At 42.7% G+C, this 72089-nt stretch overlaps 1 protein-coding gene across 2 annotated transcripts; it reads left to right on the top strand.

Annotated features, from left to right (window-relative positions):
* The first annotated feature begins 28692 nt into the window (after positions 1 to 28692).
* On the top strand, positions 28693 to 65097 carry Lipa (lipase A, lysosomal acid type). Of its 2 annotated transcripts, XM_031390136.1 has the most exons (10): positions 28694 to 28825; positions 31005 to 31243; positions 32487 to 32604; positions 46391 to 46589; positions 48551 to 48660; positions 50238 to 50374; positions 56191 to 56337; positions 57799 to 57870; positions 62222 to 62293; positions 63116 to 65097. In XM_031390136.1, the coding sequence occupies exons 2-10, from the start codon at positions 31145 to 31147 to the stop codon at positions 63347 to 63349; spliced, it is 1188 nt and encodes a 395-aa protein (XP_031245996.1). In that variant the 5' UTR covers positions 28694 to 28825; positions 31005 to 31144; the 3' UTR covers positions 63350 to 65097. The 2 variants fall into 2 exon arrangements, with proteins under 2 accessions (XP_031245997.1, XP_031245996.1); XM_031390137.1 differs by lacking the exon at positions 56191 to 56337 and having other exon boundaries at positions 28693 to 28825.
* Positions 65098 to 72089: the final 6992 nt, after the last annotated feature.

Below are 72089 nucleotides of genomic sequence, written 5' to 3'. Positions count from 1 at the left end.
GTAAACAGGGGGAAATATATATATATATATATATATATATATATATCTTAGTCAAGGTTTCTATTCCTACACAAACATCATGACCAAGAAGTAAGTTGGGGAGGAAAGGGTTTATTGAGCTTACACTTCCACATGGCTGTTCATCACCAGAGGAAGTCAGGACTGGAACTCAAGCAGGTCAGGAAGCAGGAGCTGATGCAGAGGCCATGGAGAGATGTTCCTTACTGGCTTGCTTCTCCTGGCTTGTTCAGCCTGCTCTCTTATAGAACCCAAGACCTCCAGCCCAGGGATGGCACCACCCACAAGGGGCCCTACCCCCTTGATCACTAATTGAGAAAATGCCCCACAGCTGGATCTCATAGAGGCACTTCCCCAACTGAAGGTCCCTTCTCTGTGATAACTCCAGCCTGTGTCAAGTTGACACACAGAACCAGCCAGTACAATATATATTTACACACACACACACACACACACACACACACATTAGGTCTCTTAACTGCTTGGACAAGCTTTCTATCCCCTCAATGAGTCCGTCTGTGCATTTGGCCTAGTAAGCCTGTTGCTTGCTTTCTGGGCAGTATGTTTCTCCCTTCTTGTGTGCTCCATTGTCCTACTTTCTCTTGGTAATAGCTGGTAGGGTGGCTAGCAATCTGAGTCCCTTTTTCTTCAGTACATTCTAAGAGAGGCCATCTCTTAGTCCAGTCCCAATTCCCAGCAGGTGTCTGTGCCCTTCCCCCAGCCTGGTGCAGGCTGACTCAGACTCTATTCTGCCACAGCTAGCCCACCTAGGGTGGAGCCTTCCGACCATGGAGAAGTCTATTGTCCCTTGGCTTCTGCAGCTTCCTACAAGGAACGCCTGCTGCGTTACAGAGTCTGCCTGCCTGACAAGTTCCTGACTAGCAGCAAGATGCTGATGAGGCGATGAGATCCCGGCATTGAGGGGGATGGGTCCCCTTCCTTTATATACTCAGACTCCTAAGTAAACATTGGGCCTTGATCAGAAACCTGTCTTGGTCTCATGATTTATTTATTTAGCCCCATCTCTCCATTCAGGGAACCTAGTTCTTGTAGCTGGTGATGGCTACAGGTGCCTCTTGTAGACCCTGCATAGCCACTTCTTGAGCCACTTGATCTGCCTGGTTTTTGCCCAGGGACACTGAGTCTCTTCCCTTCTGATGTTGGGCAGTTGCTGGCTTCATCAGATCCAAGATTTCCTGCTTGTTTATTTCTTTCTTTTCCTTCTGATGTGAGTAGTCCTCTCTCTTGGTATACAGCCTTGTGGAAAAGGCATACCTGCTATCCATATAGATGTTGATCTTTTTGCCTGTCCTCAGGTCCAGAGTTCTGGTCAGAGCTATCAGCTCTGCCTTTTAGGCTGATGTTTCCGGTGTAAGCGATTTCACCCAGACCACTTGGTACCCGTCCACAGTGTTGGCTCCTGCCTTGCGCTGTCCCTCTACCAGGTAGCTACTGCCATCAGTGAACCAGATCTGCATCGGGGTGTGGCTGATCAACAGGTCCTTTCGCCATCCCTGGTTCTCAGCTAGAATCTGCTGGCAATCATGAGCTGGTGGATTGAAGTCAGGGTCGGGTAGCAGAGTGGCCAGGTTGATGGCCACTAGTGACGTGAAGGTCACCCAATCTGAGTTTAGCAACAGAGTCTAATAATGAGTCATGAGATCATTGGTCAGCCATCAGTCCAGGGGCTGGGGAACAATTCTCTTCAAGGCATGGGGAACTGTCACAGTCAGATTTTGCCCCAGAGTTAATTTATTAGCATCTTTAACTAAAACTGCCACTGCTGCCACTATCAGTAGAGAAGCAGGCCGCCCAGCAGTTACAGGGTCTAATTTCTTTGACAGATAGGCAACTGGTCGCTTCCAGGGGCCCAGCAGCTGAGTAAGCACTCCCTTGGCTATCTCCCAGTTTTCTGCTACGTAAAGGTGGAAAGGTCTGCTGGCATCAGGCAGTCCTAGAGCAGGGGCCTCCAGTAAAGCCTGCTTAATCGCATCAAAAGCCTGTTGCTCTTCTTCACCCCAACTGAAAGGCTCTTATCAAGTGTCCCAGCTGTGAAGTAAAATATACCTATTTCCTCTCTGTGTGTCCTTGTGATCTCTGCCTCTGCTTCCTGTCACCCTGTCACAAGGATTATACAAGATTCAACTGAGAGAAGCCAGGATGGCAGGGTTAGCAGGGGCCTCTGTCAGAGCTCTCTGAAGTTAAGAATCTAGTGTTAAGAGGCTTCTCTCCAAACTGGTTTACAGACCTCCTGGGAGTGGCTGAAATCTCAGCTATTCTTTGACAATTCCTTTTGGAGTCAGACCAGCTGTGCACAGGGAATCTTCTTGTGACTTTTTTCCCGATTAGGAATGACCATCAGAGCTGGGAAACCGAAACCAACCTTTTTACTATAAACACTCCCTGAAAGAAAATGAGTTGTTGTGGTAAAAAATTGTTCTCTCTGGCTCTGACCCCCTGGCTGCACTCCCTAGGGCCCTCCCTCCAAGTTTGGACTGATTCACACGCACAAAGGAAACAAAAACTGAAGAGCCAGGATGATACTTAGCATGGGGGCATAGCATCTCTTGTGCCTCATATTTGTGTTGCACTCTGCTTCCAGGTTACCTCCCTTGTGAGGCAGAGACTGAGAGGCTCTATAAAGCAAACACGAAAACAAGGGAAACATGTCCTCATTAGGATAGCAGGTACGGGGATATTATTTCTGCAAAATAACCATGAACCGAACCAAAATACTCGACCTGCACACAGTGCTTTGTTTTCCTGGGAGCCAAATGAGTGAAAGAGGACACATGGCTGGGTGTGGTACATCATACACAAGCAATCCTAAAGTCTGGGGAGGCTGAGGCAGGAGGCTTGTGAGTTTGGGAGCAGCCAGGCTACACGGTGAGACTGTGTCTTACAGGAATAAAAACTAAGCAAGACACCAGACTGTCACCAGCAAACTCTAAACCCGACCATGACCAAAAGAAGCTGTTTCAAATAGTTTTCTTAATATACAGATAATTGCTTTTTTTCCCCACCATCTTTCTATTTTTCTGAAAGGCTGAGGAGAGATCCACACACCTATATTCACCTTCTGCCCACTCACCCATTTTTGAGGATTCATTCCTATCCACTCACAAATTCACTAATTATGAATTCATCAAATCAACGTTTATTGAATCGCAATAGCATTTTAGACAGTGTTCTGTATCTCCAAAGCTCTGATAGTACTTGAAGTGCAAATAAAGACAGGGAACACTTTTTGATCTTGTGAAAGAAAATGATGTTATTAAGGTTAAATATTTCTAGAGGGCAGATAGGAGATAAGGATGGGATTGAATCATACCAGCTAAAGGTCAAACCACGGAGTGTTCCCAACGAATGTAGATAAACAAAGAGAGTCAGAAATCCTATCCTCAGGCTTTCTACACCTGGATTCCAGTCAGGAATCCTGTTATAACTAATTGTTGTGGAGTATATATGATTTGTTCTCCAAAGGCTCCATCTGGTATTGCTGGCTGTGAAGCTGGTGGTCTTTTAAAGTGTAAGCAAGGGTGCACTAAAAACACTGAATAGCTCCAGTGAAAAAGAAATTTTATTCAAACTGCCAAGGCCATCTAGGGGAGATGGGGCTGGGATAGCAGAGAGAATCATTGTGTGTCGGGGGAAACCTCATTAGTTCTAAAGAGAAACAGGTTGGGGCTGGGAGTTTGGGGAGAGCCTTGAACTGGAACAGCCTGGAAACTTAGGGTCACTGGAGATGGAACTAGAAGAGCCCTGTGGTTTTGGTCTCCACCATAGGTATGTCAATGGGAACTAGATGCCTCATCAGCCAGAAGTAAGGGCAGATGGGGAAGTGGATCTTCCTGGCAGAAGGAATACTTCGCACAGCTCTCTGGGAGTAATGTCTAATCTATCCACCAGCAGTCCTTCTGTCTCTCTGTCTTCCTGTCTAGCACCAACTGAGCCTAGGATGTCATCATAGACATGGTCAGGTAGGCCTGCCCCTTTAGGGCGCTTGGGATTTTTTCTTCAAACCTAACAAAAAGGTCATTGGAACATGAAGGCTCTGACCTATGTAATAGATTAATCAGTAGATGGACTTATAACTTGGTAGAATTACTGAAAATTGGCGGAAACTAGAACCATTCTTAAAGGAAATGGGCCACTGGAGATGGTCCTTGTTCTCTGAACCTTCTATTTTTTTTCCTTACTTCTGGGCAGTTATAGGTGAATAGTTTTCCCCTGTCATGTCCTTCCACTGGGACATTCCTGCCTTGCCACCAGTTTAAACGTAGTGGTACCAGGCAACAGTGGATTGGACTATCTACAACCATAAGCCAAAATAAGTCATTTCTCTAGTCACTCTGCACTATCCTTTTTTGTGGGGGAGAGAATACTAAGCAGTGAGAATAGGTTTGGGGGAATTCCAGACAATAAATTATCCTCAAAACAAATCCCCTATATACACACAAACAAAAAGCCTTTCATGTATTAGCATTGAGGAGTATTATCCAGGGCTGTCTGACTCAGTGTCCCTGAGTTGCAGCTTCTTTACTTCATTTGAACTCCTTGGAGCCTTTTAAAAGTTACTCCCTAACTATGAGCCAACAACTATCTTGTGTCTTACATCTACTATGTTTAATCTCTGATATATGTGGTCATTATCTCTTCTTTAGACACCCAGAAGAGTCTCCAAAAGGATAGAGGGATTGCTTGCATAAGACTGTATTATTTGCTTCACCCATGGCTCCAGAATTAGCACCAACTGAGCTGAGCAAGGGTCTACAGGTGTGTCCAACCTTTGACCTGACATTGTCATCTGTAAAGCTCATGTTCCTGAACTACACTATCACTTACAATCAAAGAAGCCAAAATAATAATAACAATAATAATAATAATAATGATGATAATAATAATAATAGTAGTAGTAGTAGTAGTAGTAGTAGAAAGAAAAAAGAAAGAAAAGAAAAAACACCATCTAACAATGCATATTTGCAGAGTGACACAAATGCTGACCCAAACTTACACAACTGCAATGATAAGTACTTCCTTAATATACCTAAAGGGACTATAACAATGGCTTCACAATGAGGGCCACTGGCTGCTCTGCCAGAGGATCTAGGTTCAATTCCTACTACCCTCATGTCAGCTTACAGTTGCCTATAGCTCAAGTCTCAGGAGATCTGGCACCCTTTTCTGGCCCCTGAGGGCATTAGGTATGCACATGATGCCTAGACATGCATTAAGATAAAAGTACTCATACACATAAAATAATAATTTAAAAAAATGTACTAGAAGTACCTTTCCCACCTTACAAGTATGGGGTAATTTCCATCTGTCCAGGAACCTCATGTTTATAAAATTCTTTATCACCTAGTCCACTTCAGCTCAGTCCCTGAGTTGAATGAATAGGATGGAGTCAGAAGCTCACACTCTGAGCTGTAGTGCCATCACTACCTCCCATAGTCACAGTATAATCTCTGCACATTGTGGAGAGCCTATCTATGAAGCATCTGACATACCTAGGCGTAAAACCAAGTCAACTGGTCGCCCTGGAGCTGAGAGAGGAAGTAAGATGAACATTTGGAAAACTCCTACACTTTAAAGGGCTCTAGAGTTACAGGAATAACTCCCACAATGTGACAGCCAGATCAGCAGAAATGAAACTAGGTTGCTAGCTTTCTAATTCCCAGCCTTCCTTATTACTGTGATAGTCACAGTGCAGAAAGAAAAACAGAAACTTAAAGGAATTTTGTCTCATGCGCTTGTAGCAGCTGCCTAAGCAGCTTTTGCAAGGCACTTGCTTCATTCCTTAGGTTAATAGACATTAAAGTCTACACTAAAGTCTACACGGTAGGCAGTAAGGCTGACAAAATGAGGAGAGCAAGAACAGGCTGCTGTATCCCGAGACCAGAGCCCAGGGCAGCTCCTACCGCCTCCAACATCTCCCAAAGCTGGACCTCTGTAATGGAGCTAAACACATACTTGGACCAGAGTGTGGAACTGTTAAAGGAGCCAGAGGAATGAGAGGCAGTTATAGAACTGCTGCATCAGGGAGGGGAGGAGGGAGGGGAGCGGGGAGGGGAGAGGGGATGGGAGCGGGGAGGGGAGCTCAGCGTGTTAGAAACTACAGAAATGCTTGCTCTCTGATTCCAAGCATAAAGGTAAAAATGGCTACTTTTTTTTTTCACTCTGCAAATCAAAGGACATTCTGGGGAACCATTGACACTAGCCAGCTTGACACATGTGACCCAGCTGTGTTTCTGTCCTAGCCCAGGCACTGCCCTGTGAGCCTTGCAAGTGCCTTCCAAGACAGAATGCCTTTTCACTGTGAAACGAATGTTGAGGAATACAATACATTCTTTATTTCTGGAAGGATGGCCAAAGAAATAATACCACCATTGTCATCTAATAATAGCAGCTGCTGTCAACAAATCAAATCCTTCTGCATGTATGAATGATCTCGGGGAGAAAACTCCAGGAAACTGCATCTTAACAGTAGCCATCTCTCTCATCTGAGCCTGATGCTCACCTTTTGGTTCCTTGTCAAGGCTCAAACATCTCCTTACTAGATTTCAGTATCAATAAACAGGATTATTTGTTAAACTGATGGGTCAAGAGTGAAAATCCTAAGGTACAGACATCAGTCAAAAACAGTTTTCAAAACAAACAAACAAACAAACAAACAAACATCCAGTACAGAAGGCTCTCTTTGATTGGTGTATTCCTTTTTTAGGATTGAGCAGGGCAGAGATGTGAACATCTCCCTTCGCAGAAGCACACAGTTTCCTCAGGCACCATAGACAAAGTGTGCCGTCGTCCCTCTCCATTGGGGTCATTCATCTCTGCTAGCTAAACCCAGATGATTGACAGTGATGATATCCACATATATTTATCATTTTTTCCTGAGCATTAAAAACTAAGTTTACTATGTTCTCTAGCACAAGCAATTGAAGGCAGCAAGTATGCAGATATTCTTATAGAAAAATGCAAGACCAGAGACAACCCTTTATTCTAGAGCCTTCTTCATTTTAAAATTAAAGTATATCTCAAAGGAAAAATACTGAACTCTTTTAAACACCAGCAAAGCAAACAAACAAAACCAAGCCGCATGTGTGTGTGACCTATGCTTTGCCTAATGGCCCTTAGCACACAGTCGCTGGTAGTTACTAGTTCTCATGTTTCAAGAATCCCAGGAATTTGAACCATGGCCATTATGATGTTCTGAACCCTGTTAAGGGCCAAATAATAAATATTTCCTCTGGCTTTGTGAGCAACTAGTCCAGTGTGCTGTTGCAGCATAAGAGAGCACCTGATCCAATAAAAGTCCGTTTATAGAAGCAAACAGCAAGCTATAGCTGGCCTCTGGGTGGCAGTTTGTGAGCCCTTGTTCTATGACCCTGTGTATTCCTCATGCTCAGAGTATCTTAAAGACACAAGGTCCTATCTCCTCCTGCATGGTCTTTTCATCCATTGCCTTACTCTTTTGAATAGCACATTTTTCATTTTCCTTTTGTTTTCTCGGAGTCTTCGTTAATATTTTACTTAAGTGTAAGTGTGATTCAGGCTCATGGCCTCCTGAGCTGTTGCTGCCCTGAGACTATTTAGACTGCTTGCTTTCAGCACTCCCAAATACCCTCCTCACACAGTGTTGATTATACAAGGACACAAATGCCTCATCTCATGGTGCCTGCCCCTTCTCTGGACGGCTCATTTTGAGATACTCAGTCCTTACTTCCCTACTTTTAACCTTTACCTCTCTTTTTCCTTTACCAACGTTTTGAATTCGGAAAATATTTTAAAAAGAAAAGAAGGAAGAAAGGAAGGGAGGGTGGGTGGGAGAGAGAGAGAGAGAGAGAGAGAGAGAGAGAGAGAGAGAGAGAGAGAGGAAAGAAATTTATTGTGTCCGTTCAACCTCCACAAAGAGGAATTCCTACATCAGCAGTCATTTTAAAACACCAAACCAACACCAAACCGGCAAAACACAGGGAGTAAGGGGGAGGGGGAGAGGGAGAGGGGAGAACATTACACACTAACAAGTTAATAGAATTACAGAGTTGAGAGATTGTGGGGCATTAAAAAGTTTCTGTAATTTCCGGTGCATTGTTTCTCAAATAAGCAACCGGGAACAGAAGGTAAAACAGCTGTTTTTGAAAGCCTTTGAGTGAGCTGAGGGTGGGTTCTGGATAAAAGGGCCACCCACGTATGGCTCAGGACCCAGAGTCCACCCCGCGCCCCTAGTGGACGGCCCAGGGAAACAAAAGTCTTACGACCATCTCAACTCGGTGTGTCTTTGCTGATGGGTAAAAGAACAGTAACTGCACTCAGATCAGTAGATCTGAGTACAGGGTCCCCAGTGAAGGAGTTAGAGAAAGGACCAAATGGAGCTGAGGGGTTTGCAGCCCCTTAGGACGAACAACTATGAACTAACTAGTACCCTCAGAGCTCCCAGGGTCTCAACCACCAACCAAGGACTGCACATGGAGGGGTCTGATTGTTCTGGCAGCATGTGTATAGTAGAGGATTGCAATTTGATCATCAATAGGAGGAGAAGAGCTCGGCCCTGTGAAGGTTCTGTGCCCCAGTGTAGGGGAATGCCAGGGCCAATAAGTGGGAGAGGGTGGGGCGGCAGGCATGGGGAGGGGAGAGGCAACAGGGGTTTGTTTTTGTTGTTTTTGTTTGTTTCTTTGTTTTTTGGAGGGGAAACTAGGAATGGAGAAATTTACATATAAATAAAGAAAATATCTAATAAAAAAATTAAAAAAAAAAAAAAAAAAAAGAACAGTAACTGCAGACGACCTGGACTTGCCTTTCGGCCAAATGGAGGCAAAGGGTGTGTGGCCAGTGACTATGGCTACAGCTCCCGGCAGCGCGGTGTACCCTGTACCCACACTTGGTGCTTTGCGGGAGCAACTACTAGCCAGATATTTTAGAGCTACGTATTAAAAATATCTTTGCTTCACTCTGTTTCCTACGTATTTGCAACGTTAGTCAAGTGTGGCTGGCATACCTGAATCCTTTGGGGGACTCCCCACTGTTTCCTAAAGTGAGTTCCACCTCTCTGGGTCCCCATATCATACCTCAGCTAAGTATGAAAGCCTGCACTCACCCAGGCAGCCTGGCTGTTCCCAGAGAACTTTGTTTTCAGGTGGCACTCCATCCTAGCGTTGCTTTCCTCTCACTGGGTCCTGCTACTGTCGCTAGAGGGTGCCCTTCTCCACCACCTTTAGCTTTATTATCCCTAGATGCTAAATTTGAGAGTTTGCAGCCAAAATACTTCCGGATGTGGGAGAGAGACCATTTTATTCATTCTTCCAGGAAGCTCCTCTGAATTTTCTAGCCTCTGGGCCTTGGTGTTCTAGCCAAGCTCTAGTATAGAATTCTCTTAGCGCAATGCAAGACCAGACAGGATCCTTTACTGTCTTCTTTGTTTGTTTGTTTTTCGGGACAGGGTTTCTCTGTGTAGTTCTGGCTGTCCTGGAACTCACTCTGCAGACCATGCTGGCCTCGAACTCAGAAATCAGCCTGCCTCTGCCTCCCAAATGCTGGGATTAAAGGTATTTGCCACCACTGTCCGGCTGTGCTTTCCTATTTTTAATGTTCACTAGCATTGCTACTTGAAGCAGATTAATTCACAGACATTCTGGGCAGCGAAGATAATACCTAGTTGATCTCTCAACCATTTCTAGTTTCCTAATGGTGCTAGAATCTTAGTGAGGGTCACTCTCCTGAATTTAATTCTTAGAAACTTCCTGGGATTTAAAATGAAATTGAGACTCAGCTGGCTTAGGAGATGGATCAGGGGCTTAAATCACTTGACTTTAAGCCCTAGCGTCTGAGTTGGGACATGAGTTCAATCCCGGGGAGAGTAAAAAACCAATCCCTGCAAGTGGTCCTCTGACCTCCATATAGCACCCTTGATAAATGAATGGATGAATGGATGAGTGAATGATAGAAAAATGAATCTAGATAGAATGAAATATAAATGACATTCAAAGTCCTGTAAAGGAAAGTGAGGTTCCAAGGCTAGGATGTAGTTCAGTGGCATAGCTCTTGCCCAAGTCACTGGCTTCTGTCCCTAGGACTGGAAGGGGAGAGAGAGTTTTAGCAGTGAAATGCCATTCTAACAATCCATCCTACCCTACCTGTTGCCCAGTGGTTAAACCCTTTCACATATACATCTGGTCTTGAAAGTTGATTTTCTCCTCCTCCTCCTCCTCCTCCTCTTCCTCCTCCTCCTCTTCTTCCTCCTCCTTCTCCTCTCCCTCCTCCTCCTCCTCTTCCTCCTCCTCCTTCTCTTCTTCTTCCTCCTCTTTTCCTTCTCCTTTTTCACAGAAGAGACATTTTAATCTACCAACTCCCCCTCTCCCTTCCCCTCCTCCTCCTACTCTTCTCAGAAGATGAGACATTTTAATCTACCAGTGCTACTGCACAAGGAATCATAGCTCTCAGAAGATCCCTCCAGGTCAAAGGAAGTTCCAGAAATATCTAGAGTTGCTGGTCCTCTGCCTGTGGGAACAGGGGTCAGTAGGTGGAAAAGCAGGAGCCTTCCTATCACTCATAGATCCAGTCCTGCTTACAGCTCTTGTAGTCTACCAGCTCCTCCGGCTGAAACCACAAGCTGATCTCCTTTTCTGTGCTCTCCACAGAGCCATTCCTGCCAACTTGGATGCAGATGGTCCCAGGCTTAGAGTCTGTGGGGTTGGTCTCTTTCAACATCACCCACTCTGTCTTCACAACATTCAGTCCCTCCCAGACCATAGCACCCACGGCCAACAGTGACTGTACCTTCATTGCCATCTGGCCTGATGGACTCCAGTGTGGGCTTTTGGGAGAGATCATCAATCAATTTGAACAGAAGGGATTTGGCCTTGTTGGTATGAAATTTATGTGAGCTTCTGAGAACCTAGGAACACTACATTGACTCAAAGGACCAGGACAGTCATTTCTTTGTAGGATATTTTTACAGGATCCCTTTCCGGCCAGGTAAACATGATTGCTGCCCATCTTATATGAACACTTATGTTTATTGTCCCACCCCGAACCCCAAGCCATTCTTTATGATTTTAAGAGAGGAATGTAATCACCATACTGTGGGAAGAGGTCCAGCTTCCTGTCAAGGGTTCTTAAAAGAGTTTTTCCCTGTGCTAGACTGTATAACTCATGGGGAGATACTTTAATGTGAGTGATCAAAGGAGACTCTCATTGAGTCAAGAGAGGCAGGAGCTAGGAGGGATATAGAACTAATGGGAGCAGAAGTAATAACATAAGAAAGTATGTCAGAAGAAAGTCGAAATGAAACTGAGGTCAGTGGAATATGGGGAGAATATGTTCAAAGTACAATGATTCATTCATGAAAATCACCTTACGCAGTTCCTGTATAATTCTTTTTAACTAAAATAAGTTTAGTCAGTAGAGAATATATAACAATATAAAGCAAGAAGAAAAAAATCTGACGTCAAGAGAAAAATAAAAGCACAGGAAAATGAGAATGATCAGCCTCGGAACAAGGTTGATCAGATGCATAACGAGAGGTCATGAAGAAAAAGATAAGACCAGGTTGCTCAGTGGTTAGGAGCACTGGCTGCTCTTCCAGAGGACTTGCATTCAATTCTTAGTACCCACTTGATGGCTCACACCTATCTATAACTTCAGTTTGAGGGGCTCCGGGGCCCTCTTCTGGCCTCCATGGCCACAAAGCCCTCACATGAAGCACAGACATAACATACTGGCAAAACTCATACACAGAATAATAATTTAAAAAGAGAGATATCATGAGATTAGGTAACGAATGGCTCTCAAATTGATGAAATATATCAAATAGCAGAGTCAAGGAGACTCAAGCCATAACCAGGAGAAACTCAAAAATGTTTAGTTACCAGGTTTATCATCAGGAAAGCACTCTTAGCCCCCAAACACACTATTTAATGTCTTCATCCATTAACACTCTAGATTTACTGTTCTTTAGAGCGAGGGTCCAGGTAGACCCCTAACATTCACGAGTTACAGCCATGGTCTGGTGCTCCTACTTCCCACTCACAGTACTGAAGACCTTGTGGAGGTAAGAGAGGATGACTAGGAAGGAGCCAAGGGGAAATCAAGGCTTTTGGGCCCTGACATTCTGCTGTCTGTTTTGTTCACAAAGAACAGTTCCAGGAAGAAAAGAATGAGAGGTGTTATGAAACATTTCAAAGCACTTACTAGCTGTTCCCAACTATACTTCAGTCATCAACAGGAACATATTAATGCGCCTTACCTTGACTCAATGGCTGTGATTGTTCGTAGTTAGTGGCTTGGCAATTTTGTGTTGTTCCCTTTCTAAAAAGTAATTGCGAAATGAGAAGAAATCCTAGACTCCAACTTATTAGGTTACCTGATGAAATACCAGCGAAGAGTTTACAATTTCTTTAATGGAAATTACTAGAACAGTCATGGAAATATGTTTAATATTTGAAATTAAGCTGCTGGATTTTTGAATCGGATTATTACGTTTCTTAGACAGTCCTCATGTGAGGACCTACTATTGTATAGATCTCTCTGAATGAGGTCTGACTCTGACATAAGACCCAAAGATGTCAGTCTGCTGGTCTGTGAACCACTCTCACAAGACTTATTCAACCCATGGCACAGGCAGCCATGAATGTGGGTCAACCCAACATCATGACTTACTTAAAACACAAGGTGTATATGTGCATGTGTGTGTGTGTGTGTGTGTGTGTGTGTGTGTGTGTGTGTGAGAGAGAGAGAGAGAGAGAGAGAGAGAGAGAGAGAACCAGAGAGAGATAACCAGAGAGAGATAACCAGAGAGAGACTTTGCTTTTCATAACTTGATTATATGGTTCTTGAGTGGCAACACTGTGAATGATGTCATGTCTCAGTGTCAACATTTGTGTTCCCTAGTTAGTCTCATGACATCAAAAGAATGGAGATATGAAAAAATCAAGGCATACGTGGAAAAATCTGGGATCCAAACAGGAAAAACCATTATTGAAATTCCATGATTATCATAGGGATAGTTGGGAGTGGTGTGTGAGGACATAAGTGTGTGTCTTAGGGGCAGGAGACCTTAGCGGGTGCCAAAAGGAAGTGGAGAAGTGGTGAATAGAGCTTGCCCACAGACGTCCAAGGCTATGTGGAGGTCTGTGGGGGAAGGATTGTCAGAGGTCCAGTCCCACTCAGCTCTTACCTCAGTGCTCATGAAGTCCTTTGCAGCTGTCAGATGGTATGCTCTGAGTTTTATTTTAGAAAAGTTAGAATAGTGGTATGTATACTAAATGAGAGAGTTATTGATAATGCTTGCCCATAGAGACTACAGTAGCCTCAGACATTAAAAAAAAAGAGAGAGACCTGTGAACTCCCATTCCTATCACAATTCTTCTGATGCATCTAGTTAGGCAAGCAGGGTTTGGGTAAGAGAACTTCAGAATAAGAAAAGGCTTGGGAAGAGGGAATAAAAAACACCCCATGCACACCTGTTTCCCAGGGCTGCACCCTGACTTCTGTGTTCCTGAGATGGAGAACTAGAGAAACTGTGCAGGGGTCATTGAGAGTAGAATAACCTGACAGAGTATGAGATCAACTTATGGTTCTGTGAGGGGTGGGGTGGCAGCCCTAAAACAGTATAGCAGAGAGTAGGAATGGGTGTTTCCTGTGGATGAATCCCAACAAGTTCAGCCTGTTCACTGTAAACGAACATCGGGTGCACAAGTTAGAACAAGGAAGAAATGAATAAGTAGGGAATTTGCTTTGTTGTGTGCTTTTGGGAATTCTGTAAATTCCCCAATTCTTGAAAAGACTGGACTTACTAAGTATGATCATCCAGCTGACCTATCAACCTACATACAGTTGGGAGGAAGTTACAGTGAACTCCTCTGTCACATTCCCAGGGCTCATGGACTAGTGGGGACCCTATGAAAAAAGCTGAGTCAGCTTCCCGGGGCCATCATCCTTACACTCTGTTCCTTACAAAAGCCTCAAGGATTTGGCCCAGTCTCTTTCTCTCTGATTCCTTATCTATAACAGAATGAATACTATAGACAAAATAAATTGATAAGACATCCTTTCCTTTGTGTCTTCTTTGGTTTTGTTTCCTTCTACACCATGGATTGCTCTTCAGATGATAACACAACACCCACAGAAATTTGAATTATGGTGTTACAGAGGAAAGCAGGCAGATTGAATGGACAGTTAAGATGTAAGTGCAACTTCACTGAATTATAAAATATCACATAAATGTATAATAGAAATAAAATCCTTCAATAACAATCTAGTAAGGTAAAGTGACACAGAGAGACAGCTCAATAGATGTCAGGAGCAATCTATGAAAAGGTAAGGCTACTAGGACACTAGTAGGTGACTTTCTTGGAGGTGGCTCACCTTTCTGCATGGCCTAAGATGGGTGAGCTCTGAGAGGCAAAGTCCCAAGAGACTTCATCTCATGATTGCTTCTTGCAGATGGTATGTTTTTCCTGATGTGTCATTATTAAATAGCCAAAGGACTCCTGGGCATTAGCCCACCCTATTGGGCAAAATTCTTACAGATCAACAAAGATGAACTTTCATAAATTAACACTGTTTAGATGAATTAAAGATTGTATAGATTTCCTGCTTTGATTTTAGGAAAAAAATTTAAGAGATAGTTTTAGTTGTTTTGCTAGAAAGTTCTAATAAAGTCAGAATCAAAAGTAGAATGTGCCATTCCTCATAACTAGGAAGTAAAGGCTGAATAATAAGGAATACAATGAGCTTCTACAATTACACTAAAAGGAGAAATAGTGGAACAAATTCATGTTTAAGGTAAAACATTCAGGTCCAAGGATGAACTACAGGTTGCACTATCATAGGGCAAGACCATGTGAAACTCTTGCTTTGAACTTATAATGAACTTACAGAATGAAACACTGTGTTGAACTTATCCACATCCTTCTGTGATTCTCCTTTTGTGTAACATTCTATGAGGCAATTTTCTAAGAAATTTTGTCTATTAAAAGGCCAGAGAAAAGAAATACAGTGTTGGTTTGGGGTGCTCTGTCCCATCCATCCATCCATCCATCCATCCATCCATCCATCCATCCATCCACCAAATGTATACATGTATATGTCTGTTTGTCTATGTATAAATAGCATGAACACTTGTGGTGTAGATGAAACCAGCAAGGGGGCTCGTAGTTGACAGAGAAATGAACCCTAACAATTAATCCCTTACTTCATCTGCCACTGCTAAACATCATGTGTTAATTCTCTAGATTTAGCACTTATTGAATCACAAATAATAAGGTTACAGAGTAAGAGACCAGTGTATATTTACGTTTGAAGAGTTAAATCTTGGGAGCTCATTTTAAGCACAGGATAACAAGAGTTAAGTTTTTAGCACAGAACAGTAAGAAAGAGTTAAGTCTTTAGCACTTATTTAAGCGTGGAACAGTAAGAGAGAGTTAAGTCTCTGGCATTTATTAAAGCACAGAGATTTATAAAGTAAAAATAAAGCACAGAGAGATAAAGAGAAAAGAAGCCAGTGATTTTCATCCACATAATAAGCAAGAGGGTGTTAAGTCTCCAGAAGCCATCAGCTTCCAGTCCTCAGGATAGTTAGAGAGAGTTAAAAGGCTGAAGACCATCAGTCTTTTGGCCTTTGTGCAATGCTGTGGCTCACTTCAGCTCTGTTCCCTTAAGGCCTAAGGCTGGGCAGGTTCCCGGTCAGTAGGTAAAGCGTTTGCTGAGTTCGTAGCTCCAGTACTCAGGTAAAAGGCTGTGCTTGGGGTTAGAAGATAGGGGAGTGTTGGGGAAACAGATCCCTAGAACTCATTGAGACTTGTCTCAAAAACCAAAGTGGAGAGAGACTGAGGAAGACAATTGACATTGACTGCTGGCCTCTACATATGGACACATGACAGGTACATCCACACACACATACCTGCATGAATATACATATCACACACACACACACACACACACACACACAAATATATGCACATACATACACAAATACACATATACATGGATGAATGAATGAATGAATTAAAAAGACAAGAATTTCCACATCCATAAAAAATAAAGTTACCGAAGAGGTTAGAGGTTTTGTAGGCTGCACATAAAGGCACCCTAGATTGTCCACCACCCATGTCAGTGATTTTACAAATCAAGAGCAACAGAGGGCTCTGCATCATTATCTCCTGAGCTGTGGCTTGACTTCTTCGCTTTCAAGGCTTGACTCAGTTTCCCTCTTCTTTATGATAAAATGAATCATGGTCTGTTGACAGCTAAACTTTGAGAAAGAATGGGTAAATTGAAATGTAAGCCACAGCAATAAACCAGGATTCAATACAAGGGTAGACTGCCAAACCATACCAGGAAGTGAATTACAGTGCAATGATTTTCACACGTTTGCTCAAGCCCAGGCCTTTTAAAATGACTTTATAGTGATATAAACCACATGCCCCAAACCTCGTGCTTTCTAGTGGGTTTTCATTTTCTAAGAAGCATGGCTTAATCATCCCATTATCTACTTAATTTAATTCCATGCTATTCTTATCACTGTCCAAACAAATTCCACCCCATTAGTAGCCAATCCCCATTTCATTCTTATCCTTGTCTCTGTAACGAGTAATCTGCCCTTTGTATCCATGGATCCACCTCTTCTGGACGTTTCCCAGAGATGGAGTCAGGCAATCTGTGGGCTTCTCAAGGGTCATCTGGAGGGTAGCTGGGGTCAGTGCTTTATTCTGTTTTTTTTATTGCCAAATACCTACTACGTGGATACATTGTATGTAATTTCCTGTTCATCAGGTGATGGGCATTTGAGTAGTTTCCAGGCTCAGCTACTTCAAATAATGTTGCCATGAACATGCACAGACAGGTCTTGATGTGTGCAAACACTTTTCCCTTAAGTGTATCCTTAGGAGTAGGCGTGCTGAGTTCTGCACTGACTCCAAGTGCAGCCTTTTGAGGACTTCTCAGACTATTTTCAGGCAGCATTTTTAAAACTAGGATTATCTCACTGTAAAGAGAACAAAATGTTAACAGTTATTGGGTGTTTGTTTGTGCCAGGCACCACTGTGCTGCTTTATGTGGGCATTCTTTTAAAAACATTATGACGGAGAGCTTACGGCCAGTTCGCCCTATCTGTGTGTTCTACAACTTTATTTTTTAACTGAATATAGATTAAAAATATTTAAAAGTTGAATTTGTGCTGAATGAATGTGTACAGAAGTTTCACTTGTCACTGAATTGTTTCCTAAATAGTGCAGTATGACAGCTTTCTATATAAGCATTTACTTTGTAATAGGTGTCTGTAAATACATTTGAGATCATTCAAAGTATATGGAAGGTCACAGTTGGTCATTTACAAATACTATGCATTTTTATAAGGATTTGGGCAGGTTTAAAGTTTGATATTCATCAGGGCTCTAGGAATGAGTCTCCCATGGAATCTGTGGGACAAATGTACTCATGATTGCCTTAAGAGGTAGGTGACAAAGGTAAGAAACGTTGGTGCTATATACTTCTGTTCAAATCACCTCTCAGCAATGATGCCTTTAGAGGCAGCATCTAAAACTGGTAGCTTTAACAAACTAAGTGACTCCAAATGACCTGCGTCAGGCATTTTCTCTGTGTCAAGCCTCGGCTGCATAAAAGGAACCCAGCACAGGAAATGCTACTGGAATCAGTATATTCAGCAAAAACTGTTATAAGTGACTGACAGAATTCTAGTTTTCACACACGTCTGGGAATAGTAATTTTGAGAACAATCTTCTCTTTTTTGCACAAATTAGAAAGTTCAAAGCACTTAGTAACTTGAAATGGGCAGAATTGCTTTACAATAAAAAAGTGACAAAAACTTAAAAAAAAATTCAGGCTAAATATATACATACCTAATCAATGGCTATAAACAATTTCCACTTTTTCTTTCAGATAATATTCTTAGAGCTGGACATAAATTGCTTTCTATCTCAGAAATATATACAAATCAAGTGACATAATTAGTCAGAATAAATCAAGAGAAACTCATACTCATATAGTTACAATCCTAAGAAATGAGACACAGAATTTTATATATAAAATGCTTTGTTGTAGTAAAAATTAAGTAATTACATGCCAAAATTTGTCTGTACACACCACACACACACAAAAAAAAACCACACACACACACACTGGTTTCCAGAGATTTTTCTCTTATTGGTAAACTTCTTGTATATTGTTTTTGTTTCAATGCTTTTCTATTATTATTCAATTACTTTGGCTCACTTGTGGGATGGCACATGCTCCATATGGAATTAAATGATAGTAACTCTTAGGAACGGTATCGGCTAAGGACCCCAGGACCAAGTTCTCAGCACAAAGAGGATTGATTTGCCCCAGAAGGACAGAGGGCAGGGAATAAGAGACAAAGGCAGGGATACAGAGTGAGGGGACAACACGGGAGAGAGAAATTACATTCCCAAAGCTGGCCACCAAGCTCCATTTCCTATTTGGTCACTTCCTCCTCCTGCGGCTGACTACCAATATCCAGTTATCAAAGTATTGAAGTCCAGCAATCAAAAATCCCATTGGCTCACCTAACTAATATGCTCAACTAAAACCAGACACCTCATCCTAGTGCAGTGTGTACACAGATCCTGAAGCTTCTCATGTCATTTATTGTACTTGGATGCATATACTGACTCCAGATAAGTTGGTGAAAAACAAATTGCAAACACATTAATCAGAAAGAATATTTTCAACAACTTTAAAAAAAAAATCCATTGGTAATTTGTCCCAGAGGGCACAAGGGGCTGCCTCTGGATAGAGAGGAGACAGACGTGGCACACAGGAAAATGGCAGTTTATAAAGGAAAGGGGGGAAACCGCCTCTTAGGATAAGACATTTGATTTTGGTTTGTTTTTTTTCGAGACAGGGTTTCTCTGTGTAGCCCCGGCTGTCCTGGAACTCACTCTGTAGACCAGGCTGGCCTCAAACCCAGAAATCCGTCTGCCTCTGCCTCCCAAGTGCTGAGATTAAAGGCATGGGCCACTACTGCCTGGCCAAGATATTTGATTTTGATTGGGTATGTTAATTAGGTGAGGCAAAGGGGACTTTGATTGCTGGACTTTAATATTTTGATAGCTCGATCTTGGTAGTCACTCTCAGGCAGAGGAAATGGCCAAATAAGAAGATGGACCTTGGGGGCTAGTTTTAGGAATGTAATCTAATGGCTTTTTAGCAATTAGGTAGAAGGAATGGGGAACAGAGAAAGACCTGCCAGAGTTATGCTCGACTCTTGAGCTGGTCCAAGTCCCTTCACTAACAGATCAGAAGCTATTTAAACACATTTCAAGTGTTCTTATTTATCCTTATAAATATTAAGGATAAAAATTATGCTTAATAGTTTTTCCATGTTTAGTGTGTGGGTAAACATGTATGTGTGTGTGTTTACTGTATGTGCTAGCACTTGTAGAGGTCAGAGGCCAGACAACTTCTCAGAGCCTGTTCTCCTATTTTGCTTTGTGTATTCCTGGGATTGAACTAAGGTCATTAGGCCCCTGGCAAGAATCTTTACCCATTAAGCCAGCTCATTAGCCCTGTGTTAAATATAATGCATGGTAATAAACATTTCATTGGCATCCTTAAAAAACATATTAGGTGAGTACTCTCATAATCTCCATTTTACAGAAAAGATGCCAAGAAATGGAAACATCGAGAAATGCATTAGCTGTTGTAGAAAAACGTGCACAGTTCCCATTAAATTGCCATAAAAAGTTGCTGAAAATATTCTTTCTGACTAATGTGTTAGCAATTTGATTTTTACCTAACAATATATTTTTCACCAATTTATGTGGAATCATGTGGTAAAAGACATGAGAAGCTGCAGAAACTAGTTTCATGTGAAATAGTGTTCAAGATGAACCTTAGAAGCTGGTGTAGAGCAGGCTGGGAGATTGGAGAGTGTATAGGATGGACTATGGACTGGATGAACATGTAGACGGCATAACATAAGAGGTGGCTTCACAGAGGCAGAAACATGTTACACATGATAGTTTAGAGTCAAAGAGAACATTTGGCCAGGAAAGTGATGAAGATGTAAACAAGAGCATAGCATGAAGACCCCATCAACCCAGGGATGGGCAGGTATCCTTCAAAGCATGGTGGATGGCAGAAAGAACAAGTATGGATGGTAAGGGGAGGTGGCAGTTGTAAGAGCCCCAGAACTCTTGTCCTACATGGCACTTGCTGTTTGGCACATTGTCATCATGTGTGATAAGGTCCCAGTCCCTTTTTATGTAATTTCAAGAGAAGTTGGGCTGAGATATTTCATATACACTCTTTTGACCTTTAATTGTTAAATGTTAAATCCAAATTTCCAGAACACTTTAAAGGCTTGATTAAGCTGGCACATGAAACCCATCTGAGGGCTCCTGGGAGTGCTGTCCGATTGGACATGGTGCTCAGGTACATTTCTGTGAAGATCACTTAAGGCAAAGGCTTATTCATTAGCTCAGGACTAGGTCTTCAGAGTGCATTCATAGCTATTGCTGAAGAGAATCAAAGGGAGTTTTGTGCTAGGAATTAATGGACTCTTACTCAGAAATGTCTAGAAGTTCTCCTGGCTTGTAACTATTGTGCCATGGCTTGTAACTATTGGCTAATTAACAGGAAGTAAGTGGCAGGCCCAGAATAGTACAAAGAGGTTGCTTTGGCTTCCTGTTTTACACATCAAAACTTGCACAGTCCTGACTTCCACTACACCATTTTCTCTTATAGCCCTTCCTCCCCACACCCTACCCTGCTACATCACCATCTCTTTGTAATTTGTTTTATTTGGTTGTTTCATCTATACTCTAAGAATGATTTCATCAGAACTTGCAACAGGAAAGAAAGGAAGAAAAAAAAAGATGCCTCCCTTTGGGAGGGAGGGCAGTCACTAGTCACAGAGGTAGTGTGCCCTGAATTCTTAAGCACTGAAATGTGTGTAAGGCTGAAGGTCGTGCGAGAGGGTTGTTTGGGAACAGCCAACCTAGACAATGGTCTAGTAAGATACCAGGTCTCAGAGTACCAGGGTAGGACATGATGTCTTTGAGACTTAAAAGTAGAATCGCGGCTTTTTTTGGGGGGGGGGAGCTTTTGCCTTTTTCTGGCAGAGAAGGGTCCGACCATCTTCAAGTGTGTTGTCGTTGTTGTTGGTTGGTTGGTTTTGTTTTGTTTTCATCCATTCTTCCCCAGTTTCCTGAGACAAGTCAAGATTTCATTCATCCTAGGCTCATAGGAGGATGCTTTTGAACTTCTGATACTCCTGCTTCCACCTCCTGGGTGCTGGGATGGCAGATGTGGTGCCATCACACCTGATTTGTAGAGTGCTAGAGAGTGCACTCAGAGTTTTGTGCATGCTAGGCAAATATTGCCAGTGGAATCCCCTCCCTCCCTGCCCCAGTCACTTTTAACCTTTTAGAAATGTCCCAGGCTGTGACTCTGTTCACTTTCCTGTGCAGGCCAGGAGAGAGGACTTCTGTGGAAAACTGGGACTCAACATGCCCAGTCGTCACACCTCTAGCTCAGTACTCTGGGGTTCAGTTCAGCCTCAGACTGTGTGTCTCATCTGCAGAAGGAGAAAGACAACCTGTGGAGGGGTTACTGCTTCTGCAAGGTAATGCATAGAAAGTGCTTGGACTTGTTTCTGTGTCACAGGGAGTACTCAGTAAGTGATAATTATTGGCATTTTTAAATTTAAAAAAGGTTACACTTACTTATTTGCTCTCTCTCTTACGTGTATGTGTGTGTGTGTATGTGTGTGTGTGTGTGTGTGTGTGTGTGTGTGTGTGTGTGTGTGTGTTCATGCACTCATTTATGGAGCTCAGACAATAAGTTTTAGAAGTCAGTTCCATCCTTTCCCTGTATGGGTTCTTAAGATCAAGCTCAGGTCATTTGGCTCAGTACTAAGCACTCCTTACCTGCTAAGGACAATGTGCCAACATATGCTTGCACATCATCTATTAATTCTCTAATCTTTGTCTCCTCATCCTAGCAATTCCACGGCCTCATGCACTCTCCTAATACTATTTATTTCTAGCTCACATATAAGCCTTCCTCCTATAAGATATATCCATCTATCATTTGCATGCTTTTATAGATTCCTTCTTTTCCTATCCATGCCTTTTTCTCTTGAGTCTGCTTTAAGCCTCTATCCTTGATGTCCCCAAGTTCACCCTGGCTAATGAATGCAGGAACCATTGGACCAGAGGGTACATGCACCTTCTCATATAATTCCAAGTTCAAGGCCAAGTCTTGCAGTGAGCAGTTTCTGCAGAGGACAATGTAGGCTTTTGTGGCCTCTGTGGTTATATTGTCTAGATTCATTCCCATGGCCCAACAGGCCAAGCAGAAGGTCTATTCCTTGTTCTCCACAGCTTCATGACCACCTCTACTCCTCATTCTCGAGAACAACATCTGCTTCATTTATTATGGAGTGATTAGCTCTGAATAATGGGGGAAGTATGTTGGGTTGTATTGGTCCACGTCCGCTCCACCACCTGGCATGGTGGCTTGGGGAGGCAGAATGTGGGGAGTTTGACTGCTCTTATCCCACACTGCTGCTTCAGGTGTTGGCCTGTAGGGAAGCCCCAAATCAGGAGTTTGGGGGGATGTGGACTGTGTAGGAAAGCACAGTCTTAGGTGTGGGAAAGTTGGAGCTGGCTGGGGGTTCCTGCCTTTGACAGAGGCTGGGGCCTTGGGGTTCTCAGGCTCAAGGACATGCAGGCACCGCTGGTAGTTGCAGAAGAGCAGAGAACAGAGTCAGGGTCCTGCAGGCTGGGTTTAGTCCCAGGCAGGGGAAGATGGCGGGTGTGCAGGGGTGCTGGGGGGGGGGAGATGGCGGGAGAGGAGCTCTGGCTAATCCCAGCAGTAAAAGTCCTTGGCTTAGCGGTGGCAGGCTTGGTGGCAGTTGTGGCTGGGTGTGCAAAGGCCTTCTGCAGGAGACTAGGCTGCTGCCCTGCAGGTGAAGGCCTTCTCCATGGCTCTCCGTGGTGGATCTCTATGAAAAGAGCCAGTCCGCCAGGTGGTGGTGGCCCATGCCTTTAATCCCAGCACTTGGGAGGCAGAGGCAGGTGGGTTTCTGAGTTTGAGGCCAGCCTGGTCTACAGAGTGAGTTCCAGGACAGCCAAGGCTACACAGAGAAATCCTGTCTCGGAAAACCAAAAAAAAAAAAAAAGAGCCAGTCCATGATTCCAAACAGTTTATTGACATGGCAGAAAATGGATACATAAAAGCACACCCCACTTCTCAGGGTGGGCATGAGATCAAATACATTTTGTAGGGAGGAATGTCTGAGAAGGGAAGCTTATTGCCTAAGCCCTCCAGACCTCTAGGTACCTCATGAGCATGGAGACCTCTGTTTTGAGCCTACTTGACTGAGGTCTCTTTCCCTATTGTCTTGGTCTGAGATGTTAGAGATGAAATCATCTACATGTGGAAGGGATTGAGAGCTTCTTCCTTACATAACTGACAGCCACAAATCTCTCAATGGGGGTGCTGCAGCTACATGGCAGGGGCCTGGTACCCAGAGCAGGTGAAGCCCCTACCATCCCTTCATGGTCTTCTGGGCTTCAAACCTTACCAGGCTTCCTCCCATGGTCCATGGTCCTGTAGAACTTTATTCCCCAGAAAGAGAGACTGAAAGTAAAATAGAAGAGACAGCAGTCATAAGTACAGGTAGGATCAACACCCTGGTGATGCTCCAGGAGCAAGAACTGTGTCACACCACCTCTTATGCAGCCATGCACAGGTAGGATGAACACCCTGGTGATGCTCTGGTGATGCTCCAGGAGCAAGAACTGTGCCACACTGCCTCTTACGCAGCCATGCCAGACTGGGCACAAACTCACTATCCCTTTGGTTAAATATTAAAGAGTGGAGTATTTGGGTCAAAAAATAGGTGCCTTTGTGATTTTTATCTCCTATGGTGGTTACACCATTTTACATCCCTACCAATGGTATATGATATCCCAGTAGTTTACTCTTTCATCTGGACAAAGTCTCAGTGTACAGCTTAGTTTGGCTTGGAATTTACTGCCAACCATTTCCAAAGCAACTTTACCACTTTACCTTCTTACCAGCAGTGTGTGGGAGTTCAAAGTCCTTCTATCCTTCATCAACATTGGCCATTATCCATCTCAAAAAAAAAATTATGGCTGTCCTTTTAGGTATAAAGCAATACCTCATTACCATTCCACATGATCTTTTGAAGAGCAAACATTTTTTTAAAGACCTTTTACATTTTTTTTGTTCTTTCCTCTTTTATGGGTTACATTTTCATGTGTTGTATTTAAGCGGTCTGACTGTATTTCTATGCCATTATATGTTGGAATTTGATTTAGAAAAAATTGCAGGGCTTTACAGTTAAGAGATTGCCTTGAGTCTCAGAGGAGACTTTGAATCTTCTCCGTCGCTGTGATACACCACCACTGCCAAGGATGCCTTCAGAAGAAAGAGGTTTTATGGTTTCTGTTTTAGGTTGTTGTTGTTTAGGCTACAGCTTCAGGGGTTAGAGTCTATAATGGCAGTGACAGTGTGGTGGCAGACTGCAGGTGTCAGGAGCAGAAGGCTGAGACAGCACGCCTTGATTTACAAACACACAGAGGGAAAACTGAAAATGGGCGAGTCTTTCCTTAAAGCCTATCTCCAGTGACATACTTCCAGCAATGATGTCATCCCTCCTCAGCCTTCCCAAGGAGTGTCATCAACTGGGGACCAGGTATTCAAGAAGCCTATGCAGAATAGTCCCATTCAACCCAGCACCCTGACTAAACCCAAATCTTCTAAGCTCTCTTCTCTTTTGCACCAACCCCCTGCAGGTCTATAGCTTTGGCATCATGACCCATTTTGAATAAACTTTTCTGTGACTAGGCACGCTTGAGACCCAGCCCTCAAGGTTTCCAGTGTCGTTCTTTGCAAAGCTTAGCCTTTCTTCATTGAATTTTCGGGTCACCTTAGTAAAGAGTCATTTGGAGTCGACTCTAGTAATCATATTTTCAACAACATTAACATAAAACTAATTTTTCTCCGGCCCGGTGTGGTGTTTTTTCTTCACTTCTGAGGTGTGGTTAATGTCGAGTCAAATGCTTTAGGAAGCCCTTTCTATTCAGCCCCTCGATGCCAGTCTGCTGCCCCAGGTCTCCTGAAGTCTCCTGTCTCCGACACTAAGAGAAACTGCTGATAGTATCTGAATTTCTACTCCGGTCTGTTACCTGGGAGTTCTCAACAAGCAATCTTTTGTTCACTGTAGGGTTCACTCTCCTTGTTTTCTTTTTATTGGAGCTTGCTTTCCAACCCTGTACATTGTCCAATAGGGAACCACTGTTCCCTAAGCTGCTGGTTTTTTCCTGGTTGTGTAAGATGGGAGAGCACATCTAGTCATTGTTACTCCATCATGGCTGAAAGCAGAATTTCTAATAGTAGTATTGTTTCAGTATTTGCCAATATGTTTATAATGTGAAGTACCTATCCTGCGGCTGGGGTTATAGCTCTATTGTTTGGTTCACACGTTACAGAATGACACAAGAACATTCCCCTTGAAGTAGTTTAGACCAAGAGCAAGCCTGTGTTTGCATTCTCTCCTCTTCCTATGTCAGCTATCTGTGGACTGTGGCCTATGACCTGTCTGTGGCTTTTCTAGTGTATGTTTGATCTGACCCTGTTGTCCTCTCTGACTTGCCTACTCCTAACAAAGGACTTTGCTCTGTAATTATTGGACTGCACAAAAAAAAACATGGTACGGGAAAGGTATGAGAATATATATTTTTTAAACAGAACTTTTTTTTTTTTTGTTTTTGTTTTTTTAAGACAGGCTTTCTCTGTGTAGCCCTGGCTGTCCTGGAACTCACTCTGTAGACCAGGCTGGCCTCAAACTCAGAAATCCACCTGCCTCTGCCTCCCAAGTGCTGGGATTAAAGGCATATGTCACCACTGCCTGGCTAAACGGAACTTTTTAACAGTGTTTTACCAGGGAAACTGAAGTGGAAGAACACTTACCTGCACATGGATCCTATCAACCATATCCACATGTTGCTTCCAACATTTATGGTGCGTATTTGTTGTTTGATATTGCTATCAGACTCTAGACACCAATCATTATCATAACACACACACACACATACACACACACACACATGTACACACACATGTACACACACACACACATACTACATTACTCTACTTTAGGTCAGGGGTATGGAAGAGTACATAGTTTAAAATTAAAGTTGGACATTTAGCTTAGGTTGTAAAAGCTGATCATACGGAAAGTTCAAGGCATAGCTAGGATAGGTACATTGTCTTTTTCAAGGCAGGTTAAATTTAAGCAGGCAGAATAATCTTAAAGTAGATTATCAACTTGATTTCAAGGTCAGGCAAAAGTTCAGTCTCTCTAAAGGCAAGACTATTTTCAGAAAAGGACATGGCCACTCTATAGTCTAATACTTGCTTTGTTTTCTTTCCTGTTATTATTATAAAATGCTGACCAAACCAAATTAAGAATGAGAGGGTTTGCTTTAATTTAGAAATTCCAGTCTGTCATCAAAGAAAGTCAGGGCAGAACACAAGGAAGGAACCCAGAGGCAGGAATGGAAGTTACTGACTTGTTTCCTCTGACTTGTCCACCTAATACTTTTATATATGCTAGGCCTACCTGCCTAGGGAATGGCACTGCTTACAGTGGGCTAGTCTCTACTACATCAATTAGGAATTAAAAACAAAAAACAAAACAAAAACAAAACAAAACAAAGCAAAACAAACCAAAACAAACCCTACTAACACTTCCTCAGGCCAATAAATGGATGTGTTTTCTCAGTTGAGGTTTCCTTTTCAGAGATATGTCAAATATACAACTGAAGCTAAAAGTCTACCTTGAGCACATTCACCTCTGCCACACCACCAGCCAGCAGTTTTCTCTCCTAGCATCTGGGTTATTCACAAGTCATTGTATATAATAATGGTCTAAAGCCAGAAGTGGGTGGCTAAGATTTCCCTCACCTGGGCAGAAGAATTTCTTGGTCGTATGGGATGTTTGTTCATTCTGTCACTGACTGCAATGTAAATCTAGGTTTCCTGGATTGCGTTTTGGGTGAGGTCACTTTCTATCTCAGCGAGTTAAGGCAAAACAACCTTTCTAAACTCAGTTTCTTTTCTTTTTCTCTCTTTTTTTTCCTTTTTGCACTATTTCTTTATTTTATGTATATGAGTACATTGTCACTGTCTCCAGACACACCAGAAGAGGGCCTCAGATCCCATTACAGATGGTTGTAAGCCACCATGCGGTTGTTGAGATTTGAACTCAGGACCTCTGGAAGAGTAGTCAGTGCTCTTAACCACTGAGCCATCCCTCCAGCCCCTAAACTCAGTTTCTATTTGTGTAAAATGGAGGTGCAAGTGGTCTTATATTGAGATCCCATGGAGAGGACTTAGCATCACAATGTGTAAGATACTCAGTGGCAGGGCTCTGCTCACCAAAGTTATCCCTGGCACTTGCAGGAGTGCTCATTTGTTTTTATTTATAAGGTTCATGTGTTCTATGTCCTAGCCTTCTAAACTAAGGGTTACAACCCCACATGGGGTGTCACAAAAAATACTGGTAACACTAAAAGGCTCCTGGATGTGTAATTACCAAAAGTGGACTCAAAATCAAACATGGTGCAATGTCATGTGTTTCTGGCAGTACCTGCCTGTGTTATGCACATCACTGCCATCTAGGTTCTGTACATGCAACGTGTGCACTTTGTCCCCTGTGTGCCAACATGTACCAAAGACTGACTGCCTGAGACACCCTGTTCACATTAGTGACCGTTATGTGTTGCACATTTGCACCACATATAAAAAGTTTTCTGCTGTTATAGAAAGACAACAGTTAAATCATAGAAAGCCAAGGCCTTTAATATGTTCCCACCACCATTCCTCAGCATATGAATATAAGAGCAGTGTTCCTTGTGATTCCCCTGTGTTACAATGTTTGCTTTTAAAAGTTATTGTTTGGTTTCATGACCAAGTTTCATTAAAAAAAAGTCATAAACTGAAGTTTGGCTTGAGACAGGACAGAACTTGAGCAACTTTTGAGATGTCTCTAAAAATACTTCTGCCATTCTGTGCTATGTAATTATGGACCGCAGTGGTGTCATTGTCGACACCTATAACAACAAAATAGCAACCAATTCTGAGAACCATTTTATGTTGCGGAATGGGTCTAGCAGTATCAAGTATTCAGTCAAGATATCTTTTTGTAAAAGTAAGCACATCTGTCTCACTAGTACACCAATTTGCTTTTGTTTTGAGAAAATGGAAAAATGGTGTGTGTGTGATCATATATACTTCATATATATGATACATATCAAAGAATTGTTTTAAAATAAATTTCTTTATAATTTACTATCAAAAAATGCTTGATTTGTATACCTAGCTAGTGGAGTTTGAATGACAATTTCTGAAAGTGAAAGGGGGTCATGAGAGAAAAAAGTTTAGGATGCCCTGCTAAGTGCTAGGTATGCAGGATACCCACCAGCTTTGGAGGAGGAGGAAGCTCTGGCTGGGCTTCGAGCAGGGCTGGGCTGGGCTGGGCTGAGCCTCTTAGGCTGCCAGAAGGCGCATGCTCCTCTGGGTCTGCTTCTCCAGGGCTCTGCCGCTGGCCGGGAGGGGTGCAGACACCGGGCACTTCCCGGTGGTGGACTGCTCTGATTGGCTGTGCGAAAGGCCTGGGCTGGGTGGTGGCTCGGCCCTCCCACCGGGTCGGTGTAGGCTCGTGGTTGGCCGGGTTCTCGGCAGCTTGGAGTGTGCTCTGCTCTGGGAGGCTGAGGTTGCGGGACTCCCCCGGGTAAGTGACTGCCTCAGGCCTGGCTCTGCAGCGGGCTCGGGAGCTGGTGCCCTGCGGATCGCCAGGGCTGGGAGGGGAGGCCCCACCATGGTCTCTGGCCTCCAATTGCGCTGCTCCCGGGGTGCGTTCTATGTCGGGTACCCGAAAGGGCTTTGAGGGCGGCGATTCTGTGGGTATCAACAAGAAGTGAACTGTCCTTTCCTGGGTGCCCTCCCGCTTCCTGGACAGGCGCGGTCGACCGTCAGGGACCCTGTCCAGAGTTCTTGGACTGCTGGACATGCAGAATGCCTGATTCTCAGTCCTCTTCATTCTTTCCTCCCGTTAGCTTTCCCAGGTTTAGACAAGTGCATGGTCAACAGCAAACTTGGGTGTAGGTCCTGGTTAAAAACCCCGACGATACTGCTGTATAATCAGCTAGTCCTTTGCTTCCAGTATTTGACTTGTGTGTTCACATTATCTTGGAAAATGAGCTTAGTAGTACTGTTGAGTTGGTAGAGAAGCGGCAGACTGTAGGAGGCACTGCTGCATCGGGGCATTGCTTAGTAATTATTGAAAAACTACCCTGGACCTTTATTTTCGCCTCTCTCTGAACTGCGGAGCTGCTCCAGCCCATTTTTCAAAAGCAACATTTGTACTATTTGTGCAGGACTTGTCAGAGTCCTGGAGGTTCAAAGTTAAATCAGACTTCAGCTCTGCCCCACCCCCACTTCCTCTCTCCCATGAAATGAAGGCAGACAGATAATGAATTGGATTGTTGCAAAGCAGTAAGTACTGTGATAAAGGTGTTCTAAGCACCAGGACTAGCACACTAAACCCAGTTCAGAGCCTTATCAGACAACATCTTCTGTGAGAATTACTTGTCATGTTTATTGAGCAACAGTGCTATGTTTGGAAGAAAAACGAATGGGTGAGTAGCTGCCTCAGTCACCCCTCAGTGTGAATGTCCTTCGGAGACTGCCATGGGGGGGTGAGCCTCAGTCACCCCTCGTGTGAATGTCCTTCGGAGACTGCCATCAGGGGGGGGTGAGCCTCAATCACCCCTCAGTGTGAATGTCCCTCGGAGACTGCCATGGGGGGGGGTGATCTGTAAAAAAAACGGCTTCCACCAAAAAGAAATGTGCTTATTTTAAATTGCGCAGAAAACCTTTATTTATCGATCTACTTCCCCCGCCTCTCCCGCTTTTCAGTCTGTTTTTTTGTTCTCTAGTGTTGAAGGAATTCTGGGACAGTGACCTGGAGTTGAAAGGCAGCTTTACACTGTGCTACATAAAACTGTGCTGGCAACTAAAAGCATGCGTGGCCAGGACAAACCCCAGAGATGATCCTCTCCTGTCTGCAATGCTGGAATAAAATAACTTCAGGAGAAATTGCAGTTATTTGAGAGCCAGTTTCCTAGGAAATGTGGAAAGCTTGGTTTAAGAGAGTCTTCAGTTATTTATTATTTTCAGGCAGCAGTATTGAGAAATCAACACTGACTTGAGAAATCAGCTTGATGGGCATAATTACTTTGAGATTTGTCCGTATTGTGTATATTGGTGAAGTATGCATACATATACAATTTGTCTAACTAATTATTTATTTGGTTTGGCTTTCCCCCCCTAGCTTTTGGTCGTTATATACAAAGCTGCTATAATTTAAGTACAAGCCTTTAGGAGTATGTGCACCTGTCTTTTAAAATGAGCATCTGCGTTTTTTAAAGGCCTGGATTAGAGCCCCAGCATTCATTCTAACCATAGTCTGAGGCTTAGACTTGTACACATCAGACTTAGCAACTGCAGTACTTTGCTACCCTGTAATTTTGAGCCATGGGTGGGGGGGGGGTGATCTGTGTTGACATAGAGTTTCTCTTTTCTTTCCCTTCATTTTCATTAACTTGAGTGACAGTTTTGAACGCTGACATTTAATTTTGGGAAAGAACACATTTCAGATCTAGTGGCAGGTGAGAGCTAATGTTGGCTTAACTTAAAAATATATTTAAATCTGATACAGAGCGGAAAGGGTGGGGGAATTCTAGGGCTCTGCCTTTTTGTTCTAAATTCCTCCACATGCTGCTTCTTTAGAAAGTTTGTTTCCCTTTGTGAGGAGGTGGTACCTGAGTGTACAAGACCGAGTGTGTTAGCTGGGGTTGGTGGTTCTAGTGGCTTCTTAGTTAAAACAAACTGATGTTTTTCCCTGCCAGAGACGCTGGAGTCGTTCCGTTCATATCTGTCTTCCCTGTGGGATTTTATAAATTTGGTTCAAGCCTTTTAAAGAGGGCCCTGATCTGTCAAGGCATGCTTGTGTGGTAAAATTCAGCTGGCTACCATAAAGGGAAGGAAGATGCAACTCCTGGTGGTCTGTTTCGTCATTGGGATCCTGCTTTCTCCGGGGCCCATGGGGACCGTATCAACTGTGGACCCCGAAGTAAACATGAACGTGGTGAGTTTCTAAAGGTCACCTGCTTTTGAAATGCAGTGATGACAAGTGTTGTTTTCTTAAACAGAGTTATGATGTCATAACCAAAGCTCTTTGCAGCTTGTTATGATTTTCACTTTTTGTGAGTTGTAGATGCCAGGCTCCGCTTTTCCCACTAGATACCACTTATAGAAGCAGATTTATCAGGCTGCTGAACAAGATACACAACCTATGCTTAGTAATGTCTACTCTTTAATAATTTTATTTTTAAATCATTTAAAACACACTTTAAAACTGATCCAACTGCGTAAGCCGTTTACGAGGATGTCTTTGTGAGTGCTGAACCTGAGCTGGGGTTAAGAATGTCCAGGGAACACAGCTCAGTACAGTTGCGAAAATATTAAAAGGAACCATTAGAAAAATCTAAGCAACAAACAAACAAACAGAACCAAAAAAACCTACCTGAGTTAATTAAAGCATTTCAAAGTTATGAATCTTAAGTAAACAGTGAAATCTGGATAAAACCACGTGGAAGAATATGGTAGGAAGAAAATATAGATTACTAACGGCACAATAGTTTTAAAACAGAAGACCTAGCTGAAGAGACAGGTGACTTCAGAGATGGACAAGTTCCTAGGTAGGACAGTATGGAATGACACAGGCCTTGGCATTCTCCCCTCCCCCACCCTCCACCTCTTAACAGTTCCTTCATGAGGGAATAATGGAATTCAAGTCTTTCAAGTTTTTTATGGTAGAGAGGATAATGAACATGCAATTGATGGATACCTTCCCACCTAGCCTTCAGCCATGTTTGCCCCATGGCTCTTTCCTTGTGGGGAGGTAAATTTAATGGCAGTTTCCCATTTATCAGCTTTTCTTCCTTCAGTTTCGTGTCCTTCAAATGACATTCGTTTAGCCTTATTGCCTAGGTCAGGAACTTTAGAACATGAAAAATGTAAGCTGACCTATTAGAAAAGTAGTCTTGATTTGTGTCTGGTTGGCATGATAGAAAAAAAAAAACATCAAGAGCTCAAATTTGACACACTCAGTGTAGACCTGGTGGAGTGGTGAAATGCCAGTGAGTATAGACGAGTGGGTCTTGAGATGGAATTTTGGTTACTAGATGGAGCAGAGTGAAGTTGAAATGATCTCCTTTAAAAAGCAAAGCAAAGCATAAAAAAAAAAAAGTCATGGCTTTTGTTTTCTCCCTTGGAGCTGGAAGAATCAGAGTCCACCATAGAATGCCCACTGTCCTTTTTCTCCCCAGACTGAGATAATCATGCACTGGGGATACGCTTCCGAGGAACACTCAGTCCAGACAGGAGACGGCTACATTCTGGGTATTCACCGAATCCCTCATGGGCGGAAGAACCATTTTGACAAAGGTATGGATGTGTGGCAAGGTGGAGCAGCTTTTGGAAGTCACTGCATCGTCTGAGTTGGTGGCTGAATTCAGACTTCCCTTGACAGGGTGACCACAGGACGGCTGGAGGTCAAAGCACTAGTGAAGCAAGGCTGGCTTGACTAAGTCATTGTTACTACTGGGCTCTAAGGTCAAATTCCACCTACAGTTTGAAAATGTCTCCTTGGTTTCTTAGGGAAGAATTTTATCTAATGGGCTGTTGTGAGCATTAAACAGTTGGCTTTGACAATTTAAAAATAATCCAAAAAAAAAAAAAAGACCAGAAAGATAAACAGTAAATACTTCTTTTCTATCTTACTTTCCAGTTTTTAACATGTGTTCTTGTTGTATAATATCTTCACTTAAAATCTTTGTGCCTTCCAAATGCACATTAGAGACAAATATGGATTTTTTTTTCTGTTGCCACCTTTTAAATTCAAAAGGTACCATAAAGGACATAGTGTTTTATTCTTTGAATTATTTATTTGCTATCAGCAAACTCTCAAAAGGTAGGTTTATTTCCTATCACAGAAACCTTCCCAGTAATTCTTAAAGCACTTATCTGAAGATACATAGTATTCCATTACATATTTGTGTCATGGTTTGTTTAACAAGTATCTATTAATGAACTTTTGTGCCAATTTGAATTTCCGGCTAACAAATACTGCTGCTTAAACAGATCAACAACAACAAAAAATACACCTACATATTGTGCAAGTCAATAAGTAGTATATAGAGATACTTTTATTATTATTAATATTAATATATAGCAATGTAGAAAATGCTCCCTATGTGAGCATGTACTTATAGTGACTTTCACTAGGAGTATATAAAAATTCTTATAAATTTGCTTTAAAATTTGTACCTGGGTATATAGTTATATTTTGGGGGGTATATAGTTATATTATTTTTGACCAACTTATAACTCGAGCAAAACTGTGGTCCTGATGTGGGTGATGGAATTTCTAGTTAAACTATCTGAAACTCTTAACAGGATAATAGAAGTGCCTTTAGCTATCTCTCAAGATGTAGCCTATTGCTTTTCTGAAACATGGGGTCTGGCTTAAGGTAAATGGCTAGCTCGCTCTTCTGTTAGGGTTGAAACCCGGCAGAAGAATGTCTTTACCTCACATGCTTCTCAAGCCATTATTCAGAGTGAACTACAAACCTGGGCAAATGTGAGCTTTGTATAAACATCTGCCTTATGATTCTCCTGAGGTCGTGTGGGATGTCTATTTTTCCTGTGTCCATCACAGACACTAAGTCAATAATTCTTGGGGGGGGTATGGCAGTGTTCCTTTCTAACACTATATTCTATATGTTTATAGCTCTATACTATCATTTCTCCTGTGGATCTTATACAAAACGATTGAACGATGACTTGCATTGATCTGTTTTTTCTGTTCTCAGACACATAAAGTATATATTTTATGCAAGAGCAAGCATAGGATCTTAGTTTCCTTTCTCCTCTCCTTTTAAAAAAAATACAATAGCAACATCAGGTTTTAGATTCTATCTCAAGACAAATAAGTATAGATAATTATTTCCTGTAAAGTTCTTAGTTAAGTAGTAATTACTACTACAAGCCATTTTTTTAAAGGTCCCAGGTAATACCATGCTGGGAGAATGTACTACATCCACCCCCAGCTTCTGTCTCCATACTATAGTTAAAGCACACGGGGCTCCTTCTTGTCCAGTGCACACACATCACACTGTGGCTGGCGGAAGGAGGCAAAGGTGGCCCCCCTCAAAGAGACAGCAGTCCTTGGAGGCAGAAGGTAGTTCCCTTGCAGGCTGGGGAGGTGGATGCCCTTACCAGAGCACTCTTGCCAGAGAGTGCTGAGTCAGCTGTGTGTTTACCTTTAGACCCCAGGCTTCCTTCACCAATTGTGAGGAGCCCCCACCATCCCTTGCGGAGGTCCGAGATGTGTGTGTTTACAAGGGAGCCTCAGAGGGGGCTTTTCAAGGACTTCTGGGACTCAGTTCTCGAAAGGAGTTGGGAGTTTTCTAAGAACTGCACAGATGCTTTTCCTATGGTTCGCTCTCCACAGCCCAAGCCCAAGTGCTGGCCGGAAGCTCTTTATTTTGTCTATTCAGGAGCACTTTGGTCAGTGCTATTAATCTGCCTTGCTGAAAATCAAAAAAAAAAAAAAAGCCAAAGAATACACAGTACCCAAAGTGACACAGATCTTGTGAATGAATGTCACTTCCCTCTGGCTGTCTATTAATAGCACATCACCCTTCCAGTGACCTAGACTAGAAATTGCTAAGTCATTTTCCTTTTGTTTGGCAGTGCTAGCGATCCAACCCAGGTCCTCATGCATGCTTAGGTAAACACTGCTATCAAGCTATATCCATAGCCCTTGCAGAATTGTTCTTGATTCCTGATCTCGAGGCCTTCCACAAGCCATCTCTCATTAATATTGTTCTCCCTGCTCTGAATACCACACTTCTTCCCCTTACAATCTTGATGACACTCATTTTTAGGCACTTGGAGACAGCGCAGAAGCTGAGAGAATCTTGAGTGACCGACTTTGTGGAGGGTGGGAGCTCTACATATACCAGAAAAATCAAAACTCAAAGCTGGTCTTTGGAAATTTAGTATTGTTTTTATGAAATGAATGCTTTTTACATATAGAGAGCAATGCCCCATATCCTTATTCTTTATAAGATACATTAAAGTGTCATTTCTTTATTGGGGTTCCATTCTTGAGGGGCAATGAGTTACAGAGAAGTGGTGAGTGGCATCTTCAGACAGCATGACTAGCTTCACATGGGTGTCAAAGGTTCTGTGTGAACCCAGGGTGGAGCCAGGTGTCTGCTCTGCCTGTGTTCACCTGTAAGTTCTGCTTCCTGCTGCCTCTCTGTCTCTTTTTTGCAGAGAAAGTCGCTTAAATCTCATCTATTATGTGATTTTGTGAGGCAACAATCTTAATGGATCTAATCGATGTAGACACACACATCCCATAATTGTCTGTCCTGGCTATGTGTATGTTTCACCTCATCCAGAAGAGCAGACATTCGTACTTGGTGGCTATTGGAGACTGCTTGCAATTTCCCATTTAAAATGCATTGTGTGTGTGTGTGTGTGTGTGTATGTGTGTACATCCTTTGCATGCTAGAGGAGACATTAGATGTTCTTCTCTGTCATTCTCTATCCTATTCCTTCGAGACAAGGTCTCTTACTGCCTTTAGAACCTGTCTGGTAGCCAGCAAGTCCCAACCATCCAACTGTCTCCATCTCACACCATGTTAGATTTCTTTTAGGGTTTTTCTTTGTTCTTTTTTTAAAGATTTATTTATTATTATAAATAAGTACACTGTAGCTGTCCTCAGACGCAGCAGAAGAGGGAGTCAGATCTCATGGGTGGTTATAAGCCACCACGTGGTTGCTGGGATTTGAACTCACAACCTTTGGAAGAACAGTTGGTGCTCTTCCTGGCTGAGCCATCTCACCAGCCCGTTTGTTTGTTTTTAAATGTGGGTGGTGGGGGATTTGAACTCAAATTCTCATACTTTCACAGAAATTACTCTTTTCCCACTGAGCCATCTTTCCACTTTTAAGCAATCATTCTCGTCACATGCTGAACTACCATTGTATTTGCTAAGCGCTTAAGGGAACTGAAACAGAGAAAATAATCATTTATAGAGAAGTGGTTTTGTTTTTCTCTGCTCAGCCTTAAGGATGAGTGTTAATACTACAAGGGTCTCATTTCCTGCTTGGACCAAGGATTTGAAAAGCTTGTACCTTTATACCATATTTCTGGAAGATTTCCAGGTATCTAGATCTTCATGTTTGAGATCAGTCAAGTCATTTCCTGCTTGAGAGAGCCGAGGCAAAGGGCAGTTACTTGGGCATTTTGTGAAGAGGTAGTATTCCTTGAATTCAGAACATGTCCTTATATAATACATATTGAGCAAGCTGATCTCATGACAACCATAATATAGACTGTATTTAGCTAAAACAAGGAAATACTACGTGTGCCAGCATTAAAAGGAAAATAAAAGGCCGACTGACTTACTAATTGCCTAACTGGGAAATTAGGTACCTCATTTGTACCTGAACAATTCTGCATCTGATGGCCTGGGGGCTGAGATCGCATTCTGGGCTGTGAAGACTGGAAACATCTGCATGCAGTATGAGGAAGCAGACTTCTCAAGCGTGGCCTAGGCACAGCTTTCCAAGGGTTGCCAGCCAAGCCATTTGAGTCATAGGTGAAAGTTCTCAATGTGGCTTGTGAGTTGTTGAAAGAAAAGACTCCAGGCCATTGTTTTGATTTCGTTAGGTCTTTCTTTCTGTAGAGAAACCCTCCTTTTGAAGGAAACTATTTGTGAGTTTCTGGCTTATTTCTTCATTTAATAAATGCAGCTATAGTAAGGGTACATAATCTGACATGTAACTCCCTGTATCAGAGACCTCAGCACTTGTAGACCGGGCTTAGCGCATATCCAGGCTTTCTGGGCTTCTGATGGTACATTGGGTAGGGGATTGCGTTTCAACCTTTTTTTTTATTAGATATTTTCTTTATTTACATGTCATATGATATCTCCTTTCCCAGTTTCCTCTCCGAAAAACAAGAAAAAAAAAACCCCAAAACAAAACAAAACAAAACCAAAAAATACCCCTGTTCCCTCCCCCCTCCCCCTGCTCACCCTACCCTCTCCCGCTTCCTGGCCCTAGCATTCCCCTACACTGGAGCATAGAACCTTCACAGGGCCAAGGGCCTCTCCTCCCATTGATGACTGACTTGGCCATCCTCTGCTACATATGCTGCTGGAGCCATGAGTCCCACCATGTATACTGTTTGGTTGGTGGTTTAGTCCCTGGCAGCTCTGAGGGTACTAGTTAGTTCATATTGTTGTTCCTCCTAAGGGGCTGCAAACCCTTCAGCTCCTTGGGTTCTTTCTCTGGCTTCTTTACTGAGGACCCTGTGCTCAGTCCAATGGTTGGCTGTGAGCCTCTACTTCTGTATCAGTCGGGTACTGTCAGAGCCTCTCAGGAGACAGCTATATCAGGCTCCTGTTAGCTAGCACTTGCCGGCATCCACGATAGTGTCTGGATTTAATGACTGAATATGGGAAGCATTCCCAGGTGCAGCGGTCTCTGGATTGTCCTTCCTTCAGTCTCTGCTCCATAGTTAGTCTCTACAACTCCTTCCATGGGTATTTTGTTCCCCCTTTTAAGAAGGAATGAAGTATCCACACTTTGCGTTTCAATCTTTTAAACTCAGTAACATAAGTTGAGCTAGCTATACGGTCCATTTGTCCAACTCTGTTTGAGGTTGGAGCAAAGGAGAAGTAACCAGAGCATACACTGTTTCACCTGCTCCTTCCCTTTCTCCACACCTTTTCCTTCTTGGCTAGCGTCTTGTGTCTGGGAAAATATCTAATGTCTCCCTGGCATACAAAAGGTTGTACACACACACACACACACACACACACACACACACACACACACTTTACATATATATATATATATATATATATATATATATAAAATATATGTATACATATTAATATATATATATATTAAGTGGAAAATTGCAAGCATAGTCTTCAATAGCTGTAAGTACAAATGTCTGCTGCTCTGGCTTGGGTTGAAAAGTGCAGCCAGGACAGAATATTAAGGAATGTGTGTATCTCCATCCATTAGATCCATAAAGACTGCTGCCCTTAGAACACCTTAGTGCCTGGGGGTATATCTTCTGCACTCTCTGTGTGTTTGGTTCCCAGTGGTTAAGTCAACAGTAACTCAGATGGTTGATGACAAGGGCAATTACTGCCTTCCCCGCAGGATGAAGTGAAGCTGGAGCCCCGTGGAGGCCAAAGTCTCTTTCGCTTTGTTTGCTTTGATGTTGCTTAGGTTGCTGACTCATTTGTTTTGAAGATGCTGTACCCCAAGGACTTGGCCTGTTCCCCAAGTACTTCATAGCCCTTGTAGGACTGAGCAAAGCATTGAGATTTCAAAATGTCCCTTGTTCTGTTCTAAGTCACATTTGGGTCAAGGCTTCCCTACCTGTCCAGGGCAAACTCTGTGGTGTTCCTATGGAGGGTCCAGCTGGATACCGCCAGCTATGCCCTGGTCACCGCCCCTTTGTGACTGTACCAAAAGCACTAGCCTCAGGCTTCGTGTGATGGTCACAGTTTATTTAGCCTCTCTGGGTTTGCTTCTTCGTCTTTTACATGAAAAGAATAATACCCACCCCATCCTTGCTGTAAGGCCCTTGAGACACCTTGCCCTGGTGTGCACCCCGTCCCAGATTCAGCTTCTGCTGCTACAGACCCTGCTGTGAATGCTGTGGGCCTTTGTGAATGTTGCTGCCTTTGTGCTGCTTAAATGATCCTAGCAAGGGGGTGGAGAGCTGCGCTGTGCTAGCGACGGGACCTGGTGATACAGGGTCATGGGCTCGCTCCTGCAGTGCAGGTCATCCCCTTTCCTACAGGTAGACTTTGAAGTGGGAATGTTATGACCTGGCCTGTGACAAAAGCCACACGACTTGGCTTTCTTTGGACAAGCCAAGTGGCCCCCAGACATGAATCATCAGATGAATCATTAGGACTCTGATTAACCTGTTGGCCAAATGAGGATAACAAGGTTATGGCGGTTAAGTAGTTTTCCCATGATAAAATGGCCAAGGTGACCTAGAGACAAGGTTCCTATACCTCGTGTTTTAAGTTTCCACCCATTCACCCCCTTTTCGTTAGCCGTTGGGTTTGCAGTGTTGTCCTTGATAAAGTCAGAAAACGATCTGGTAACTTCCATATTGGATTCTCTTGTTTAGTCACCTGGGACCTACACTTTGGACCTAAGCCCTGTCGCCTTGTTTCTTTTTCCAGCTAGGCTGTACCTCACCTCTCCCTGTGGCATGTGTCTTTTTACCCTTCTACCTACTGACATGTGATAATGAAGATAGATAGTTCTCATGGGATCCAGACTCCCCAGCCTTGGACTTCTGAGCCTTGAATTTGGAATTTTAAATCTTTGTTTGTTTTTTTTTTTTTAAATAGGGATTTTTAGGTATTTTGTCACTAAAATCGATAGTATTTAAAACCAATAGTATTTGAACTAATTTTTAAGGCCAAATGTTCGAACTAGAATTAGACTATAAACATTCACTCAGAGGCCTTCACTTTGGATGACTGAAACCCAATGGCAGGCTTTGCTGCCAACCCCCAATCCACTCATGCTGATTCTTGAGGAGACCCTTAAGATGCTCCTTGGAGGTTTGTTGGGGGAAGTCTGTCCAGGATATTTTGGGCAACTCCTTCTTCCCTGACCCAGTGCAGGCTCAGTAGCTGCTGTAACTCCTTAAGTAGGTTTGCATATACCTTGTTGAGTTGATTTGGAATAGCCAAGGGAGCGTCAGAAACAAGACCTTCCAGCCAGGCTCTGTGTAAGGAGTTCCTCATTCTCCAGGTCAAGGCCAGAGGCAGTAACATGTCTGCGTCACAATCACTCCGTGTTATTTCAGTACATAGCTAGTTTGGGCATGGGCTGCTTGGCTTGCTGAGAGCTAGCTGGAAACAGACACCATATCTGTGTGCATGCCTCTTCTCTACTTTCTTTTAATAATTGCCTTTTTTTTTTTTTAGATCACTGGCTAAAACCAAGACCTTTGAAGTAAGGTAGACTTGAGTCTCGGTGTTGGCACACTACTGCCTGAATGTTCTATGGCCAGTTGCTTTCTCTACGTGTAGGTCACTGCTAGGCCTCAAACCCAGGACACATCCCTGAGGAGCATATGTAACATACCAAAGTGGACCTGGATGCCAGGTTCTCCCTGTACCTTCAGTCCCTACCTGTTACAGGGTATGGCTGCATGCCGCTCACTCTCTTCGAAACAGTCCAGGGGCTGGGCTGTCTTTCCCTAGTGTCCTTTCCTTATATAATCCAGCCATTTTGATTACTGGTCCACTTTTGCCTACCCTTTACCTTCCTGGCTTCTTGAGGTCTGCCGTGCCCCCTCCTGCCTCTCCTCACATGGCCATGTCCACTCTGGACTCTCCCAGATGCCCCTGCCTCTGGCTATGATCTCCCTTTTATCTACAATAAACTTTCTCCTCCACCATCTCTTTTCTTATTTCTTGTTTTTATTCAATCACCTCATCCTTAACATGGATGTGAAAGTTTAAGCCATACGTGACTAGAGACCTGGGACATAACTGGTAGCTGTGGTTAACACTAATGCCAAGCTCTGCAGACTCTAGAAGCTGGCTTAGGTTATTATGTGGTAAAATTCATTCAGGAAGCACTGAGACCAAAGCCTACTTAGGCCTTGTTGGTACAGGAATGACTGTACCAACCCTTGCACGTTGAGTTTGTCCAGAGGAGAGGTCCCACTTTGCTGGTTGATGAATTCTATGAACTTGGTGGATTATGTGGCCCATTCATGGAGAGGGGCAGCTCTAGCTTTGTGCTACCTAGTTGGGAACCATGGGAATGGATATATACTACATACAAGTTCTCTCTTACCATTTTGTTTAGAATCTGCTATTGCAGGGCACACATCCTTTTGTGAGAGATTCAGGCTCTTCCAAAAGTAGCAAGGAGCTTAGGATGTCAGGTTGAGGAGGACCTTATAAATCCTGGGTCAGGCAAAGAAGTCTGCCATTTCAAGCTAATTCCTGAGGTGGATCCATTGTGCTAGTGTCTTAGCCTTCTCAAGGAACTACAAGGCCCCTGGTAGTCTAAAGATCACTGACCCTGGCCACCAATTATAAAGTTAAATCAAATCCTTTGAGACTTTATGACTAGTGAAAATTGAGTTCTGTGTCATGCTGACAATGTTCAACTTTGGCCTCCTTCCTCCTTGCCTCTTGGTTTGGTTACTTCCCTAGACCTCAGCTGCTTCCCCATGACTTTTTGGAGTGAAGTAGCTTCTCATGCAGACTCGCTTCTCAGGAGGTAGGAGGACTTCCCCAGCCACCAAGTTGTCTTCCTCTTCTGAAGCACAGTCATTGTCAGGCCTCCCTTCAGCTGAGATTCCCCTCACTGGCAGGCAGCATTACAATGAACAGCCATGAGGCTGCCATTTAAGTGAGCAGTGAAGTCATTTGCCTGTCCTTGACTAGGAAAAAAAAAAGAGATACTTCCGTTTTGGCATTTTTGTTGTTGTTGCTTGTTACTGATGTTGTCCTTGATTGATGTTTTTGCATTAGCTCCCAGAGGCAGGAATTTTAGTAATTACTGTCATACTGAGCTTTAGTGAGTATTTTTAATATTTCTCAAGATGAACTAAAATCTAGATTGAAGGCAGAGATGGCACATCTGGCCCAGTGCACTGAAGGTAGAACTTTCAAGATAAGTTTAGTCTTGCTGATGTAGCCATAAAGTACCATTAGAACCAGATGCACAACTATTATACATGTGCAGAGGGCCTTGGTCAGTCCCATGCATGCTTTCTGGTTAGTTGCTTCTGTATGTTTGTTTGTGTCCTTGACCCCTCTGGCTCCTTCAATCCTTCCTCCCCTTCTTCCACAGGATTCCCCAAGCTCTGTCTAATGTCTGGCTTTAGATCACTGTATCTTTAATAGTGTCTAGGGTGGGATCCCTCTCATGGCATGGGTCTTAAGCTGGAGCCAGTCATTAGTTGGCCCTTTCTTCAAATTCTGCTCCATTTTTTTTTTTTTTTTTACCCCTGCATATCTTATAGACAGGACAAATTGTGTGTCTAAGATTTTTGTGGCTGGGTTGGTATCCTGTCGTGTCCGCCCTGACCAGCAAGAAAGATGCGACCCGAGCTCTTCCTTTTAGCAGTTTATTCAGGAACCTTTTTAAACAATGCTTCCCCTCCTGCTTCTCCTGCTCCTTCTGCCTCTTCTCCCTCCTGCTCCTTCTCCTCCTGCTCTGCCTCTCCTGCCTCTCTGGAGCCATTACTTAAGCCCCGCCTTTCTGCCATCTAAGCCCCGCCTTCCAGCCCACCCTCGGCCATTTAAGTACTCCCAAGCTTAGCCAATCCCAATGGGCCACATGGCAAAAGCGAATAGGTCACCAGATGCGGAAGCAACCAATGGCAGCAAGCTTAGCCAAATGAGGGCTTGTTTATGAGACCACTAGCTGTTGAGGGGAAACCTGAAAGGAGAATGTGGCTTTCCCCTCTTCCACGGCCTTACAACAGCGCTGATCTTCCAAACAGCTCCTAACGAGCTTCCACACAGGTCTTACTCCTGCTTTCAAAATACCTGACAGTAACAGCTCTTGGAGAGCCAGAAAAATTAAATGCGATTGCAAAGTGCCCATGTTTACTTTTGTTACCCTTTTTTTGTTACTTTTCTTTTACTTTCAGTTCCCTACTCTGGGAAACTGTATTGCTCCTTCCTGGAGACTTTATTGTCTCTACTCCCGAGATCCTTATCGTCCCAACTTACCTTGGGAACTTACCAGCCGGCTACCTTGATTGCAAAAGGTTCTGAGTCTCAAGAGGTTTGTCCCCATCCGGGCCACCAACTGTCACGTCCGCCCTGACCAGCAAGAAAGACGCGACCCTGAGCTCTTCCTTTTAACAGTTTATTCAGGAACCTTTTTAAACAATGTATTCCCTCCTGCTTCTCCTGCTTCTTCTGCCTCTTCTCCCTCCTGCTCCTTCTCCTCCTCTGCTCTGCCTCTCCTGCCTCTCTGGAGCCATTACTTAAGCCCCGCCTTCCTGTCATCTAAGCCCCGCCTTCCAGCCCACCCTCGGCCGGTAAGTACTCCCAAGCTTAGCCAATCCCAATGGGCCACGTGGCAAAAGCGGATAGGACACCAGATGCGGAAGCAACCAATGGCAGCAAGCTTAGCCAAATGAGGGCTTGTTTATGAGACCACTCGCTCTTGGGCGAGGCTGAAAATGGCTCTCCACAGTATCCCAATCTGGAGATGGAACAAGGACCAAAGTAAAAGAAAATACCACTGTTGGAAGTTTTGGCTGGTTACAGGATATGGCCAGTTCAGGCTTCATATCTTCTGTTTCTGGGAGTCTTAGCTAGGGTCACCCTCATAGATTCCTGGGAGTTTCCATTGTCCTAGGTTTCTAGCTCATCGCACAGATACACCCCTGCCACAATCAAGTTGTCTCTCCCAGTACTCTCTGCCCAGTCCTCACCTGCCACCTTTTCCCTTCTGTTCCTATCTCTACTTTCCCCTTCCCAGTCCCCTCCCTCCATCCATCCCCAATGGATGTCTAATCTATTCCCCTTTCTCAGTGAGATTCAAGTGTCTCTAAAGTGGATGTACAACTTTGCGCTCCCACCAGCCACGGGAGAGTGTTCCCTTTGCTCCATATCCTGGAGAGTGTTCCCTTTGCTCCATATCCTGGAGAGTGTTCCCTTTGCTCCATATCCTGGAGAGTGTTCCCTTTGCTTCATATCCTTGTCAGCATGAGCTGTTGCTTTAAGTTTTTAATCTTAGCCACTCTGGGTATAATATGGAAACTCAAAGTTGTTTTGATTTGTATTTTCCTGATGACTAAGAATGTTGAACATTTCTTTAAGTGCTTCTTAGCCATTAGAGATTCCTCTGTTGAAAAATCTCTTTAGCTCTGTATACTGTTTTTTAGTTGGGCTATTTGGCTTGTGGATGTCTAGTTTCTTGCGCTCTTTATACCTTTTGAATATCAGCCCTCTGTCTGATGTGGGGTTAGTGAAGGTCTTTTCCCATTCTTTAGGCAGCTGTTTTGCCCTGCTTATGGTATCCTTTGCCTTTCAGCAGCTTTTCAGTTTCAATAGGTTCCATTCATTATTGTTGATCTTAGTATCTGAACTATTGGTGTTCTGTTGAGAAAGATGTCTCTTATGCCAGTATGTTCAAGACTATTCTGTACTTTCCCTTCTGTCAGATTTAGTGTATCTGGGTTGGTTTGTTTGGTTTTGTTGTGGTTGGCTTGGACTTGAGTTTTGTGTGGGGTGATATATATGAGTCTATTTGCGTTCTTCTACATGCAGACATCCAGTTAGACCAGCATTATTTCTTGAAGTTGGTTTCTTTTCTCTGTTGTATAGTATTGACTTCATTGTCAAAAATCAAGTGTCCATTGATATGTGAGTTTACTTCTGGGTATTTGATTGATTCCATTGATCAACCTGTCGGTTTTTATACCAATACTATGTGGTTTTTATTATTATTTCTCTGTAGTATAATTTGAGATCATGGATGATGATACCTCCAGAAGTTCTTTTATTGTACAGGATTGTGTTAGGTAACCTGTATTTTTGTTTTTCCATATGAAGTTGAGTATTGTTCTTTCAAAGTCTGTAAAGAATTGTGCTGGAATGTTGATTGGAGTTGTGTTGAATCTGTTGATTGCTTTTGGTAGGATGGCCATTTTTACTATGTTAATCCTACCAATCCATGAGCGTGGGAGATCTTTTTATCTTCTGAGATCTTCTACAATTTTTTCTCCAAAGAGTTAAAGTTCTTGCCATACAGGTCTTTCACTTGCTTGGTTAGAATTACATCAAGGAATTCTGTATTGCTTGTGGCTATTGTAAAAGGTGTTGTTTCCCTAATTTCTTTCTCAGCCTGTTTATCATTTGTTGTATATAGGAGGGCTACTGATTTTTTTTTATTATTGGATTTTGCTTTTATAACAGATTTAGGGTCATATCAAAATCGAGGAGATGCAACGCTAAGTAACCAAGATTTCCAAATTTTGGCAGTATGAATAAATCCACTATAAACATCAACATTTCTGTTCCTGTACATGCTTAGCCTTATATTTTATGAATACCCTCAGTTGTATACATTTATAGGTTGCTGTCACCCAGTGTCTATACTTAGTTCTGCTAACATGTTAAAAATGACAAGCAAAGCTGCACTAAGCATGTGTGTGTGTGTGTGTGTGTGTGTGTGTGTGTGTGTGTGTGTAAGTAAGACTCTGGGGAGCCTTAACTTTCCGGAGACCCACAGGGTGAATAACTTGGAATTGGAGATTGATGCAAATCAAGAGGAATTTGATTGTTTCAGCATGCTGGGATTGTCCTGCACACAAAGGAGAGAGAATGACCCCATACAGTGTGTTTGAGCTTTTATACAGTTTTCAGAGCAGCAGCCATTGGGCACAATTTGATTGGCAGAACAGTGTGACTTTTAAATGAATTGGTCTTTAGGGAATGAGATGGCAAGGACTTCCCTTGTTTGTAGGTGGCCAAGGATCGGTTGCAGAATGTGTCTACAAGCTCTGGGTCTCCCCTACCTGCAGGTGGCTTATGGTCTGTCCCCTTCACTGTGGTCTGAGGAATGTAATAATTAGCTCCTCCTTTCCTGAGGGGAGGGGTGACTATGTGCTTTATGACCTTTCTCTTCCAGGAGGGGAGGGGTCTGGTGGAATTTTCCAAAGTTCCTGAGCTGACCTCTTCAAGTGTTTTTGCCAACAGTGGAGGTGAAGTCCCTTTGCCCTACATTGTGGCTAGCAGTTGTTGCATGTGTATAGAGCCATCTCACTGCTCTGTGTTCCTTTCAGTTTTTTATCTTGTTTGAAATAATCATGATCAAATTATATAACTACTTTTAAAGGTCCACCAAATCTATTTCCCTTTTTTGATGCTTAAGTCAATGTTTTGTTACTAGGTATGCAAAACAGAAGAAAAAAGTGAAGTTTTGCTGCTTCCGTGTTCATGCTGTTTAGGGACCACATAGCCTTCAGGTTTCACAGGCATACACTGTTGGCTCCATATGTTAATTAGCTTCTGCTGCTTCTGATGGCTTTGGTCCTCTTAACCTTGGCTGCTTAGCAAAACATCATGTTTGCTGAGAAGTCTGGAGCTGACAGCTTCTAAATATCAATGTTTTTCAGGTCCAAAACCAGTTGTGTATCTTCAGCATGGCTTTTTGGCAGATTCTAGTAACTGGGTCATGAACACTGACAACAGCAGCCTGGGCTTCCTCTTGGCGGACGCTGGTTTTGATGTGTGGATGGGAAACAGCAGAGGAAACACCTGGTCTCGCAAGCACAAGTCTCTTTCGGTTTCTCAGGATGAATACTGGGCCTTCAGGTATATCGCAGTTGATGATGACTTGTGCTTATATCTTTAGCATTCTCTTTTTTTTTTTTTTTTTTTTTTTTTTTTTTTTTTTTTTTTTTTTTTTTTTTTTTTTAGTTTTTTAGTTTTTTAGTTTTTTCGAGACAGGGTTTCTCTGTGTAGCCTTGGCTGTCCTGGAACTCACTCTGCAGATCAGGCTGCCTCGAACTCAGAAATCCTCCTGCCTCTGCCTCCCAAGTGCTGGGATTAAAGGCGTGCGCCACCACCGCCTGGCTATCTTTAGCATTCTTAAATCAGACTGGTGAAGTTCAAGAATAACCCTGAAGTTGTATGAAAAGGAAGCCAATATCTTTTGAAAAGTTGTGAAGCTTGTCATGGATTTAAAAACAATCATGAAGGTAAATTTAAATAAGTGATTGCATAAGTGATTAGATTCAGTTATGAATTCTTAAGGCATTCTTAACATTCCTGTCATTCAGTTGGGGCTGCTAGGTTAAATCTCAGGCAATCTCCCCATCGCCCCAATAACACCCACATGTTACATGTTTATTCATTTTATTATTATCTGTCTCTCTCTTTCTTACTCCTGGCTCCACCGATGAATTGCTGTGTGATACTCGACACAGGGTATAAACTGTTTGTTTCCTCATCTACAAATTGGGGATAAAAAAGTCCTAGCTCATAAAGTCACTGGGGCCTAAAGTAAAAGATTTAAGGAAGAAGCCCTCCAAAGATCCTGGGGCATTTTATTCTAAGTGCTTTCTGACACTGGGATTGTCACTTTGCTCAACTCTCTTTCACACACACATACAGGCTCACACACTCATCCATCCATACATACTTACATACACTCAGACATATAGACTCACATACATATACACATATACACACATACACACATATTCACACTCACAGGCTCACACACATATACACACATTTACACAGATATACATGCATACACTGTTGTGTTTTATAAAAAAATTAGGATACATTTGTAGAGTGCAGTATGGTGAAGTGGGAGGGGTGCATGAACTACTCATGGCCATGCTGAGGCATCATCCCTTCCCCCTGAGGTACCAGAGAGTCCCAGTATACTGTAGAATAAAGTTTATTTAGGGCATGGGAAAGGGGAGTTGAGAAGGGAATAGACCCAGAGAAGGCAGGGAGTAGAGACAGAGAAGGACAGAGAAAGAGAGAGAAAAAGAAGAGAGCCAGGCCAGGAACACGTGGAGAGAAAGGAGGGGAGAGAGGCAGAAAGGGGTTAGGGAGAGAAAAAAGCCAGAGAGAAAGGGCAGAGAGAGTGAGGAGGGGCCAAATAGCCCCTTTTATAGCAAGCCAGGTCTACCTGGATGTTGCCAGGTAACTGTTGGGTCAAGCCTAGAAGAAATGCTAACACACACACACACACACACACACACACCTATCTGGTTAAAAGACTACATGTGCCAGGTATTATAAAAGAGTGGCATTGTAGATGGTTGTAGGTTTGCTTCCCTTTGATAAAACCTGAGTCACCCTGTTCTTGAATCACAGGAGCTTTTACCAAAAAACAGTTATTAGAATATGTTTATTCTAACACTGTTTATAATAATGGATACTCAAATGCACACCAGCAGCAAATTCAGTTAATCAAGTGTTGCATATTAGCCTAATAAGATGAGAATAAACATCTATAGTCTCCCATACCAACATGGAGGAAGCCAGGAATGAAAGAAGGTATGTGTCTTCATCCCATTTACAGGCAAAGTGTGCAGTGAATCAAGCTAATTTATAATGTACAACCTTAGAGGTGTTACTTTCAGGATGTACAACTGGATGGGAATGCTGGGGACTTCCTTGGTCCTTGGTTGGTGTTCTGTACTCCAGAACAGGATTGATTATTCAGCCATGTACAATGTATGCTGACACACTACATACTATTCTCTATTTGTGTGCTATTTCAATTAAAGAGTCCATTGTTTTTTGGATTGTAGTTTTGATGAGATGGCAAAATATGACCTACCTGCTTCAATTAACTACATTTTGAATAAAACTGGCCAAGAACAACTCTATTATGTGGGTCATTCTCAAGGCTGTACCATAGGTATGTATACAATAAAGAGGTCAAAGGCAATGTGTCTTAGAAGTGAAATATACAAAAATGACATGGCTTCAATATAGGTTTTTTTTTTTTAATGCCAAGCAGAAATCCTGAATGGGGCAACGGATTTTCAGTAATAATCTATGGAAATTCAGAATTTAGTATAAATTGTTAAGTATCTTAAAACTGAAAGAATTGATGTAGGCTATCTCCTGTTCTGTGTTTTCCAGTTTAAGGAACATAGGGATGTAAGAGGGCAACAAGGAGGGAAGTTTTCTAGTGTCAGAAACCTTAAAGACTCAATAAGAAAATATACTTTAAATGTTAACTGCCCCAGGCTGGGTTCATCTCAGTGTAGAGAGCTTGCCAAGCATGTTTGAATCCAAGGGTCTAACCTGTAGCTCCACCCAAAATACATACATTAGTAATCTAAGAAGTTAAGTCAAACATAACTAACTACAAGGATGATAGCTTATACTTTATAGTTTGGGGAAACTATTTGCATGTTTATAAAACTAATACATTTTCATGTTTGTGTATGTTAGTGTGTGTGTATGTATGTGTGTGTGCAGCACATGTGTTGTTCAGGCCAGGTCTTAGCTGTCTTTCTCAGACATTGTCTGTCATGTTCATTTGAGATAAAGTCTAGACACTAAATAGGCTAGACTGGCTGGGCAGGCAGCCTCAAAAGATTCACCTGTTCGTGCCATCCAGGACCAAAACTAAAAGTGCAGACCATCACACATGGCTTTGCGACATGGACTTTGGGGGTTAAATTCAGGTTCTGTTTGTATGGCAAGCACTTCAAAGAGTGAGCTGTCTTCTCAGTTCAATATGTTTTTTTATTATAAATAAAAGTATAAAATTGTACAAAGTTTAAAAGCTGCAAATTAGCATTAAAATTTAACAAGTAAGTTTCTCTAATGAGAGCGTATTCCATAATTTCTTAGATTTTGACATTAGGTGTTTACTAGCACCGTATTGTTCTCCATGGAGTACATTCTGCAAGGAGACTGGCAAAATGGAAAGCTTGAGTGTTAACATGTTATTAAATTGCCACACCTTCCAGAAAATAGAGCTGTACACTCGTTACTAACAATCCTTCTTCATGCCTAGGTGACTTGTCTGTTATAATCCATTGTTTCTAAAGTGTTCTAGGGACAAGGAGCATGGAGCCATCTAAGAGAAGTATAAATGATGCCTTCCAGCAAGGGCAGGCCAAAGGTGGCTTTTGAGTCGGTGGTGTTCTGCTTGGATGCTCTGCAAATTAGGGATGGGAAGAAGGGGAGGAGTAGGCCTGTGGAGAGGAGCTGCAGAAGTTCCCGTTGCCATGGGGACAGGGAAGCCTTTCTGTTCTCTTATCTTCTTCCTGTGCATATTGTAGGCTTAAATCTGGAACCAAATTCAGTGTTTCTGAGCCAGAGTGCTTTAAGAACTCTGTTCAAGTGTACAAGGGAGGTGTCACTTGTATAGTTCCTGGGCTGCTTCTGTATGGTACAATGGCTGACGGTTCACATGTTCTTTTTTGAGGAATTCCTAGGAGATCTATCTAATTTTTTTTCTTTTCTTTTTCTCTGCAGGTTTCATAGCCTTTTCACAGATGCCTGAGCTGGCAAAGAAGATTAAAATGTTTTTTGCCTTGGCTCCTGTGCTTTCTCTCAATTTTGCTTCGGGTCCGCTACTTAAATTGATACGCTTGCCGGACCCTCTAATTAAGGTACTTGGGTTTCATCTGTTTCACGTCTCCTCAGATACTCTCCTCTGAGTTGAAAAATTGGTCATTAGAAGAGAATTGGCAGTGTCCTCTGTACATGTTCTTATTAGACCAGTGGGTGTGCATGCCTTCACCCCTCCTTCCCGCAGACGCAGCTAGGGGGCTGTCCCATTAACTCCACACTCAGCTGCGTGTTTTCATAGTGAACATGTTAGTCCAGTTCCCTACCCACCACACAAGGAGTGTACAAGGAAGTCTTTGAAAAAGTACCTTAAGTGTTCAAAGAGTTGCTTTTCATCTGTAGGGCATGTGGGTGTGCAGGAGTGGACAGGAGGTAGGAGACAGGAAATATACCATTCCTATGTGCCTCTAGCTAGCCATGCTGAACACCATCTAGGACATTATCTTAATAGAGCATATTTTATAATATGACCCTTAAGCATATTAGTGCTTAGCCCTAAAACTATGCAACTCCAAGTTGTATTCACAGGGGGAAACAGCACTAGGGAGAAGGAATTTGAGTTCTTTAAGACTGGATAGTCCATTATTCCTCTATTATGTATTTTATATAGACACAAATGCATGGGAAATCCTATACAGCATCATCAGTAGTCATATGCTGTGTATATTTTTTCATGTTTTGGTTGTGAGCCTAACCTTTAATGGCTGAGCCATACCCTCCAGCCCTGTAATGGGTTTTTGACAATGAGAAACCATGCATTGGATTGTGGTCCCAACAGATTGAAGTAAAGCTGAAAAGTTCCTATCAACTAATGATATCATAGTCTAACATATAATTGACAGTTTGTGATGATGCTAGTATACAATAATTTATGGTGATAAGAGTTATCTAAAAGTGTCAGGCATATAGTTTTGCATGTTATTGATGTCATAGTTGGCTGTAACTGCCAACTAGACACTGCCTAGGGTCATTTAAGAGTCCTAATTGAGGAATTATCTAGATCACATTGACTTGTGGCATGTCTGTGGGGGATTGTTTTAACAATTAATTGATACAGGAGGTCCCAGGCCACTGGGGGCAATGTCATCCCCATGCAGGTGGTCCTGGGTTGTGTCAGAAAGCTGCCTGAGCATTAGCCTGTGTGTGAATCAGGGAGACTCTCAGTGGTTCTCACCTTAAGCTCCTTTTCTGACTTCCCTCAATGATAGAATGTGAGCTGGGTGTAGAAGATGAAACCCAGCTCTTCTCTCCTAGTTTGCTCTTGGTTAGTGTTTTATAACAGCAACCAAAAGCAAGCCAGAACAATGTCATCCTTGATAAATCTGTGACTGATGTATTCATACCCTTTCCTTTTAATCATTATCTTAGCATGTACTCCTTGGTCTTACAAAAATGCTTATTGCAAAGGCATGTAGCCCGGAGCGACAACAGTGGACTCATGAGTCTCACATTTTCACCACATCTTTGGTTGTGTCATGAGGTTGTGTCAAGTGATTAGCCTATACCACCTAGGATTGTGTAAGGATATTACTGTGTGATGGTTGCACAATGGTAACATTACTTGAGAACTTGGTTCTTAGAACTTCTCCGTGATATTAAGTGACCCAGTACTTCAAGGTAGGTGTAACAACGCTCCCTCTCGGGCTGTTTTTAAAGTCTTTCACAGGAAGCATGTACTTTTCTTTGATCTTAAAACCTGACAGTTACTGAGGTGGAAGAATCACGGTGCCATACTTCATTTTCTTTTTAACTGCTACTCAGTAGGTTTTGGGTTAGAAAGAGCTACAGTAATTTAGTCAGACTGTGTGGTAGGAATTCATTGTACCAGCAAACATGCTGATAAAACTTTGTTTTGACTGTCTTTGCTAATAGTGCTGATTTGTATTACAAACACCTCAGATGTTACAAGTACTTCCTAACCACTAGGCCTCTATAATGCCTTTTTTAGGATTACTCAGCTTAGAGGTCTTTTCTTACAGACTCCACATATGAATTTATGCACACATAGATGCACCAAGAAAGATGTATTGTTTTGCTTCAATGTGGATGGTATCCAATTGTATTGTTCTACATGTTGCTTATTTCTCCCAGGCAGAGCTAGTTTGTGAATTGATTTTCTTTTTTTAGATTTATTTATTATTATACATAAGTACACTATAGCTATCTTCAGACATACCAGGAGAGGGCATCAGATTTCATTACGGGTGGTTGTGAGCCACCCTGTGGTTGCTGGGATTTGAACTCATGACCTTTAGAAGAGCAGTAGGTGCTCTTAACTGCTGAGCCATCTCACCAGCCTGAATTGATTTTCTTAAAGACAGTTTTTGATTATAAAGTCTTGCTATTAATTATCTGGACTGCTGTAGACATTCAGGCTGGGGAGTATCTCTAGCATGGATACAGGGGAATGTGGTTGCTGCTGTAAGAATGAATGTTCCAAATCTAGTTTGTTCCTTAGAGTTAGCTTTGTAAACCAAGAAATGTCACACGTCCTCCCAGCCCACTTTTGAGAGTACATTTTGTAAATTCCCAAGTGGGGACTAGGGATCTATCTTTTAAAAACATTCTTTGTGATTTCTGATGAAGACTTTGGGAATCATGGCTTAAGACTAGAGTGCTTTATGGCACACATTGGGAAAGTTTAAAAAAAAAAACTCACAAAACAAAACAAGGAAAACAAAAAGCAGACAAACAAAAACGTGAACAAATGTTCATAACATATTTAAAAAACATGAAAAAATGCATACTGCTTTTGTGGAAGTAAAGTGTTTCTCTCCAATACTTTGAAAACAATACAAAAGTATAACTTACCAACCCATCAAATGACCACTTTGTAGACACTAAACGTGGAGGTGTGAATGGGCTAATTTTTCATGTCACATGAGCTTATCTCCATGTGAAATTTACTTCCTTGTCCTTTTTAGCTAACTCTTTCATATATTGCTTTTCTGAAGAAGATCATCCAGGCCTAATTGATGTCTATTCTTAGGTATTGATACATGGTCCAAAAGAAGATTGATTTAGTAGTGTACTGGCTAAATTTATGTCAGCTTGACACAGGTTACCATAGTTTGGGAATAGAAATTCCCCAACTGAGAAAATTCCCCATCTCAATTGTCATGTAGGCAAGCCTTTGTGGGCATTTTCTTAATTAGTGATTGATTCAAGAAAGTGTAGACCATTGCTAGTAGTGCTACCCCTGGGCAGGTGGTTGCTTGCTATAAGAAAGCAGGTTGAGCAAGCCATGAGGGAGCAAGCCAGGAAGCCAGACTCTGTATCAGCTTCTGCCTCCAGGTTCCTGCTCACTGTCAGTTCTTGCCCTGATTCATCCTTAGATAATGTACTGTGACTCGAAACTATATGCTGAAATAAATACCTTCTCTTTCAAGAGAAAAAGTATTTTATCACAAGTAATAGAAATCCTGACAGACAGAGATCACAGGTTGTCTGCGGATGGGTAAATTTTCTGGAAGAAACTAGAATAGAGTATTATACATTTAAAGTAGTGTGATATTTAAGTTGCAGATCAGATAACTTGTGGGCCTGTATCTCTTTGCCACCAATGCCTGTGGCTGCATGACGCATTAGTTAAAAGGAGGCAATGCATAACCGTGAGATATTTTATTATAGGAAAGAGAAAATAGGCCTGTCATGACCATATGGAGAGAAAGAAAGGAGAAGAAGAAGAGAAGAGGAGAGAGAGAGAAAGGAGAGGAAGAAAGCAAGAGAGAAAGCAAGAATGAGGGGAGAGCAAGAAAGAGAGGAGGGCATGAGAGCAAGAGAGGAAGCAAGGAAGCAAGAGAGAGGGGAGGGGGCGAACCACCCCTTATAGTGTGTGAGGCAGGGCTATCTGTCTGTGGAGCAGGGCATGCCTGGCTGTGGTTAGATGACTGGGGGTAGGATCCAGCTAAAATGCTGGGAGCTTGGGGCATTGTCTACACACATCTCTTGTGGGAGGCTGTGAGATATTGTGACTGAAACAGGAGCCAGGGTCCCAGGAGTTATGGCCGAACACCTCCTGTCCCTTGCAGGCAGAGATACTGCCAACTGGGTCACTGGAGTTCCAGACTTATTATTCGACTGGCCCTGGCTGACTGAACAGACAACTGTCTTAGAATAACCGACTTTTTTCTTAAGGGAGGAGAAGGAAGCTCCACTTCCCCATCTTGTGGATTAGTGGTAAGCCCGAGCAATAGAACGAGTAGTGGTTCCATGTAGTGCTGAGCTCAACGGGGACCTTCAGTTTTGTCAAAGCTGTTGATATTCACCCATCATCCACTTAGAGGGGGAAGTGGCTGCATGTGCAGCTGCTTTCATTTGAGTTTACAGCTTCTGCATACTATTAACTAGCTTCTACAGGCAAATATGTTGCATGTCTTTGACCTTTTTGGCTTGTAGAAGCATTGTCCTAGTTTCTGCCTTTACCATCATTCACTGCTTTCTCTGTGTACATGTCCATCTTTGTGGCCATATTTCTCCTTTTTAAAAGGATATTTGAAGGTCAAGCCTCTGTCTGAAAAGACCAAATCTCCAAATACCGACATTCTCAAATATAGACAGTTAGGACTTAAATGTCGGTTTTTAAAGGGGTTATAATGCAACCCACAACATTTCCTCTGTCAATATTTGAGTTTTCAATTCTTGCTTTTCCTGGAGTTGGTAGGTATAAGCAAGATGACAAAAGGATAGAGAGATCTGAGTTCCATATAACGAAAACCTGTCTCCTGTACATGAAAGTCTGCCTTGAGAATGTAGTGACAGTCCGGTTGTACGTGTGCACAGATTCAGTTGACTATTGGTTAGGGACAATGTACACTGAGAATAGGAAAACTTCTTTTACAAAGAGCCAAAGAGCATGTGAATTGTCTTCTGTCATTGACTATTCCTGTCTTGCCAGAGATAATTCATAAACTGGTACTGTGGGTGTATTCCCGTAAAACGTACAGAACCACATGTGGCGCTGGAGGCAAGTGAGGCATAATGAATTGTCTAATGTGTTCAGAGTAATTATTTAATGGGCACAGACACAAGGATTCTGAAGGTGGATCGTAGGAATAATGACACAAGTGTGAATGTGCTTGCCACTGAACTAAACTGTTAAACAATGATTGAGATAATACATCTTATGTGTTTTACTATCATAAAATATTTTGTAATAAATTAACAATAATCATGCATGGTAGCTCACAGCTACAATCCCAGCCTCTGGGAGACTGAGGCTGCAGGATTTCTATCAGTTTAGGGGCAGCCTGTGCTATATAACAACTATAAGGCTAGCCAGAGCTATACAGCAGGACCCTGTTTTGAAACAAATAAACAGTAACCCACCTGTAGGGGGCTGGATTTGGCCCATATGAGAGTGAGGGGAAACACACTTAGTTGGAGACTCAGGATCTTCTCAGAAGTCCTGTTAGGGACCATCAACAAATGGTCCTTGTCATCTCTCCCTTTTAAATAGTCTACTATAAACTTACTTAGCTTTCTGTCTCTGTCTTTTCATTGTAGGGACCTGTTGTGGGTCTCTAAGCACATCTGATTTAGTGTATCTCATAGGTTTCCTGGTTTGAATGTTGGTGCATTGCCATTGTGTTCCAGAGGCCCCTGTGGAGATGCTTGTATGCCTGTATTTCTGAAGACATGTGAAGTTGGAATATCAGGTCGAAATGCTGACCCATTCTCTCCCTCCCTCCCTCCCTTCCTCTCTCTCTGTCTCTCTCTCTCTGTCTCTCTGTCTCTCTCTCTCTCTGTCTCTCTCTCTGTCTGTCTCTGTCTCTGTCTGTCTCTGTCTCTCTCTGTGTCTCTCTCTCTGTCTCTCTCTCTCTCTGTCTCTCTCTCTCTCTCTCTCTTGTATTTTCAGGACTTGTTAGGAGAGAAGCAATTTCTTCCTCAGAGTGCCATGCTGAAATGGCTGAGTATTCATGTGTGCACTCACGTCGTCATGAAGGAGCTTTGTGCAAATATCTTTTTTCTGATATGTGGCTTCAATGAGAGGAATTTGAATATGGTACGTAGTTATATTATCTATGGATGTGCATATTTGTGTGAGAGATGCAGACCTGGACCCATCAGGCATTAGAGTTTCATTTGAGAAACATGAGCACCGGCTTTAGCAAAGGGTCCCGTCTGCTGCCGCCGCCTTTCAGCTCACTCTTCTCAGCTTCCCACACAGAACGTGTATAGAAGCAATCAGTGAGTGGAGCTGCCACAAGTCAGAATGTTGATATAGCATGGATTCTAGTAGTGTGTTTCCCAATCTGGGGTTTCTACCCTGCCTTTGACCATTTAGTTCCCAGATAAAAGACACACGCAACCTTTTACATTTATTACCAGCTTCAATCAGCACAGTATCTGGACATATATCTATCATTTGTGCTATTATGCCTATCTCTCAGCCAATAATCCCATTATATATCTTGCCACGTTTCACCTGGGCCGCTCTTAACTCCAATTAGCCAATCCATATGACTCACCTAACCTATGACAGCTTTCTCCTCTCTTCATCTCCCCCTTGTGGTTGTCCTCTGCCAAGCCCAGGAACCTTAAACCCTGCCCATATGTCTTCTGCCCAGCGATTGGCTTGTCAGCATCTTTATTCACCAGTCAGAAGTAACTTAAGGGCAAGTTCACATAGCTTCACTTGGGTCAATGTAGTGTGGACTCTCTAGTCTCTGGGGAAACCAGGTGTTGGGGGCCTGTGTTAAGCATTACAACACAGGGCAACAGACCAACCCCAACATGTTTCTTTTAAAAACATGTTTAAATCCAGAGTGGCTATTCATATGTATTTATGTTTGTTATGAATTGTAAACCTCTGGGTTGTGTTTCTAAATGTATTTGTGTCTTAGAATGTTGAATTTTGAAAAGAGGTTTTAAAATTCTGGAGTAAAGCCAGGCATGGTGGTGCATTTCTGTAAGTCCAGCACTTGGGGAGCTGAGTCAGAAGGAGCTTGAGTTCAAGTCTGAGGCAGAACCTCTCCCCCACCAAGCAGTCGGCAGGGAAGGGGGTAGAGACTTTTGAAAAGTAATACTTTTACTTTCCTTAACATTAAAGGGAGGCATGGTACTTAAATGTTTGGCAGTCTAGGGAAGCAGGAAGAAGATAAGAAGTGACCAGTGGCTGCAACCTGTTCTCCATGGCGCTTACTCTGCTGTGCCTTTCCTTCATAGGTCCACCCTCTGCAGATGTGGAACCTTTCCTTCATAGGTCCACCCTCTGCAGATATGGAGCCTTTCCTTCGTAGATCTACCCTCTGCAGATGTGGAGCCTTTCCTTCATAGGTCCACCCTCTGCAGATGTGGACATTTTTCTTGGATATATTCGTAGTCAGATAGGCTCTGAGAGATTAACAGTCTGGAAAAAAGCTGTTTAGACTTATATTATTTTATCCTGTGAAGAGATAAATGTACTGATGAGTGTCACCTTAACACTATTTCCATTCTCTAATTCATCATATTCATCTTTCAGTCTAGAGTGGATGTGTATACAACACACTGTCCAGCGGGAACTTCTGTGCAAAACATGTTACACTGGAGTCAGGTAAACAAGCCGGGGGTACCGTTGGGCTCATGTGCAGTTAATATTTGGTAAAGTTGGGACTGGACTAGCCAGGGACCCTCAGAGCATTGCTCTGCATGCCTTTCCCCTTCTTACAATTATGGGTGCCTGTCACTGGGTTGGTGCCACTTTTGGTGTCTTCCACAATATACTTTGAGTTAGGCATGGATGGGTTCATCAGACAGTTATCAGGGTCGAATTGTTTCTTTCTTTTCTCCTCAACTTCCTTCCCCTTTGTTTACAACTCAGATTTATATATCCCTCTCCTATGTTCCCTCCTTTTTTCCTCCCTATTTTTAATTGTATACTAGATTTATTTTTTCATGTTTGATGAAATATGGTTCTTTGGGGGACAGAAGCTATCATTTCAGCAGTAACCCATGAACCCAGTGTGCCTGGAACCTCAGTGGACATACCAGAGCCATGGCAATCATGTATGATAAGGAGGGTCACTAAGTTTAAAATAGAATTTTGGTCATTTTATCACATAAGCAATGTATGCCAGTTCCAAAGCACTTAGAGTTCACATACAGATAAAAAAGGTAAGTATTTTCAAATGGAAATAAAATTATTCTAATCCATGTAGAAAGTAAGGGCACATTTGAAGTAGAAACTGTCTCCACATTTGGGACAGGTAATTTCTCTGAGTTTGTTCGGTGCCTTTTGTTAAATCATTTCAAAAAGAAGCAGCTGTAGGTAGAATATGTGATGCTCAAGAGGATTATTTTTTTCCTGCTATGGCTTTACAACTTGCTTTCCTTTTCCCACTTGACAGTAATGGAGGACATATTTTCCACCATAGGATATATCTTCGAGAATGGTCTTTTACAACTAACTCTATCCTAACCATGAAATACTTTGCAGCTTAAGCTTCAAACCAAGAAGTTCTAATGGTGTCTTAGAAAACAGTTTCTGAGTACTGGGCAGATACCACTTGCATCAGAACTACTGTGTTCCTTCAAGGATTACACCTTTTACAAAAGCATTCCTTCAAATAAAAGTAAGGCATGGGATTGCAAAATCAACCATAAACACTGATTTTTAATAATGAAGAATATGGGGTTAGGAGTTGGCTCAGTGCATAAAGGAACTTGCTGCCAAGCCTGATGATCCAAGTTCGATCCCTAGAACCAACAAGGTCCAAGGTCAGAATGTACTCCACATCGTCCTCTTTCCTTTATATATACACACAGACACACAGAGACACACACATAGCATACACAAATAAACTGAGATAGGTAAGATACTTAAACACATAAATAAGGGCTGGATATATGGCTCTGTGGTTAAGAGCAATGGCTGCTCTTTCAGAGATCCTGAGTTCACGTCCCATTAACCACATGGTGGCTCACAACCATCTGTAATGGGATCCGATGCCACCTTCTGGTGTGTCTGAAGACAGATACAATGTTCTCATATACATAAGTTAAATAAACAACTTTTTTTTTAAATAAATAGGTGGATGGATAGATAGAAACATAGATACATAGTTACATAGATAGCTAGATAGACAGATAGATAGGTAAATAGATAGATAGATGATACATAGATACATAGATACACAGATACATAGATAGATAGGTAAAACAAACGTGTGGGTCAACAGATGGCTCAGCAGCTAAAGGGCTGGCTATGCAAGCCAGGCAACTTGTAATCAACCCCCAGAACTCACAGAAAGTTCTCCGACCTTTACAAGTGCATACACTGTCTCATCTTGTACACACAATAATAACGATAATGATAATAATAATAATAATAATAATAATAATAATAATAATAATAATAAATCAATCCTAGGTTCCCAGAGATTCTAATGTATCTGGACTGGAGCATCTGTACTTGGGTATTATTTTTGCATTTTCATTGAGATGCAAGTTGTACAACTTGCTACGTTTTTTTTTTTTTTTTGGCATAACCTACAGTGCCATTGTCTCAAGTCTGATAGGAAACACTTGCCAGCTCCAAAGCACCCCGGTGTTCCTGGCTACTGCCTTCCGTGACAGCAGCTGACCTGCTTCCTGTCACTGCACTGTGCTTTGCCTCTGCTGGAGTTTGTGTGAGGAGAAATATATATTATAATGCATTGTTTTTCTGTTTGTCTGGCTGCTTTTCTCAACATAATTATTTTTGAGATGATCCATGTCTTATTTATCTATCAGTGGTTCAGTCCTTTTTATTCACAGGATCTGTATTTTCAAAAAGTCTATCAGCCTCTTCCACTAGGCAGGTGTGCAAGTCACTGATAGAGGTTGGAGACTTGACTGTAGAGCGTGGTATGAGCTGCCCTCTCAAAAGCTTCTCTTTAGGAGCTACCCCTTAGGTTATTATTGTGTCAGGAAAGCTAAATGTCAGACTGCAGAGCTTGGTGTGGCTTATAACGGGACCCCAGAATGCAAGGAAAGCTAAATGTCAGGCTGCAGAGCTTGGTGTGGCTTATAACGGGGCCCCAGAATGCAAGGAAAGCTAAGTGGGTCAGTTGATAGAGCATGCTGTGGCTTGGAGCAGGGGCCCCTGAATGCATGCCATCTGTGCCATGGTTGCAGCTCACACTCACCACTTAGAAGGTGCTTTAGACCCTGGGAAGCACTCAGATTCACAGTGTCCTTCTTTCAGGGCCCTGCTACACCCAAATGTATGTCTGTTATGGTCACGTGTTTTCTTCACAAGTCCTTACACTAAATTTCCCCGCCATGTGTGAATATTTTACCTCTCTATTTGGACATGTCTTCAAAAGGGCCCCGTTCCCAAGGATATCTCAGCCGGGCCTTTCAGGGGCCCTTGGCCATGTTGAGATTGTGGCTGCCCCAAGACTATGCTATGTCATTGTCACAGAAGGGTCTTATTTCATTCTCAGTGTCCCTGGCCCCCCATGAGCACTGAGTTTGGATGAGAGCAGCTGAACTGTCTGTAATTCAACTGTCTGCTGATTCTGGCCCCTGTAATCAGCTGATCTCGGTCAAAGTCTGCAGGCTGAGGGCCATAGCATCGATCTCTAGCCAAGTTGCGATTTCAACATTTCCAGATCCACAGCTCAGTGGAGACGGCCCTTTGCCTTTTGCCCTTCTGCTTACTGTGACGTCCCTCTGTCCATACAGGGGTTACTCTGTACAGCTATTTCCTAGTGTTTTCTTGTTACTGCTCTCCTGCTGGGCTCTCCCACTGGGCCTTGATACCATGAGTCAGATGGCTCAGCTCATGTTCACGGTTTTTTTTTTTTGTTGTTGTTGTTTTGTTTGTTTGTTTGTTTTAAACTTAGTCCAGGACCCTAGTCCATGGATGTCATACGTGCCCATGAAGGCCAGATCTTCCGTCCTCCTCAGATATATCTGCCTGGAAACACCCTCATAGACACAGCCGTGCCTAGAGATGTCTCTTACTTAGTTAATTCCAAATTTAGTCAAATTGGCAATCGTAGCATCCTTCAACCCGAATCTGACAAGCTTATCCTCTTGTTCCCCAGCCGAACCTATTCTTGCCTCTCCACACCCCCACCCTCCAGCCCTGCCCAGAGTCTGGGTACTTGTTTCTCTCGGAAGAGTCCGGGCCTCACCTGGCTTTACCATGCTAGCCACTGCCACTGAGGACACTGATGAACATAGACTCCTGGGCCTATCCCACATCTCTCCAGGATCTGAATTCTGGAGGTGTGTTCCTAGGCCCTGCATATTCTGACCTCATCATTCTGATGTCATCCACTGTTTGAAATGTGCTGTTTTTTGTTGAAAAAAAAAAAAGGCCATTTGATTAACTCTTTAAAATAGTGATGATAGCTGAGCACATGAACTCAGGCTAAGTTACAAGCTAGTCCCTGCTCACCTGGGGCTTTATCCACGTGCCTGACATGTGAGAAAGCGGTAAATCGAATTCTGCATACATGTCACTAATTTCATTGTTGTTTGAACATCAGAGAACATGCTGAGTGCACACCATGATTGTTATATAATGACACTTGTCGATACAGCTTTACCTACTCACAGTCAGAACCATTAAGGTGCATGGCCATCTCCAAATAAAATCACCAACTCTTTAAAAATGCCCAAGAAGCAAAGTTAGCATAAAACCTCCACACAGATAAAGTTCATCTTATAGGGGTAACCCTTCTGGTCATAGCTGCTTTTCCAACCATTCACTCAGAAATTCAGTCATGTAGTAAAGGAAGCCATAGTACAGTTATAAATTTATCTTAAATAATTATTTGGAAATGATAAGTAGACCTGGATTGCGGAGTAACTTGATTTCTGAGGACCTAATTAATCCTAGCAACCTCTTATATTATCTTATACATTTCAGTGTCTGCTAAGTTTTTTTTTCTCCTCCAAATTTTATTTTTTAGGTTCTTAAATACCATAAGCTTCAAGCTTTTGACTGGGGAAGCAGTGAAAAGAATTATTTTCATTACAACCAGGTAAGACTTTATTTAAAATAGGCTTTGAAAACTCATCCCCGGAAGCCAGCCTCGGCTTCCAGAACTCAGTTGGGCTCAGCTGCTGGGGGCGTGTTCTTGGCAGAATTGCCTGGTTATGGCGTTTTCCCTCAGACCACCGATCTGTCAGTGGTGGTATGGCCCAAGTCTCCTGTCTCCATCTTCTGGCTGTGCGTAAGGGGTCATTGTGATTTAGAAGGATCAAGACCACACCCCTTAGCACCACAGAGCACCTGGCTGCTGCCAGCTTGCTAGACTCGAGGCCTCAGACATATTTCATGGCTTTTAGGCCCTTTCTTCTGTGGACAAATAAAACTTTCATTTTTGATCACTGAGTTTCCTAAAACATGAGGACCTTTCTCTCTGCTTTTCTGAGTTCCTGAGATAGCCCTTGCGTGTGGCTTAGAGATCAGGACGTAGAAGCGTGGAGGATTTGTGTGGTTTCTCTTGCATTCAGAGGGAGAGGGCGTGAGGAGATAATGCCACAGTCCCTCCCCGTTCAATGGGCTCTACTGCCTTGACTCCACTTCTGGGGAAAACTGTGATGCTCCATTGGGATTAAGTGGTCCCTACAGTGCAGCAAAGGGGACATCTCCATAGCTCCCCTTCTCTTGTAACGACTACCTGAAAACATAATGAAAGCAATTCTTAAAACGTGTTTTGTTTTTTTAAATTAAATTTTTACTTTCAAATCAGACTTACTAGTCATTTGTTTTTTGATAGAGGTTACCTTTATTCAAATTAAAAAAAATCATAGTGGGAATAATCAATCGCAAAGCTTTCTACGACTCTTTTCTCTTGTAGAGTTCTCCTCCCTCGTACAACATAAAAGACATGCGTCTACCCACTGCCTTGTGGAGCGGGGGCCAGGACTGGCTGGCGGATGCCAGTGACATCAGTATCTTACTGACTCAAATCCCCAAGTTGGTGTACCACAAGAGCTTTCCTGAATGGGATCATCTGGATTTTATCTGGGGTTTGGATGCCCCCTGGAAGCTGTATGATGAAATAATCAGTCTGATGAAGAAATACCAATGAACGCCAGACTTGAGTAGGGGGAAAAGAGGGGGGGTGTTTGCTTAGGGTGTTTGCTTAATTTCTGTAAAATACTTGTGTTTTCCTTGTCTAGATCATTCATATTTTTTATGTGCAAGAAAATGATGACGTCAAAGATGTACATTGCTCTCTGGTTAATAAGAAGCACTCTAGCCGTCTTCTGCTTCATTGTGACTGACAAGCTATTGTCACAACCAGGGATGCCTTTTAAGTATTTAGAAAGTATGGGTGTTACGTGAAAAAGTCTCTGGTGAAAAAGTCTCTGTAATCCTTTTGTTTACCTTTTACGGTTGTTTTCGGTGCATTTGTGCGGTGCATATACATGCATATGTGTGTGCTGGCCAGACCTCCCTTGTGTGGAGGGAAGGGCTCGCATCTTTCCTCAGTCACTTCCCATCTTACTTTTTGAGACAGGGTCTCCTGCTGAACTGGGAGCCTGCTGTCTCAGTTAGACTGGCTGGTGGCCAGTGAGCCTCCAGGATCTGCCTGCCTCGACCTTCTCCCTCGACAATGCTGTGGGATGGGACGTCCCTGCCAGCATTTTTACACTGATTCTAGGGCCAGGAACTCAGGTTCTCATGCTTGTGTAACAAGCCCTTTATTCACTGAATCGTTGCCTCAAACCCTCTGTAATTGAAAAGCTACTCAGTGGCTCTTATAGTCCCACCTAACACAAGCCAGCACGTACAGGACATTTCAAACTTTTGTTTGCTAGCAAAAATAAATAAATCTGCCAGTGACTTCAATGCACTATGCAAAGCTCCTTGCGCTGAGCTTGACACGGCAGCTCAAACCTGTAGTCCTGGCTCTCTCTCCTCAAACCTGCAGTCCTGGCTCTCCGGAGATGGAGATGGGAAGACTGCTGTTAGATTTAGGGCTCATCGAGAGAGTGAGACTTTGTCTCTAGAAAACCAAAGACAAAGGAGAAAAAAACCCCAAAGTACTCAGTTCTCATGCCTTTGCCTTAGAGGGCTGTCTAGTCCAGAATTCCTGTGTTTACCTATCCAAACAACATTTTCATGTTTTTTTATTTTTATGCATTAGCTACCTAGTGAAATCCAGTGTTATCCCAGCTCCTCCAGGAGTAAATATTCTCTCTTTAGTTTCATCAGACCTCAATAACAAAAATTTTCAGGCCAAGCCAAAAAAAAAGAAAAAAAAAGAAAAAAGAAAAGAAAGAAGAAAAAAAAGAGGGGGGGGGAAGAAGCTAGGCTCTTGAAAAGCAGTTTGCACTGATTAATAAAAAAAAAGAAAAAAGGAAAAAACTTGAAGATTAATACAATGAGCTATGTTGGTTCCTCATGTGTGGTCTGGTCACTTTTCTGTGGAGAAATGTTCTGTGGAAGGACAAACCACTAATTTAACAGAAGTGAATATGGCTGCCGTTATGGTGCCTGCACGAGGCCAAAGCTGGTTGCCTGTGGTCAACGTTTCGATCCCTTTTCACACAAATGTTTTCAGCTCAGGAATTTCGCTTTGAGAATCAGTGTTGTGTGCACACTATTTTACTGAGCCTGCATTGGGCCTGTGTACGGGCGGCCCATATCTGTTCACTTGGATGTCATCAGCTGAACAATTGATAAGTTTTCTGATAGTCTGCATTAGTTACCACAGATGCAGGAATATTATGTGATGGTGGCTCATACATACAGACAGAATGATACAACTTTGTAACAATTTAAGGGTTCATATTTAAACTTTCCAATAAACCTCAGCCTCACAGGCCTGAACATCTGTGTGCTGGTGTTTGCTTTTCAAATGACTAGCCTATACTTTTTCTTTTGACAGGACCCAAGATTTTCTTTCTCTACTCGCCCCAACCCCCGAAACTTCAATCACATAGTCCATGAACAATTTGGGAGAAAGGAAGGGGAGGCTGGGCCTAAGGTGGGATGGGTCTGGCTGCCGTGGTCTATGTTATCGAGATTCAGTTCAGACCAGGCAATAATGAAGCCCTTCCCCAGACAATGGCTGGTTGCGGGCAGAACCTTGGATTGTCACCCCTTCGACAGTGGTCTGAAACAGTGGGTACATGCTTGCTTTGAGGTAGATATGTGAGAACAAGGAGCACTCGGGTAGGCCCACGGATTGGAACAACGTCCTTGCGGTTTTTCCTGATGGTCTCAGAATGGACTGAAGGACTTTCTGGTGCTCTCTACTGCCTGCCAAACTGGAAACTTCTATAGAGAAATGGGTGGAGAAATTGACAGATAAAGATACCAGACGACTGCTCTTGTCACAGTGGCTTTCCATGCCAGTTCTCTTCTATTTGTGTTCTCGTCCTGGATGCATAAGCCCTTGTGGCCAACACTCCCCTCCCCATCCCATCCAGGGTCCTGCTAGGATCAGCTTTGTGTGTTCTAGGCCAGCACTCCACTACTGAACTGCATTCCCCCCAGCCTACATAGTGTTACTTAGTTTCTCTTGGAGTCTGTGAGAAGGCCTCTGATGGTTTGGTGGGGACTCCCTGGGGGTCTCTTCAACAGGCTTTGTCAAGTCCTAGGTTGAGCAGAATATAAAGATCTAATAAGGCTGCAGCCTACGGGGAGGAAAAGTGAATATCCCATCTCCTTGGGATTGCTTCCCTGTAGCCTTTTGGCCAAGATCAAGGGTCTTATCACCTGTCTATTTGTGGCTCTTCTAAGGAAGGCTCTTCTGAGGAAATTGATGAAGAGTGGTGTAAAGAACTCAGCCTCAGAGGGCATTTCTCCTGAAGCTAATCAAGCCTTAGAGAATGGACAAGAATGATAAAGAAATGCATGCCCACTGCCCTGAGCCCAAGGAGGCAATGCCATGGACCTGCCCTTTGCCCTAGATAATTAGATAACCAGGCCATAAAGAGTGCATGTGTGCATGCAAGTGATGCAATAATGTGAAAAGAAGTGCATGAAATAATGTGTGGACTGCCCTAGTTGTGATTGGCTGAATTTAGCTTAAAAACTCCGGTCTGGCATGGCAAAATTGCTCACCTCCTGAGAGTCCGGCGGAGATACTTTGTGGGGAGAAATAATCTGTGTGAACCCCACTTGGATGTGGACACCCGCTGCTCAGACAGCAAAAGCCTGCACGCTGCAGCTCAGCTCTAGAGAATCCGGAGCTAGTAACATCGAGTTGCACCTCACCGGCGTACCGCTGGGGAGCTAGGGATACGCCTGCCAGACTGGAAACGTTAGTGGGAGAGTGTTTGTGTGAATGAATGAATGAATGAATGAATGTGGGCCCGTTTTACCATTTATTTGGTTCTTGCCGTTTATGAATAAAAGTACTAGAACCTTTCTACCGGGTTTGAGGAATTTGTTTCTGCTGTGCTTTACGGTCCGAATAGCGACAAATGGAGAATGAATGGGGAGGAAAAAAAAAATCACTGTTTGTTTGTTTTTTAATTACAATGGGGGGGGGGGGCGGGAATCACTGTTCTCATGCCCACAAGAGGGCGCTCTTGACTTTACTTGCAAATCTTGCCAGCGACCATACCTTTTGGTTTGCTTTATTTTATTTTGAGGCTCTCACTATACTCAGGATTGTCTGGAAATTGCGGTCCTCCTGCCTCCCCTTCTGAATGTTGGGACTAAAAGCTTGTATCACCAGATCCAACTCTTACAACAGCTGTTAAAGCTTTCTTTGGGTCTTCCTCTTAGGAACTGCCCAGTTGGTAATTCAATAATGGCTGTGGCTGTGGTCATTTCTATCCAGGGTAGCAATTATTTTTTATATCATTAATATCATCTGAAGATGTTTTCAAGGAATAGCTATCCACCCAAACATGACTCGGAAATAAAAACTAGGTGTGGGCAGTGGGCAGATAGGAAGTAGAGAAGCCTTTAACAGAGGACTCACACTATTCAGAAGTACCCAAGTTTATTAGTTTCATTGTCAAAACAACGAGGATTATTTTGTATTTGTGAACACAAAAGATGTTGACTTAGTAAATAAAGACATTTCAAATAGTAACTTGATGGTTTGTCATTTTGAAGAATGATTTGTCTTTATTTTGTGTCTGAGTGTTCAGTTTGCACGTATGTGAGTACACTGCATGTGTTTAGTGCCCCAGGAGTCCAAAAGAGGACACTGGGTGCCCTGCTACTGGAGGTGCAGACAGTTGTAAGTAGTCATGTGAGTATGGAGTCTGAACCCAGTCTGAATCGGAGTTCTCTTTACGAGCAGCCAGTGCTCTTAAATGTGGAGCCATCTCTCCAACCCCTCTCATTTATTCTCTATTATAGAGAGAGATTTCAAGACCAGAAGCCACTTGGATTTCTTGTGATGCACAAAAGGCCACCCAAGGAAGCAATTATCCCAATGAAGGCTTTCAGTCATCACCCAGCAGTATTTGCTGTATTGTGTTAGGTGCAGATTTTAAGTCTATTTCCAAACTAGTCAAATGGAACTTTTGTATCAATTACATTATAAAAAATGTACTTTGCATGTTTTAAGCTATGTGTTCTCCTAAAACGTTGATCATGTTGATGGGGGGAGAAGTAGGGGGCTGGTGACACTTTTCTTTCTTTACAGGCATAGTATGACTTTTTGATTAGGAGTGACTGTATGTGCTTGCTTCAGAGAGGCTGGGAATAGTTCCATTGGTGTGGACAGCACCGCGTGATAGGTCGAAGCCATGTACATCGGTATCTGGGTTACTAGGAGCATCGAGGGAGCTTGGAGGCTTTGCAAGAAGAGCTGACATCCCTTGGATTCTTCATTAGCATCTCTACTATTACTTTCAAGGTTAATTAATGGTCCCTCAGGCTTTTGAAAATTACTACAAAAAAAAAAAAAACAAAACAAACCTTCGATGTTCTTTTTGAGAGCTGGCTAAGACCTGACTCTGAATTTAACTCTTCATCGGGTGTAGTTGACTCTTTATCTTTAATTAGGGCTATTCTTGGCATATCTGAGGCTGAATATTTAATTCTTCGTCTTTGAAATGCAATGTCATGTTATCTTTGAGGTCATTCTGCTTCTTTGGTCCTTGCTGCTAATCTTTCATATATCAGAAGAGAGTTGTTTCAGTCAAGTATCTGTCTAATAGTCTCACTTAGGAAAGCTAAATAAATAAATAAATAATAAAAAACCCCACCAAACTCATTTTAAAGAGAATATATCATTAGCTTTGCTAGCTAGCCACATGCTATATTGGTGGGGCTTCCCAAAGACTTTTGGTTAGTTGGTACCAAATAACTCTGAGATGGAGTTAATTACGTTTGGACTGTGGTAATACCTGGAGGAGAAGGGATTCTTGTCTTTGAAGGCTGGAAAAGGGTTCAGGCCAAGATGAGATGATAAAGAAGAAGTTTTAATCAAATGGAATCATCCAAGACTGTTCCGATACCATGTGAAATTATAAAAAAGCCATTCACGTGGGTAAATGTCCTTGAATATCAGACACAAATTGCATCTGCTAGTGTTCCCATTAAACACATGAAATTAATAAATATCAAAATGCAGAAACCTATTTTATCTTCAAATTTGAGTATGTTTCTTCTAAAATGAATATGCAGAATCTTTAGAACATTCTTTAGGATGGGAGGGCGTTGGAGGTCAGTGACAAAGTGAGTGCTTCATATGTATTAGGCTTCATCCAGGTTTCTCTGTAGTTCACAAGGAGGTAAGGGGGGAGGAGACTTGTAGGAGGAGAGAGAACCAATGTGAAAGAAGAAAAAGTGAGCAACTGAGAGAGGACAGACATTTTCTTAGCTTTGCAGAAATAAATCCTAGGATCCTTGCTCTAGAAGACTCTACTCACTTGGAAACTAGTACATTTTTTGCGTCTGCAGAAACTCCATTAGGCTTGGTAAATTCAAGAAAACTCTTCACTTTAGCACACACCATACATGGCTCGACTTTGTTCTGGTTCAGTAAGTTCTGTTTAAGTCACCTGGAGTATTCTGCCTGCTTCTCTGGCATCAGGAGTGGTTAGTTAACTCCTTGAGACGGTCGCGTATCTATGTTGGGCATGATATCTGTCCTATGAACTTCATGGACAGGGGCTGGAGGAAGACAGCTGTTCTTCAGCATGTCTTGAGGAGCAGGGGCCTGGGAACAGGGCATCCTGAAGGCCTGGCTCCAGGCTTTGCTTCACAGGTTTGATGTCCTAAGCATGTAGAGATATACAGTGGTAGAGGACAGAAAGACTGAAACAGCAAGATCATGAGGCAGCACCACAAAGTCCTGGCAGTACAGATGATAGTTAAATGCAAATCAAGCAATACCATCCATCTTTTATAGGGTGCAAGCAGATCCAACACATCCAGGCATGAAAAAGAGGGCAGAAGCAAAGAACAATGTGTGCCTGACAGAAACCCAGGCCAGTCTGCCGAGTACAACCCGTTTATAACTGTCGTGACACATTTGTCACCCTAACATTGTGAGCTCCTCAGCTCATGAGCTCTGGTGGTCCCTTTGGATCCTTGAGTGGCCCACATTGAAGTTCTTTTTTTTTTTTCTTTCCCCCTTTAAATGAACAAATCCCAAACCTTCCTCTCTTCTCTGAGATGTGCAGCAAAGGACCACATTTACTGGGGATAAAAAAGAAGAAAGTTGGGGACTGGCGAGATGGCTCAGCGGGTAAGAGCACTGGCTGCTCTTCCAAAGGTCCTGAGTTCGGATCCCAGCAACCACATGGTGGCTCACAATCATCCGTAATGAGATCGGACTCCCTCTTCTGGTGCATCTGAAGGCAGCTATAGTGAATTACGCTGGAGCAAGCAGGTCCTGAGAGAGCAGGCTGGCAGAGGTCTTGAGTTCAATTCCCAGCAGCCACACACATGATGGCTCATGGCCATCTGTACAGCTGCAGTGTACTCATACACATAAAATAAATAAAAAAAAAAAAAGAAAGAAAAAAGTTGCCCTAATAGTGCAAGTGGAAACAGCATAGGATTGTAAGAGGAATTAAGGAGTCTGTTTTTATCCAACTGGAAGAAACCAATTGATCGGGAGGCCAGAAACCTGCAGCTCCCCAGCCTCCCATTTTGCTTCTGTTAGCCACCAAGGAACCAAGGAAGCATAAGAAAAACCTGTCCTCTTTCCTTTTGTACATTGCCTGTCAATAATCTCAAAGCTACTTCTTACTCTTGTTTCAGCAATGGCAGATATACCAGCAGAGGGTCAGAGTGTTCCCATGGCACACTGGAATCTCCCCTTCTCCTCCTCCTCCTCCTCCTCTTCCTCTTCCTCCTCCTCCTCCTTTTTCTCTTTCTCTCTCTCTGTTTCTCTCATCTTTTCCCTTTCTCTTCCTTCCCTCCCTCCCTCCTTCCTTTCTTTCTTCCTTTTTTTGAGGACTTTAGTGAGTTTATAGTTTTTCATTAAAATATTAGCATACCAGGCGTTAGATTTTATTGTGGTGTTTTCTGACAAAGAATATTTTAGTAGCTTCTTCTTTTCTTCTCATCTCGTCTATTTCTTTACTTCCCCCAAGTCTCCCTTGTAACCTTCCCCAGCCTCTTTTTTTTTTTGTTGTTTTTATATCACTCATGTCCCTTTGGCCTCCACTCCTCCAGCACCTCCTTTTTAACCCTCCTTTGGCCTCCTTTCTAGATTTATAGGCATTACCTCTTTTTACTCCTCTGGATGCACATACACATTACAAGTTAGGACATATGTATGAGCACAAACATGCTATCTTCTGAGTTGGTACTGCCTTATTTAATGTTATAGTTTCCAGGTCTATCGCTACTCTTGCAAATTCCAGATTTTAATTCTTTACAACTGAATCAAATTCCATTGTGTGTTTGTATAACATCTCCATCATAAGTTCATCTGTTGATGGACATCCAGGATGGTTTCATTTCTGTGCTATTGTGAACATGGCAGCAATGAACATGGGATAGACAGGCATCTCTGTGGTAGTGTTAGGAAAAAGAATGTAAATTCCAGGCAAGAAATCACTCCATATACTTACAAGTAAAGGAAGAACTTTTATAGCACTTGACTTGTCTGGCTGGGCTAACACCCAAGCAAGAGCCAGGCCCAATAGAATATTTTGTTAGCTTATATACCTATATATACATATATATAGGCATATGCATCTTATATACACTGTCATGCTTAAATCTCTTTCAAGTCTGACCCCAGGTTACACTTAAACACAGACAGGAGACTGCAAGTCTGGCTGCTTAGGCAGATAGGGAATTAACACAGCAAAGATATTATATATTGCCAGAATTATTTTAAGTGCACCAGTATTGTTCTTTTTCAAATATATGTTACCAACAGTCACCTTGTGCACTTGACATAACTATGATTTTCCTGATAAGAGCATAGGGGACTTAATGGCAGACCAAAACTTCATGGTAGTTGTATCCTGACACTACCCACCATGAGTGAGCTGTCCATCGAGGTATGCCTTTGGAATGGGAATCACTGCGTAATGGTTGCTCATAAGTCAGCCAGCTTTCTCCTTTGGCATGGGAACCAGAGACTAATGGCTGGTCAATCCTGGTGAGTAAACATTTATATTCTATGCACCCTAGACGTCCCTTATCTCTAGCAGGTCTGGTTAGCGGACTACCTTTGGAGTATTTTGAAGGCATCAAGCATGCCTTTAGCTAAATTCCACTTGAGTGACTTCATGTTTCCTATACAAATTCCTTTTCATGTCAGTTCCAGCACTTTGTGTTTCTTTTACACCAATAGGATATGGTCCTTTAGTTTATGGTCCAGAGTGCATAGCTGGGCTATATGCTAGTTTCATTTTGATACACAACCCCATGCTGGTTTCCAT

The sequence above is a fragment of the Mastomys coucha genome, unplaced genomic scaffold, assembly GCF_008632895.1.
Source record: "Mastomys coucha isolate ucsf_1 unplaced genomic scaffold, UCSF_Mcou_1 pScaffold21, whole genome shotgun sequence".
Taxonomy (NCBI): Eukaryota; Metazoa; Chordata; class Mammalia; order Rodentia; family Muridae; genus Mastomys; species Mastomys coucha.
Note: the sequence above shows the minus strand (reverse complement) of the source record. Positions and strands in the feature narration are given on the sequence as shown.

Coding starts and splice junctions, on each gene's coding strand:
- Lipa (XM_031390136.1), top strand. CDS start 31,145: ATGCAACTCCTGGTGGTCTGTTTCGTCATTGGGATCCTGCTTTCTCCG. Junction 31,244..32,486: donor CCGAAGTAAACATGAACGTG/GTGAGTTTCTAA, acceptor TTTTCTCCCCAG/ACTGAGATAATCATGCACTG. Junction 32,605..46,390: donor GAAGAACCATTTTGACAAAG/GTATGGATGTGT, acceptor AATGTTTTTCAG/GTCCAAAACCAGTTGTGTAT.